Source organism: Oncorhynchus clarkii, chromosome 2 (assembly GCF_045791955.1).
Source record: "Oncorhynchus clarkii lewisi isolate Uvic-CL-2024 chromosome 2, UVic_Ocla_1.0, whole genome shotgun sequence".
Lineage (NCBI taxonomy): Eukaryota > Metazoa > Chordata > Actinopteri > Salmoniformes > Salmonidae > Oncorhynchus > Oncorhynchus clarkii.
Window position 1 is genome coordinate 46,252,030 of NC_092148.1, and position 72,089 is coordinate 46,324,118.

Genomic DNA, 72,089 nt, shown 5'->3' on the forward strand with positions numbered 1-72,089 from the left:
CAAGGAATCTTTGTGTTGTCTGTGAATTTATAACACGACTTTTGATGTTCCTTGGTTGGGGTCTGAGCAGATTATTTGTTGCAATTGCAAACGTAATAAAATGGTCGTCCGATAGTCCAGGATTATGAGGAAAAACATTAAGATCCACAACATTTATTCCATGGGACAAAACTAGGTCCAGAGTATGACTGTGACAGTGAGTGGGTCCAGAGACATGTTGAACAAAACCCACTGAGTCGATGATGGCTCTGAAAGCCTTTTGGAGTGGGTCTGTGGACTTTTCCATATCAAATCAAATCAAATCAAATTTATTTATATAGCCCTTCGTACATCAGCTGATATCTCAAAGTGCTGTACAGAAACCCAGCCTAAAACCCCAAACAGCAAGCAATGCAGGTGTAAAAGCACGGTGGCTAGGAAAAACTCCCTAGAAAGGCCAAAACCTAGGAAGAAACCTAGAGAGGAACCAGGCTATGTGGGGTGGCCAGTCCTCTTCTGGCTGTGCCGGGTGGAGATTATATCAAAACATGGTCAAGATGTTCAAATGTTCATAGATGACCAGCATGGTCGAATAATAATAAGGCAGAATAGTTGAAACTGGAGCAGCAGTACAGTCAGGTGGACTGGGGACAGCAAGGAGTCATCATGTCAGGTATTCCTGGGGCATGGTCCTAGGGCTCAGGTCAGTTGAAACTGGAGCAGCAGCACAGCCAGGTGGACTGGGGACAGCAAGGAGTCATCATGTCAGGTAGTCCTGGGGCATGGTCCTAGGGCTCAGGTCCTCCGAGAGAGAGAAAGAGAGAAGGAGAGAATTAGAGAACGCACACTTAGATTCACACAGGACACCGAATAGGACAGGAGAAGTACTCCAGATATAACAAACTGACCCTAGCCCCCCGACACATAAACTACTGCAGCATAAATACTGGAGGCTGAGACAGGAGGGGTCAGGAGACACTGTGGCCCACTCCGAGGACACCCCCGGACAGGGCCAAACAGGAAGGATATAACCCTACCCACTTTGCCAAAGCACAGCCCCCACACCACTAGAGGGATATCTTCAACCACCAACTTACCATCCTGAGACAAGGCTGAGTATAGCCCACAAAGACCTCCGCCACGGCACAACCCAAGGGGGGGGCGCCAACCCAGACAGGATGACCACATCAGTGACTCAACCCACTCAGGTGACGCACCCCCTCCAGGGACGGCATGAGAGAGCCCCAGTAAAGCCAGTGACTCAGCCCCTGTAATAGGGTTAGAGGCAGAGAATCCCAGTGGAAAGAGGGGAACCGTATGAATATTAAAGTCACCAAAGATTAGAATATTATCTGCTATGACTACAAGGTCCGATAGGAATTCAGGGAACTCAATGAGGAACGCTGTATATGGCCCAGGAGGCCTGTAAACAGAAGATATAAAAAGTGATTGAGTAGGCTGCATAGATTTCATGACTAGAAGCTCAAAATACGAAAACGTCATTTTTGTTTTTTTTAAATTGAAATTTGCTATCGTAAATGTTAGCAACACCTCCGCCTTTGCGGGATGCACGGGGGATATGGTCACTAGTGTAGCCAGGAGGTGTAACACAGTAAATTAATCAGGCTTAAGCCATGTTTCAGTCAGGCCAATCACATCAAGATTATGATCAGTGATTAGTTAATTGACTATAATTGCATTTGAAGTAAGTAATCTAACATTAAGTAGCCCTATTTTGAGATGTGAGGTATCATGATCTCTTTCAATAATGACAGGAATGGAGGAGGTCTTTATCCTAGTGAGATTGCTAAGGCGAACACCGCCATGTTTAGTTTTGCCCAACCTAGGTCGAGGCACAGACACGGTCTCAATGGTGATAGCTGAGCTGACTACACTGACTGTGCTAGTGGCAGACTCCACTATGCTGGCAGGCTGGCTAACAGCCTGCTGCCTGGCCTACACCCTATTTAATTGTGGAGCTAGAGGAGTTAGAGCCCTGTCTATGTTGGTAGATAAGATGAGAGCACCCCTCCAGCTAGGATGGAGTCAGTCACTCCTCAGCAGGTCAGGCTTGGTCCTGTTTGTGGGTGAGTCCCAGAAAGAGGGCCAATTATCTACAAATTCTATCTTTTGGGAGGGGCAGAAAACAGTTTTCAACCAGCGATTGAGTTGTGAGACTCTGCTGTAGAGCTCATCACTCCCCCTAACTGGGAGGGGGCCAGAGACAATTACTCGATGCCGACACATCTTTCTAGCTGATTTACACGCAGAAGCTATGTTGCGCTTGGTGATCTCTGACTGTTTCATCCTAACATCGTTGGTGCCGACGTGGATAAAAATATCTCTATACTCTCTACACTCGCCAGTTTTAGCTTTAGCCAGCACCATCTTCAGATTAGCCTTAACGTCGGTAGCCCTTCCCCCTGGTAAACAGTGTATGATCGCTGGATGATTCGTTTTTAAGTCTAATACTGCGGGTAATGGAGTCGCCAATGACTAGAGTTTTCAATTTGTCAGAGCTAATGGTGGGAAGCTTCGGCGTCTCAGACCCCGTAACGGGAGGAGTAGAGACAAGGAGAAGGCTCGGCCTCTGACTCCGACTTGCTGCTTAATGGGAAAACCGGTTGAAAGTTTCTGTCCTGAATGAGTGACACCGGTTGAGCATTCCTACAGCATTTCCTTCCAGAAACCGTGAGAAAGTTGTCCGGCTGCGGGGACTGTGCCAGGGAATTTATACTACTATCTGTACTTACTGGTGGCACAGACGCTGTTTCATCCTTTCCTACACTGAAATTACCCTTGCCTAACGATTGCGTCTGAAGCAGGGCTTGTAGCACAGCTATCCTCGCCGTAAGGCGATCGTTCTCCTGTATATTAGGAGTACAGCGACTGCAATTAGAAGGCATCATGTTAATGTTACTACTTAGCTTCGGCTGTTGGAGGTCCTGACGAACCATGTCCAGATAAAGCGTCCGGAGGGAAAAAGTTGAGGGAAAAAACAAAAATATAAACGGTAATTAAAAAGTAAAAACCGTAACGTTGTCAGGTAGCAAAATAGGTTGGCAACAAAACGCACAGCAACACGTAAACAAGTCTGCAAGTTGTGACCGGAAATGACGTACCAGGCAGTTAGCAAGTTCGGTTCACAGATGGATGTTCTTCTCCAGTATGTATGATGTAAAACTGTAAAAATGATGGCAGCCCTTACCATGTTAGTTTATGGAGAACTTACAGTACATTGACTCTGAGAGACTGAGGATGTGATGACAAAGAGGGAGGGAGACTTGAGTAATGACAGTGAGATAATGGTTTTCTGTGGCCATTGCTGCACTGTGGTTTTTCCCAAAGCTGGAATGTTGTTTACAGGGGTCAGGCAGCATCCCAGGAATGCAGACTCAGTGTTCTGAGGAAATGGCTGTTGTCTCAAGAAGGAACTCTTGCCTGGCTCCTGACCCACGGGTAAGTGTGAGTGGGACGGACTTGAATCCCGTGGCGAAGAGTCGTGAATGATGACCCATGTCTTGCGTGGTTATTAACAAGAGGTGTGCTATTGAAAGGAGGGGCCATTGTAAGGTAACAAATCTCCTCCCTCAGTGATTGATTGGTATACGGTTTTGGTAACGCCTTATAGCTTCAATTGCCAGGCTTAGTGGTCCATAGTGGAGCCGTTCGCCCACCCATTTGACATATTATTAAACCGTAATGTTATATCCTGTAGTGCTTTTGTAAACACTCCACTTGTAGGATTTTAAGTGGAAGCAGAGATGTTTTCACTTAACCAAACTTTATACTACCTACCAGACATTGTGACGAAGACACAGCATCCACAACAGCTCAGGCACACTAAAACAATATGGTTTAAAAACAACCCAATTCGGATAATTTGGTAATCCAGTGCTGGGAACATATTGGAGAGAACACATGTTGGGTTATTTTGACCAAGACAGTTGGGTTGCGTGAGTAACCCAACATGTTGAGTTGTTGGGATTACCCAAACATGGGTTAATTTAACCATCAGTTGGGTTCTTATTAGGGCTGTCCCCGACTAAAAAAAATATTGGTCGACCGAGAGTTATCTTCTCTTTTTTTGAAAATGTGTATTTTTCCATATATAGAGACATTCTATGTGTTTTAATCGAATCAACTGTACCCACTGAGCTTGTCTGATGCTTTAAGCTTACTGATTGATGAAATAACACAAATGATTAGAAGGAGTACGACCGCAGTTGATTTGATTGTGCAGGGCCAGGCTCAGATTTGCTGCGATGTGCCATCCCCACGGCCTCCACAATGGATTAGTCCACTCAGACAGGCGTAAATCAGACAGGTGCACCATTTGCTACTGCTCGACTAAAGAAATCTTGGTCGACCAACAGCGTATCGACCAAACAAACGACCAGTCGACGAAATGGGGTCAGCCCTAGTTTTTATTCACCTTCATGCTGGGTTGATATATATACTTTCTTTTCATGAATATTACCAACAACAACAGATTAAATTAATTTTGTCCAAGGGATCCATGGAATAAGTTTAGAGGGTGTAACACAATACAATGTAATATTATTAATCTACAACTTATGTTCTTAGTCATGGGCAACATGGGCCTGAGAGGCTCACAGTGATATTGGTATCCACAGTTCTCCACCAGTTATACATTTTTTAACTCAATAATTATTGTGCTATCCCATTTAATTGTATAGTTTGTTTACATAAATGCACTGTAATTCAAGTTTAAATATGCAACGTTTTCTTTCTGCTTCACATATATATTTTTTTATATAATTGCAGGATACTAGGTTTAAGGCTGCAACAACAAAAAACATAACAAAATCTGTAGAATTGCAGGAAATTTGTTTGCCAAAAGGCGGGCCTTTCAGATGTTCCTTCCTAGGGCCTGAAACTTGGTTCATCTGGCCATGCACTGCTAAAGTCATAGTATCACTCTTTGTATGCTATGTTGAGCTTACTCGATTTGTGATCTGATTATGATGGTGTCCATGATGAATTTGTCACAAAAGGATACTCCGGCCCAAAAAAGTTTGAGAACACCTGTCTTAAGGGACTCATACACGTGTGCAAGCCTCATTAAAGCTACAAAGCTGTCTGTGTCCAACCTTGACATGTGATAACAATACAACAGAACAGAACAACCAGATTGACATTTGCTCTCACAGGTGGGTAAAAATAACTATATGAAAGCCATGCCCCTCCTAAGCCACACCTCTAGACTTCAGATCTGACCTACTGGGTCATATCCCAATAACCCAGCATCAATAACTCTGCATCAACAACCCAACCTTGCTTTTTTTTAAACAACCCAACTAAGTGACCCCAGTAGGTAGCCCAACGGCTAAGGAGTTGGACCTGTGGCTGGTTGGAATCCTGAGCCGAGTGCGGAAAAAACGGGAGGAATTGTCCTGGCAACTGGAGGGCTGCTGGGTTCACATCCTCAAGACATTCCCATTGGGCCCTTGAGCATGGTCCTTAACCCCACAACATGCTCTCCATCCATGGGTGCTGCACTGCAGCTTGACCATGTGCTTGTTTCAACTGTATATGTGGTGGAGTTGAGAATGGAGCAGAAGACACATTTCTGTTGTTCTCTGTAACCAGTGGGCAATAAAGTTGTATTGCATACTGTAAGACATTATTAACGCTAATACATGCTTATAACAAGCTAAATAGCGTTATAATGGCAGGCTTTACATAAAGTGTCACTAAGGAATCTTGTGAGGAGCATTCTCATTGTCAGAAATCTCACAGAAATAAGCCTCCAACATTCTTCTCTTCCTCACATCGAGGAGGACTGTGACGTTATATCACATTCAGTATGACTATATTTGTGAATCAGGAACATTGAAAGAAACACACCACTTCATCCAAATGAGGCTGTTGCACAAGATTAAAGGGCACGCTCGAGATGTGAACAACGAATTTCATGCTTCGGCAGAAGTATTTGACCCTCCTTGTAGTTTATAGGCCTTTTGATTTGCTATGTCCCCCAGCTGGGCTGTTTTTTATCAGGCAAGCCTACATTTCCCAGAACGTTAGCTACAGTATCGGGCTACCCTCCAACACAAATATCTTCTCAATCTCAGTGGTGCAGTTGTAACAGCTACATATCAGAGTCACAGAGTAGACAAGGCATTCAGATGTACATGCCCGAAAACAGAGTTGCTCAATCCATTCCTGGGGGACTCCAAGTGTCAACATTGTGTCAGTACCTCCAAGTGTCAACATTGTGTCAGTACCTTGTGAGTATCTCTAAACAACTTATGTAGTAGACATCGGCTTGTTGTAGCTAACATCGAATCACTGTAGGATTTGTACTGCACATGCTACAGTAGTGCCATATAGCTCAAATCCCACACCTGATGCCTGTCTGTGACTAAAGTCGCTGCAGAGAGGGAGGAGGTCAAAATAGAGGTAGTTGTAGTGGAGGTCAGGTCAGGTCAGCTAGACCTAGCTAGCTTGGTGACACAAAAGCAGAAATATACAAACACACAAGGAAATGTGAATCAAATTTATTACAGCCCAAAATAATGATTGTTTCAACTGATATTTTTTTTAAAGAATCCCCAAGCTTGTCTCGACAAAATACTGCACTATTACACTTTTTCCTTGGGATATGAATCACTCCAAGTCTGCAATGGCAAGATACCATTGAAATGTACAGTTGAGGATATTCTTGTAAAAGCAGATAAAAGTTGGCTGCCTACAGTTTTCTAATGGAAAGGGAGGTGCTAACTTTCCTATTCCATCTTTGGTTCTTTCTTGGCTTTCCTTGATTCCCCACATCATCTCTCCTTTCCTGCTTACCTGCTTCTCAAAATGCACTCGAGAAGATACAAGGTCCCTCCCCTTTGACCTTCAAGGAAAGAAAGACACATTGGGAAACAACTTTTCTCTTGAAACAACCAAGAACAACAACTGTGTCAGTACGGATCTGTGTGTGAGCATGTGTGTTTATTTGCAACAGGACAGCAGAGGGTCTCTGCATTTTCTTTAAACAACAACATTTTATTAATGTATTGTCCTGTCCTTACCGGACACCAGTGATGTCATCAGCGAGGGATGAGGATGAGGCCCTCAGGAGATGATTAACTTGTCAGGATTTTGTCTTGAGAAACACCATACGAAGCAGACGTAGCCTATAACTGGGACTTTCCATAAGAATGTTGAAGCTCCAAGAGTCAAACCCACTGGAATTTCACTCTGTTGTATCCAGGCAGAGGAAAGCAGCTTGGCGTTGGGCTGGGATTGAGCGATTGGCCTTGATGCCTGGTTATGATGGGCGGAGAAGTGCCACACCTAACTGGGCAAAAGCCCCTCACAACCACCCCCAGAACGTCAATGTGTTCCCCTGGAAGGCCTGGATGCATCTGGAGTAGCAGCCGCCCCTCCCCCCCAAAATGCAAGACATGGGTCAGTTATAGCCTTTCTGTACTACAGAGAGGGACTGAGTGGCTGCTGGGGGACTGGAGCTATTTCCACAGCTCTAAAAAGCTGCTAACCACAGCAATGCTGAGGAGGCATGCATCACTTTAACACATTGCTGTCTCCATGCAGAGAAAATGATACAGCAGAGCATCACAGTAGAAGTAGAAGCCTTGGGCAATGTATTACTATAGAAATACAAAGACATCATGGAGTTTAAAGGACAAGGACAAGTAATTTGTTTTTGTTAACATTGTGTTTTATCTGTTATGAAAACATTGAGAGTAAAAAGTGTACTTGATACGCCCTATGTGCTTTTTCCAATGTCCAGTTTGAGATGCAAAATAATTGGTAACTTTCCGGGAACCACCTGTGTGTAATGTGTTGCAAATGGTTGCTATAAAGAGCCAAGATTAGATATTTGCCCAATCCCAAACCAACCCCTAATCCCTACCCCCTATGTACAGTGAGGGAAAAAAGTATTTAATCCCCTGCTGATTTTGTATGTTTTCCCACTGACAAAGAAATTATCAGTCTATAATTTTAATGGTAAGTTTATTTGAACAGTGAGAGACAGAATAACAACAAAAAAATCCAGAAAAATGCATGTCAAAAATGTTATAAATTGATTAGCATTTTATTGAGGGAAATAAGTATTTGACCCCTCTGCAAAACATGACTTAGTACTTGGTGGCAAAACCCTTGTTGGCAATCACAGAGGTCAGACGTTTCTTGTAGTTGGCCACCAGGTTTGCACACATCTCAGGAGGGATTTTGTCCCACTCCTCTTTGCAGATCTTCTCCAAGTCATTAAGGTTTCAAGGCTGACGTTTGGCGACTCGAACCTTCAGCTCCCTCCACAGATTTTCTATGAGATTAAGGTCTGGAGACTGGCTAGGCCACTCCAGGACCTTAATGTGCTTCTTCTTGAGCCACTCCTTTGTTGCCTTGGCCGTGTGTTTTGGGTCATTGTCATGCTGGAATACCCATCCACGACCCATTTTCAATGCCCTGGCTGAGGGAAGGAGATTCTCACCCAAGATTTGACGGTACATGGCCCGTCCATCGTACCTTTGATGCGGTGAAGTTATCCTGTCCCCTTAGCAGAAAAACACCCCCAAAGCATAATGTTTCCACCTCCATGTTTGACTGTGGGGATGGTGTTATTGGGGTCATAGGCAGCATTCCTCCTTTTCCAAACACGGCGAGTTGAGTTGATGCCAAAGAGTTCCATTTTGGTCTCATCTGACCACAACACTTTCACCCAGTTGTCCTCTGAATCATTCAGATGTTGATTGGCAAACTTCAGACGGGCATGTATATGTGCTTTCTTGAGCAGGGGGACCTTGCGGGCGCTGCAGGATTTCAGTCCTTCACGGCGTAGTGTGTTACCAATTGTTTTCTTGGTGACTATGGTCCCCGCTGCCTTGAGATTATTGACAAGATCCTCCCATGTAGTTCTGCGCTGATTCCTCAACGTTCTCATGATCATTGCAACTCCACGAGATGAGATCTTGCATGGAGCCCCAGGCCAAGGGAGATTGATAGTTATTTTGTGTTTCTTCCATTTGCGAATAATCGCACCAACTGTTTTCACCTTCTCACCAAGCTGCTTGGCGATGGTCTTGTAGCCCATTCCAGCCTTGTGTAGGTCTACAATCTTGTCCCTGACATCCTTGGAGAGCTCTTTGGTCTTGACCATGGTGGAGAGTTTGGAATCTGATTGATTGATTGCTTCTGTGGACAGGTGTCTTTATATACAGGTAACAAACTGAGATTAGGAGCACTCCCTTTAAGAGTGTGCTCCTAATCTCAGCTCGTTACCTGTATAAAAGACACCTGGGAGCCAGAAATCTTTTTGATTGAGAGGGGGTCAAATACTTATTTCCCTCATTAAAATGCAATTCAATTTATAACATTTGGATTTTTGTTGTTGTTATTCTGTCTCTCACTGTTCAAATAAACCTACCATTTAAAATTATAGCCTGATCATTTCTTTGTCAGTGGGCAAACGCACAAAATCAGCAGGGGATCAAATACTTTTTTCCCTCACTGTACTTGCGGAAATCTGAGGCTTTGATAAATGTAAGCAATATGGTAAAAAATCTATAGGGTTTGATTTAGGATTGAATGCTTAGTTCGGGTCATGTCAGGAAATTCTCCAGGGCCTATAGAAAAGCTTTCCATCTATTACAGGGTGATAGCTGACAGGTGGTCCATATAAAGTATTACCAAATAGTTTATACAGTTGAAAAATATTTGTTTTACTTCAGTTTATTTATTCTCTAAATTGGTCAAGGCCTTGTGTCTTGCAAAAGCGATGATAAACAAATCATTTTTTTTAAGAACAAGTGCTTGAGATTCTTTATGCCTCCATTCCATTTTTCACTGAAGTTGCTCTATTTGGGACTGTCTATCCATGCAGATACACTCAGTAACAAAACAAATGCCACACACACTTCTTTCATACCCACGTAATAAGATGAACTTGCATTCCAGCTATGTTTCAAAGACATGTTTCAAAGACAAATTACTTAAAAGTAACTTAATAAGCTAATTTAAAATGTTTCTTCAGGGAATCATATCCAAAGGAGGAGCACATAATGAAGTGCTTTGGGAAATTCAGAAAATAAATGTGCATCCCAGATTCCCAGTCAGTAACTATTTCCTGGAAACATAAATAATTGTGCATTTATTGATCCAAAACATGCTAGCATCAGACTCGAGTTCCTGATTCACTACCGTTCAAAAGTTTGAGGTCACTTAGAAATGTCCTTGTTTTTGAAAGAGAAGCAAGTTTTTTGTCCATTAAAATAACATCAAATTGATCAGAAATACAGAGTAGACATTGTTAATGTTGTAAATGACTATTGTAGCTGGAATTTGGATTTGGATTTGTACATAGGCGTACAGAGGCCCATTATCATAAACCATTATTCCTGTGTTCCAATGGCACGTTGTATTAGCTAATACAAGTGTATCATTTTAAAAGGCTAATTGATCATTAGAAAACCCTTTTGCAATTATGTTAGCACAGCTGAAAACTGTTGTGCTAATTAAAGAAGCAATAAAACTGTCCTTCTTAAGACTAGTTGAGTATCTGGAACATCAGCACTTGTGGGTTCGATTACAGACTCAAAATTGCCATAAACAAAGAAGTTTCTTCTGAAACTTGTCAGTCTATTCTTGTTCTGAAAAAAGGAGGCTATTCCAAGCGAGAAATTGCCAAGAAACTGAAGATCTCGTACAATACTGTGTACTACTCCCTTCACAGAACAGTGCAAACTGTCTCTAACCAGAATAGAAAGAGGAGTCAGAGGCCCCGGTGTACAACTGAGCAAGAGGACAAGTACATTAGAGTGTCTAGTTTAAGAAACCGATGCCTCACAAGTCCTCAACTGGCAGCTTCATTAAATAGTACTCGTAAAACACCAGTCTCAGCGTCAACAGTGAAGAGGCGACTCCAGGATACTGGCCTTCTAGGCAGAGTTCCTCTGTCTAGTGTCTTAGGAGATTCCTTAAAGCTAGAATCCTTAGTTGTTTGAATGCTGTTGTTTGTATGTGTATACCCATTGATAATTCAAGAATGTAATTTATAAATGCCTCATGAGCTAAGTTCAACTGTCATACCCCATCAGAACCCCAAATATAAGCTTGTTTAACTCCAATATTTGTAAACAATGCAAATTTAAACAAACACAGTATAGCCTCAAAACATGGTTAAAACTTTAATTTGGTATCATGGATGGTCAGTCCTTGCATCCATAGCTCTGTCAAGGTAATAGTCAAACTGCATTTCACAGCATGCCCTGATTTCTCACTGAGTTTGGGACAAATGAGAATGCTCAATGGGTTCACAGTGTCCTCGAAGGTATTCTGTAACAGGGCTAAAATAATGCTGTCTCTTCCAGACATGAACTGCTGGTTTCTCTCTCCTCTTCTCGGCATTCTGTTCTTTTAATGGACATCTGCTGGCACTTTGGCCTGTAACGGGTTTGCCATGTGCCCCTCCAGAAGCACACACGCAGGAGGAGCTGGAGGAAATATGCCCCTCTCCTGAGGGGGGACTAGACCTATCATTCTCCAGCACTTTGGAAACAAGTTGACGACAGATAGGGTATATACAGTGTATATATATATATATATATATATATATATATATATATATATATATACATATACTAATATATACAGACGAGCTCATGGTCTGCGCCCCAAATGGTACCCTATTCCCTTTATACAGTAGTGCATTACTTTTGGGCTCTGGTAAAAAGTAGGGCACTATATAGACTATGAGACTATGAGTTCCTTTGTATAAATTAGTTCAGTGTTGGAGCTTAGGGACCATATTGGACTAGTTTCAAGAACTGTTCCCTTGACTTGTGAAAACAGGTAGTTACCTCATTCAACCCTCAGCTATGTCCTATGGAAAAAGCTCAAAGGAGATGAGGTTGACTTGTTTTCATCTCTCCACTTCCTCACTTTCTTGAATCGAGGCACTTTGGGAGAAGTGCACAGTTAGCATTACTTTGGCAAGTGGTTCAAGGTGTTGGACCTTTTTCCAAAGTGTTGGCCATGGGTGGATTGGCCATCAGGCAATTCTGGCAAATTAAAATAAAAAAAGGACACCATTGACAGTCCATGGGCCTGTACATTTTCTCTCTTGTCATAATAATATATTTGAGCATTTGCCTCATCAGTGGGCAAGGGCCGGTCCCCCCCTACCAAGGTGAGCAGGCCCAGTTTTCTGATGGCCTGAGCTGTGGTCACACAAAAATTCACATTCAAACTGCATCAGCAAAGAGACCCGCTCTGACCAAGTACTGTGATTGTGTCTGTGCTGAGAAAGGATGCTAGGCTTAGCACCGACAGATCAGCTGCTGCTGCAGAAGGCAGTACAGTCGAGGTAGGGAGAAAACAGAAAAAGACACACACACTGACACAGATTTAGCCTACTGCTGCCAGTTAATATTTTGGCTGTATATCGTGTGAAATAGTAGGCTAATTAACACTTAGGCCTAGTTAGCGGATTTGGGGATTCAGGGGAACTAACTTGCAATAAGCCTAAAAAGTAATTAGATTGGCTTTTATAACACATAAGCCAATAAGACATTAAGACATTAAATACAGTGCTACTGCTAGTTATAAAATACAAGTTATAATGGGTACCCATTAATATATATCGACACCAGAGTCACTCTTTACTAGAGGTCATAAACTAAGACCCACTCGCTGGCTGACGAGACTGAGATTCAGAAGCAAATAAACATGGATAAAACTATTAAAAATCCCTGAACTGACCTTTTAACAGAGGATTATTTAGCAGTTATTATGCATTAATTCAGTGTTTCATTGTAATACATTATGACAGAAACACTTTATTTCAAGGGTCTGTAATAAACTACTTATAAGGCATTCAGAAATTGTGTTAACCATTCATTAATCATTACCCCCACATTAATAAACCATGTACTAATCATTAGTAAAGTATTTTTGCAGTCCCTAATCTAAAGTGAGTGCTATTTATACTTTATAAACACTGTGTACATTTTTTGAGTGACCAGTGTAACCTGGTGAAAAAATATGCACACCGCACAGGATGTTTAAGGAAATATTTAAGGAAACCTGTGTGAATAACTAGCTTATAAACATTTACAAATGTGGGAGTAATGAGTAATAAATGGTGAGCAAACAGTTTGTAAACGCCTTATAAATGGTTTACTATGGACCCTTAAAATAAAGTGTTACCCTAGGAGGTTGTTGGGCCAAGCAGCTACCTCAGCTGCTGCTGCTGCAGTCAAGTGCAGTGGAGGTAGGAAGAAAACAGAGAGAGAGAGAGAGCGAGAGAGAGAGAGAGAGAGAGAGAGACTGACACAGATTTACTGCCAGTTTTCATATTTTGGCCCTATATTATATATGTAATAGTAATTAACCCTTAGGATCGGGGAGACATGTATGAAAGACATATTTGCCATATAAGTAGTGTTACGAAGGTATAAAGAACCAAATTCTGTTTTCTCCATTTTGTTTTTCCAGGTTTCCTTTATCCCACTATAAACACTTCATGTTTTTCGCTCTCAACATCACTCTTTTTTCATAGAAAAACAACCAAATTGGATGTTCTTAGTCCACAACAACGCTTAAACAACATCAGGAGATGGCTTTTGAGGTCTGGGAAAAATCGACTAAATGTTTGGGTGTAGTTACCCTTTACTGCGGTGGAGCTAAAATTCCAGAGCTGAATTTTGGTCCCAGTCCACCCCTTGTGTGGGCTAATTCAATTTTTAATTCAGATTCTGTTATTGAGGCTTACTTCAAGCTATTCTTTGCCTGTGTGAGAGTTTGACTAAGGATTCTGAGCTTATGCTTTCGAAGAGCCCCTGATGATCTTCAATGCTCAAATGCTTCACATGTAGAGAGATACAGTATTATATTTTTGAGGTCTTGTGTTTGCATATGGTAGCCCTTAATACTCGGACCCGTATATACGGGTTGAAAATGTCAGATTTGGCCACTGATAAATGCCTAAATTGGAACGCAGTGGCTGTACAGTAATATGCTGTACATCACATCAGTGCCCTGGCTCTGTGCTTCACATCACTGCATAGGTATTGACTGACAAGATATTCTAAACTTGACCACGTCGTGCATTTTCTCATCATCTCCAAACTTTTCCCTTTCAATTGCTACCATGGTTATGCATGTGCTTTTCATATTTCTTCTGTAAGAAACATTTCAATTTAGCACTATCCAATTACACCAATTCCCACAAGTGTAAAGGGTTAACACACACTGATACAGATGTAGGGAGATACAATATTCTATTAATTGAGGTGTTGGTGTTTGGATATGTAAAAATAGCTCTTAGAACCCACATATTGATACTTTTGGCTTTACTCTAATTAGCACCTAGAATCATTCTAGATGAACACGGTTTTTCTGTCCATCTCAATGTTGTATAATCAAATTCAATTCCCTTTATTTCGGGCACGTTATGAGACTGACATCACCAGCACACATGAGTTGCATTCCAAAAACTCAAACCTGAGAGGGCCTGGAACGTTGCCATAGATTCAAGGCTTTGGTTCAAAATGAAAAAAGCTGTTCACGTCACAAAAATGCATCATAATGAAATTATCAAATAAAGGTGGCGAATGACACATACAGTTGAAGTCGGATGTTTACATACACCTCAGCCAAAAACATTTAAACTCCATTTTTCACAATTCCTGACATTTAATCCAAGTAAAAATTCCCTGTCTTAGGTCAGTTAGGATCACCACCTTATTTTAAGAATGTGAAATGTCAGAATAATAGTTCAGGAATTCGGAGACATATGTTTCCATAGCCTCCGTCTCCGCCTGTGAGAGGGGATACACGTGACTCCTGGGAAGAGCAGCGTCTTCCAGGAGATTTATCGCACAATCGCCCCATCGATGGGTTGGTAATTGAGTCGCCTTCTTTTTGGAGAAGGCAAGAGCCAAATCGGCATATTCAGGGGGAATGTGCATGGTGGAGACCTGGTCTGGACATTCCACTGAAGTAGCACCAACGGAAACCCCTAAACACCTCCCCGAGCACTCTTGCGACCACCCCGTGAGAGCCCTCTGTGGCCAAGAAACAGTGGGGTCATGACAAGCTAACCAGGGTAGGCCTAGGACCACGGGAAACACAGGAGAGTCAATAAGGAAGAGAATAATTCCCTCCTTGTGACCCCCCTGCGTCACCATGCCCAGAGGAGCAGTGGCCTCCCTAATCAACCCTGACCCTAATGGTCAACTATCTAAGGCGTGAACGGGGAAGGGCACAGCCACAGGAACAATGGGGATCCCTAAACTATGGGTGAACGATCTATAAAATTTCCAGCCGCGCCTGAATCGATGAGCGCCTTATGCTGGGAATGCAGGGAAAACTCAGGAAATGTGACATACACTCCCGGACGCGCTCCTCCACCCCTATACCCGGGGTACCTGCTCCTGCTGACTCCATAAGTTAGGTCCGGAATTCTGTAGGGGGTGCGTACTGGCGGCAGAGAAGTCAGGCGCAGGAGAGCAAAAACTGATTTACAACGGCACAGTTTAATAAACAAAACCACCGTAAACAGAACAATAAATCAATGGGTAAATAAAACCCGTTACACATCAGCATGACGTGCACAAGCACTACAATAACCAATTCCGGACAAGGACATGGGGGGAACAGAGGGTTAAATACACAACATGTAATGATGGAATTGAAACCAGGTGTGTGGGAAGACAAGACAAAACAAATGGAAAATGAAAGGTGGATCGGCGATGGCTAGAAGACCGGTGACGTCGACCGCCGATTTGCCGCCCGAACAAGGAGAGAGACCGACTTCGGCGGAAGTCTTGACAAACCCAAGTTAAACAATTTAAAGGCAAAGCCACAAAATACTAATTGAGTGTTTGTAAACTTCTGACCCACTGGGAATGTGATGAAAGAAGCTGAAATAAATCATTCTCTTTACTATTATTCTGACATTTCACATTCTTAAAATAAATGGTGATCCTAACTGACCTAAGACAGGGAATTTTTACTTGGATTAAATGTCAGGAATTGTGAAAAAAAACTGAGTTTAAATGTATTTGGCTGATAACAGTTCTGACATAAATGGATGTTATAGTGGCCTCCTGCTTTCTTTCAGGTGTAGGATCTTAATTTGATCACTCTTTTGTTGATGAGAATTTTGGGGCAAGGCAAGGTGCATTTGTGAAATTTCTGCAGTGACAACCATTCTTACCGAGCAATGCATACGCCATAGGAATTCTATGAGAATACTTGCTGACATAAAATGTATATTTTTCCAGCTTTGACTGGGAAACAACTGCAACAAATAAAACTCCCTTTATGCAAATTCGTTAAAAAAAACATAAAATCTCCTTCTCCATATTTATTTTACAAGTTTGCGTAGTTTGATTCGTTGCGGTAGTTTCCCAGTTAAAGCTGGAAAAATATCCATATTATGTGATGTCAAATATCATTGTGTTAATAGCATACGTGCCTTTTTGTGTCTTTTACCCAGCAATTTATTAATACAATTTGTATAGTGTGTATTCATACCATATATTCTGAAGGCTCCAGAAAGCACCCCCCATCTTTCCCCAAGGCAACATTAACTCACTGCTCCACATACAAAGATAGATAAACGACATTAAAAATCAGAATCAGCATGATCGCTTTTATTAAGACTTTCAGAACCTCCCTTAGTGACATCGTTCCTTGTGCCAAAATCCTAAGACAGTGTGTATTTCAATATAGGAATATATAACAGAACCATAGGTCTCATCATGCCCGTCCCAGTCTCATTCTCACACATACTCGTTAAGCCAGAATCATCCATGTGAGACTCAGTGTCCTTCCACCAGCCATACAGTTCGTCAACATGTCCTTACATTACCGTTCGCACTGCCAGTGGCAGTCAGAGTCGGTGAGTAACAGTTCACATGGAATCATTTTCAGTCCTTTTCCCCTGAATATTCCTTCTGCTTTTGCCCTGTTAGTCTCTTTCCACAGAGGTTGTCAGACCCATCTCCTCAAAATGTGACCGTATGAATAAGAAAACTATTGAAGACAGCCAACACTCAACCACCTCCTATGTATGGTCAGCTATTTATTGAGAGACCCTTTCATTTCATACAGAGTGCTAAATAGTGATACTTTGGTCTTTGTGCAATTTTTTTTATTTTAAATACAGGCGAGAAGATGAGGACATTTCAAAAGAAGTGTTGTGAAACACCTGGTTTTAACATCTACCCATACCCTGGAATGTACGTTGGAAGTGGAACAGCCATTGAGACAACACTCAGTACTGAGTCATAGACAGAGTCAGACGTTTGTGGTTTACTTAGAAGGTAATGGCAGGGCAGTCTTTGTTTATTTACTGAAACTATGGTCTCAAGCATTACTGGAAAAAAAGGGCATCATCCAATAACTTATAGTATTGTTTTTTTGGTGATTGTTTTTTGTCCTGTCAAATTGAAGTAAATGGAAATACATGTCAGGAGATCTCTTTGGGGTCTGTGCTAGACATTTTATACTTCAATATTCCATCATCAGAATAAAAACCCTGAGTAGAGTACTGTATTATTTAACGGTACATGGGGAAAGCCAATTAAAGCATGTGAATGGACCGCTAACTCAAGTAACTATTCAAAGCAACGCCTTAATTGTGAACAAGTTAGTGCTCTGTATTTAATAATTTACTTGACTGTTCTTGAGGCAATGCTTTCACTGAGAAGCAGTGTCTCCGTCTTAACCTCTTAGATTCATAATAGTTCTAAAGATAGCTCAAACAAACCACAGATCTCTATAAAGTCTCACAAGGTGGCTCCTATTAAAATACATGTGTTATATGACTGGAACAACTTCAATTATTTGGTAATCAACACTGAAATTGGTGCGGTAATGATTCAGCTCAGAGAAGAACACTATGTTCAAAGTCAACATTGTTTCTCAAATAAGAGGGGTGATTACTCCTTGTTTACACTTACTGTAACATTAAGTACTTCCAACTTCAAGACTGCTGGCCAAACGTTTGTTGCAACAGAAAGAACAAGGAGTCTATCAATAACCCAACAATTTACAAACGCACAGAGGCATGCACGCACACACACCATGATCGACGGGTGCAAAGCTCCTGTGCAATCTCAACTGGAGCACAACTGATTCCAAAGGCCTGTTTCTCCTCAAATGGGCAAAGAAGCAGGTGAAGGCATTTGTTTAGAAAATCACACTAAAATGCCTCTGCTCCTTAAAGGCACTTACAGGGACCACGGGAAAAAGTAACATTAATTCCATGATGTTAATTCTCTTAAGCTATGTAGTGCAGCTGCTGCCTCTTGGAACTCTAAAAGCCGCCGACGGGCACAGTCATGGCTTGTATGGAGAGCTATCTCAAGAAGATACATTCAGGTAACACGTTTGCAGTGAACACCTGAGCATTCAAGCCCTTACTCTGAGAAACAACGACTGGAGATGGCATGGACTCTGTCATGGTTTTCATACAGTACACGAAAGGGGTACAGCTTCTACCGTCTGCTTAAGGCTACACATGCCTATCTTTGACCCTCTACAGAGAATTCTTAAATGCCACCTATCAGTTGACGTATTAAGATTTGTTGCAAACACCTTAAATAGATGGTATTGTATACAACAACAAAAGAATGTTGGTCATAACATAGCAAAATTTGTGGATTTATGAAGAAGACAATGGTGTAAGTCCCTTGAAACAAAGAATTTAGACTTCGAATTTCAGCCTGGAAAGTGACTATTACGTGAAGTGCACAAACTGGCTTCCCCAGCCTCTTCAAGAACATGCCCTCTTTCTGTCCGAGTCTATGAACCACTTGGCCCATATTCAAGTCAAAATAAGCAGAAAGTAATCTTTATAAGGCAGCAACCTCAGCAACCCCTCTCTTCTTTCAAGCCAGGGTTTGTGTGACTATCATGGTCCACCATGAAGAAAGAGAATAAACAGAAACTTTTCCAGCTTACAGCCATCCCGCTGGGCGCACACTGGTTAAATCAACATTGTTTCAATACCATTTGTCAACGTATTGTGACATGGAATCAATGTGGAAAATACAAAAAGTAATCAAACAGTACTGATTTCATCTCCTTTCAACCAGCGTTGTAAGCATTGAAATGAGGGTAAAACCTCAACTTAAATACAATGACTTAACCTGAATAACAGATTGATACATCAATCTAATTTCAACATAATCATCAGGACTATGTATACGTTGAAAATGCATTGGAAATTCCACATATAAACGTAATATATACATATATATATATAATCCTATGTTCATCCAGGTTAAGTGTACAAAACATTAGGAATACCTACCTAATATTGAGCTATATCGCCCCCTCCTTTTTACCCTAAATTCTTGACACAAACCAGTGTGCCTGGCACCTACTACCATACCCCTTTCAAAGGCACTTAAATCTTTTGTCTTGCCCATTCACTCTTGGAATGGCACACAAACACAATCTATGTCTCAATTGTCTCAAGGTTTAAAAATCCTTCTTTAACCTGTCTCCTCCCCTTCATTTACACTGATTGAAGTGGAGTGAACATAGTGATCATAGCTTTCACCTGGCCAGTCTATGTAATGGAAAGACCAGGTGTTCCTAATGTTTTGTACACTAAGTGTTTGAAACTGGTTGACATTTTGTGTTGGGGAGTAGCGAACTACATGAAGTTCAACTAGTCATTTAACTACATTTGAAGAAGCTAGGTGGTAGTTGAACTAGTCAAAAATATATATATGTATGGGTGAAGTAGGAAATATTTTGGTGGGTTTTCGGCATCAGACCTGCCAAATTCTCACTTGAAACTTACATATTCTATTAAAATGACATATTCCATTAATGTATGACCCCAAAGTGAACTGTTCTTGCAATTTGTAGTCTATGACATTTCAAATTTACATACAATAATTTTTCTGAATGATGTACTTCGGATATATTGAACTACTTTTTCAAAGTAACCTTAGTTAAGTAAACTATATTTTTCTTAAGGGTAGCTTTCTTAAGGGTAGAATTTTATATTTGATTTAGACATATTTCGTTTGACCTAGTAAAATTGTATGTTTGAATCAACGTCAGTTTCAACTTCATGTCATCATGAAGAGGTCAATTCAGCATCCTAATTATAAGGCTAATGGTAACTACTTCTATACTTCTAAAGATCCAATCAGCCATAGTCGAATGACAGTATACCTAGCGTTGAAATGATGGTGGTCTTTGGGAAAATCAGATGTCAATGTAGCTTACATAATAAACCCAACCTCACTCCAAACTTACTTTCACATACAGCTAGTGTAAGAAAAGTTAGAGGAGTTACTTTCAACTATTCAAAAGTGTATGGAAGCTGACCAATGTCTAACTGTGTTGACATGATAGGTCAGCTGAATTGAACACAACTTGTTTCTCAAGCTAAGCAGGGTACATAGAGGAAGGCATCTATCTGTATGGTAGACTTGTTTCACTGAAGTGCATTACATCTCCGTAGGTGTCAATGTTCAGGCAGGAATCGTTGGACTGTGGCTTACCATTTTATTTCAATATACATCTATTTAGGTTGATGGCATGACGTTGAAACAATGATTCAAACATACCATTTTACTATCAGCATTGAAACAAGTTCAAATAACATATGTCTAATCAAATATGAAATTAAACTTCATTTCAACCACCCAAAGTTGAAGATTTTTTACATGTCTACGTGGAATTTTCAACGCAATTTCCACGTATTTAATTGTTATGATGATTATGTTGAAATTAGACTTATGTAACAACCTGTTAATCAGGTTAAGTCTCTGTAGTTAAGTTGAAGTTTTACCCTAATTTCAATGATGAAAACTTTGTTCAAATCCAATGTATTTTCCACGTCACAATACATTGACAAATTACATTTAAACAACCAGTGTGTGTCCAGTGGGATGTCTCTGTTTCCAATAGGATTTTTGACAACCCCTGAACTGGGCGGCCATTTCGGATCAAAAGGATAACGTCAGGGCTGATGACAAGCCCAGCATCTACAAGTTGTCGTACATGTGCAGGGTACGCTCCAGCTGTTGGCCCACACGCTGGTAGAAGGCGATCTGCTGTTTGATGTAGGCCTGCATCATCTCCTTGAAGTCCACCTCGCGGCGCTGGTGGAAGTGGTTCATCTCAGCCTGTAGAGCAAATCCCACTGTCCGGCAGCGTTTACGCACTCCGTCTGCCTCTTCCTGGTCCATTTTCCCTTCGTCGCTCATCCGCTGACTCTCTTTGACCTTGGCGAAAGCACCTGAGGAAAGAGAGAGCAGTTGGCGGTTAGCTAGCTACTGATAAATGAGTGTTACTACCTGTGGAGGGAGAAGTTTGCGGTTAGCTAGCTACCGATACAATAGAAAGGCTATGACCTGTGGAGAGAGCAGTTAGCAAGCTACCGATAAAATGAATATGCTATGACTTGTGGGCTAGCTAGCTACCGATACAAGGGAAATGCTACTACTACCAGTGCATGCGTGTGGACCTAGTATATGTGTGTGACCTGTATATTCAGGTTAGACATTTGAATGGCGTTCGAATTTGAGGGCTATGATCAGTAATTGTAAAAACTTGTACGACTTGTTCATTTGCTTTTTTTTTTTTTTTTAAGTTTTATTACGTTTTCTTGTTTTTCAATCAACCAACAAAACACATTCCACATTCACAGATGTGACAGACTTTTAAAAAATAGAAATAAAGAATAATAATAATAATATATATTTTTAAAAGAATAATAATAAATAATAATATATAATTATAAAAAAATACAAATATATATAAAACTTGCAGCAGCACTATCAAGGTTCTTATTAGCTATTTCCAGCCTTAGCTGAGACGACGAGCAAATAATTAGTTTTTAGATTTTACAGCACCTTACACAACATGTATCTGCTCATTTCCCTAATCACCCCATTCACTCTGTCCAATTTGAAATATAGTTGAGTAGTGGAGACCAGAATCTATCTAACTTGGGCTGTCTCTTGCAGAGGTCATAAGTGAGCTTTTCAAGAGGGAAAAAGTCAACAATCTGGTCAATCCACATTTTAAATGTAGGAGGGGTATTAGAGGTCCACAATAGAAGAATATATTTCTTAGCAAAGTATGTAATAGTCATAAGCAAAGTTCATATGTTTTTGAGACATTTTGGAAAACATGACAACCTTGTGAGACTTTAGCTTCCTCATAGTCTCGTAAAACCTGTCCTTTGCTGAGCTGGAATATTACAGTAGACAAGAGATTGGCAAGATAAGGCACCCTCCAACCTTTAACTTCTTTGGGATAGGGGGCAGCATTTTCACTTTTTGATGAATAGCGTGCCCAGAGTAAACTGCCTCCTACTTAGTCCCAGATGCTAATATATGCATTATAAGTAGTATTGGATAGAAAACACTTTGAAGTTTCTAAAACTGTTTGAATGATGTCTGTGAGTATAACATAACTCATATGGCAGGCAAAAACCTGAGAAAACATCCAAACAGGAAGTGGGAAATCTGAGGTTTGTAGTTTTTGAACTCCCTATCGAATACACAGTGGGATATGGGTCACCTTGCACTTCCTAAGGCTTCCACTCGATGTCAACCGTCTTTAGAGCGTTGTTTCAGGCTTCTAGTGTGAAGGGAGGACGGATGAGAGATGTTTGACCAAGGGGTCTGGCAGCAGCCTCGTTCTCACTCACGCGCATTTCACATGAGAGGTAGCTCTCGTTCCATTGCACAATGGAATTCTCCGATTGGAACATTATTGAACATTTATGATAAAAACATCCTAAAGATTGATTCTATACTTAGTTTGACAAGTTTCTACGACCTGTAATATAACTTTTTGAACTTTTCGTCCGACGTTCGGCTGGACCTGAACGTGCGTTTGGATTTGTTTACCAAACGCCCTAACAAAAGAAGCTATTTGGACATAAATGATGGACATTATCGAACAAATCAAACATTTATTGTGGAACTGGGATTCCTGGGAGTGTATTCTGATGAAGATCATCAAAGGTAAGTGAATATTTATAATGCTATTTCTGACTAATGTTGACTGCGCAACATGGCGGATATTTATTTTGGCTGGTTTGGGCTTTGAGTGCCGTACTCAGATTATGCTTTTTCCGGAAAGTTTTTTTGAAATCTGACACAGTGGTTGCATTAAAGAGAAGTATATCTAAAGTTCCATGCATAACACTTTAATTTTCATCAACATTTAGAATGAGTACTTCTGTGAACAGATGTGGCTCTCTGCAAAATCACAGCATGTTTTTGAAATACTGAACATAACACACCAATGTAAAATTAGATTTTTGGATATAAATATGCACTTTATCAAACAAAACATACATGTATTGTGTAACATGAAGTCCTATGAGTGTCATCTGATGAAGATCATCAACGGTTAGTGATTAATTTTATCTCTATTTGTGGTTTTTGTGACTCCTCTCTTTGGCTGGAAAAATGGCTGGGTTTTTCTGTGACTTGGTGGTGACCTAACATAATCGTTTGTGGAACTTTCGCTGTAAAGCATTTTTGAAATCAGAATCTGTGGGTGGATTAACGAGAATTTTATCTTTAAAATGGTGCCTAATACTTGTATGTTTGAGAAATTTGATTTATGAGATTTCTGTTGATTTGTATTTGGCGCCCTGCAATTTCATTGGCAGAATCTGCTTTAGACCAAATAGAGCATATTACGCCACAGACTTAACTGCTACAGTAACAGTACACAAATCATGTTACTGTAAGAAACAACAGCTAACACAACTCACTGAATTCAAAACAGATGTAGCAATTAAATGTTGCTTCCTTCATCAAGCTTTCAAGTGTTCACAATCTTACTACATTACACATGTAGGCTAGGCTTCTCATCGACGGGGCTGTAGTGGAGCAGGTTGAGAGCTTCAAGTTCCTTGGTGTCCACATCAACAACAAACTAGAATGGTCCAAACACACCAAGACAGTTGTGAAGAGGGCACGACAAAGCCTATTCCCCCTCAGGAAACTAAAACGATTTGGCATGGGTCCTAAGATCCTCAAAAGGTTCTGCAGCTGCAACATCGAGAGCATGGTTGCATCACTGCCTGGTACGGCAATTGCTCGGCCTCTGACCGCAAGGCACTACAGAGGGTAGTGCGTACAGCCCAGTACATCACTGGGGCTAAGCTGCCTGCCATCCAGGACGGTGTCAGAGGAAGGCCCTAAAAATTGTCAAAGATCCCAGCCACCCCAGTCATAGACTGTTCTCTCTACTACCGCATGGCAAGCGATACCGAAGTGCCAAGTCTAGGACAAAAAGGCTTCTCAACAGTTTTTACCCCCAAGCCATAAGACTCCTGAACAAGTAATGAAATGGCTACCCGGACTATTTACATATTGTGCCCCCCCACCCCTCTTTTTACGCTGCTGCTACTCTCTGTTTATCATATATATATATAGTCACTTTAACTATACATTCATGCACATACTACCTCAATTGGGCCGACCAACCAGTGCTCCCGCACATTGGCTAACCGGGCTATCTGCATTGTGTCCCACCCACCACCCGCCAATCTCTCTTTTACGCCACTGCTACTCTCTGTTCATCATATATGCATAGTCACTAACCATATCTACATGTACATACTACCTCAATCAGCCTGACTAACCGGTGTCTGTATGTAGCCTCGCTACTTTTATAGCCTCGCTACTGTATATAGCCTGTCTTTTTACTGTTGTTTTATTTCTTTACCTACCTATTGTTCACCTAATACCCTTTTTGCACTATTGGTTAGAGCCTGTAAGTAAGCATTTCACTGTAAGGTTGTATTCAGCGCACGTGACAAATAAACTTTGATTTGATAGGCACTAATTTATGTACCTCTCTGTCACCTGGAACTGCATGGGAAATGGTCCAGGAACACAAAGTAAAGCACAAAGGATAATTCCCAAGGCCTAGTCAGCCCTTCCCCCTCTAAAGGGCCAGTACTGACTATTGAATGTTTGATAGAATAATACTATAGTATCTATGTCTGGTATCTATCTGAAACGTGATCACTGAAGATAACTCTGATGCTACCTATATGGATGTATGATCTCTGTGGTAACTTGTATCTGTACAGAGTGAACTCTAAACTCTCAACCAATTCTTTCTAGTCAACGTCAACTCATTGCCTCATGCTTGCTTGTATATTTGAATTATCTTTATGAAGTCAGATAAACATTTTGAAGACAGTGTCATGGTGTGTTCGTAACCGTGGGAAGTGGGAATTTACCACATATGAATGGGAAAAATCCCTTGAACGGTCCTCCAACTGGTCATTACTCGTGAGAAACTCATCTATCATCCTGAGCACCCACTTCTCCCACATGGTGACCTCTGATGTCACCTACTAAGGAAATAGCCTCTATAATAGGGTTGGGATGGATCCAGATTTTCATATCATCATACAGTCCTTCTCTCATCTCGGGATTTATGTTATTACCGGTTTAGTACAAAAGGGTTCACCAAAAAGCAAAAAAGCTCATTGGGCGTCTATTACAAGAACGCAAAAAAAAAATTGCACACGTAATAGCGAATTTCCAAGGAGGCTGTTGGCAAAATATACAAACGAGAGCAAACAAAAATAAACCAATTGCAAAGACAGGCAATCTAGCTCATAAAGTTATACATATATAGGTGGTAACTACTGAATGTAATTTTTGGTCAGTTTGGACATTCAAAAGCGAATGTAAACGAGAGACATTGCGCAAATAACCAATGTTTTGACATATACTTGTCTATAGCAGGATTCTTTCTCTTCACAACTGGCTTCTTGATTATTGCAGCTCAATGGGTATAACTTTTGTTGACAATTTTGATTCCTTTTGGAAGCAAAACACGTTTCATAAGGAGGATGAGATCCACCCAAATCATTTGGGTGTCTGGATCTTTTCACAGCACTATAAGGCTGCGTTGAGACAATGACCCAAGTCCAGCTCAGTTAATCCCTACCTGAGTCATCATAATGCTTTAGCAAATGTACCTAATTTATATCCCTCTAACTGCCCTGAATACCTCTGCTGATCCTACAGCTATTGCATGCAGCAATCATATGCTTTTGAACCAGATTTATGCTGTTAGCACTTAGACGGTGTGCCCTATTAGGAAGTACACTATGTGCAGCTCACCCTGCACTAACATAAATAAAATGAGAATATCTACTCTGCTAATCTTTCCAGTAAAGCAATGAAAACAATCAAGCATCCCAGAAAAGTTATCAAAATAGCCCACGTTAACATATGTTAAGAAACAAGGTTCATTAAAATAATAACTTGCTACCGACTGATATTGTCAACTAATTTAATTATTTTTTCATTGGCAAGATTAGCAAACTTAGGCATGACATGCCAGCAACAAATGCTGACACAACACATCCAAGTATATCTGACCAAATTATGAAAGACAAGAATTTTAATTTTGAATTCCGTAAAGAGAATGTGGAAGAGGCCAAAAAATTTGGACAACAATGACAAGCCACAGGGGTCTGACAAAATGGAACATTTTGGAAGATGACTGCGGATAAGAGTGTACGATATTGCCACTCCTATTTGCCATATCTTCAATTTAAGCCTACTAGAAAGTGTGTGCCCTCAGGCCTGAAGGGAAGAAAAAGTCATTCCGCTACCTAAGAATAGTAAAGCCCCCTTTACTGGCTCAAATAGCCGACCAATCAGCCTGCTACAAACCCTTAGATACGTTTTGGACCAGATATCTGTTTGACCAGATACAATGCTATTTTACAGTAAACAAATTGACAACAGACTTTCAGCACTCTTATAGGGAAGGACATTCAACAACCCAGCCAAATAGCATTGCACTTCTGTTGTCATCTGATGAAAATGAAGCTATTTTCTGCAGAATGTGTTGCACAAATGTATATTCTGTGAAGGAAACTATAGATGCACATCCCTGATCACTCTATTGAAGCAAAAAAAAACACTGTTGACTTTCAATATAAAACGTGACCCCTGTCAATACACAGCTAAGCTCATATGCTCCGGCTTTCTCCCGTTGTGCTATTTACAAACAAACACATGACTGGTTCAACTGTTCTGGGGAACGATGGTAAGCTTCATAATGTGACAGGTGAAATTAAGAAACCAATCTGCTTTATCTCCTAATGCATTGCACAAGTTGACTACAGGCATTTACTTAAAAAGTAGCTACGAATATAAAAATATATTGAAAAACTTCGAATAAATAGTTTCAACGGTATTGAGGGTATTGAAAAACCATGCAATGGTTATTTCCAAATTCCTATGTATAGGGTATATACGGTATACCGCCCAAACCTATTATATAACAGCATTTCCTTAAATGCAACATCAAAACATTATTTAATTAACTATTTAACTCTATAATTTGTTTACAAGCATGATAGCTGTCTTTTTTGTTTATGATTCACGCAGCTTGTTGGTCATTAGTAGAGCTGAGCTATTATTGCTTTTTGAGGTTGGTTTGGTTTCGGTAAAAAAAATCAATTTTGGTTTTGATACATTTTTTCTAAACATTAAATGCACTATGCATTATGTGGGTTGAATGCTGTAACAACACAGAATAAAACCATTTTTAAAAGTCCCATGATGTTAGCGACTGCCCATTACTGCTTATCACTTATTAACCATCATTTATTCACTTTATTACTTTATTTTAATACAATATTTCAGCTGTTGTGTAATTTACATTTATTTTTTTGATGACTTTATTATTTCATTCAAGTCATCATCTCATCTCTATAGAGCTGCTGCCTGTGCTGCTTGACAAAATCACTATTTTTGTTACGATGTGCGCAACTGGTTGAAGGTAAGTCAGGTGCAGGAGAGCAGAGATGGGTGATAACAGGCGCACTTTATTCATGCCCATGGAAAACAGCGATAATGTCCAAAGTACACAAACGGTACAATAAACAAAACACACGGGTCAAACACATACCCGGCGCAAACCAGCCTGATGTGAACCACACGTAACAAACAAACAATTCCACACACAGACATGGGGGGAACAGAGGGTAATATACATTAATCGCTCAGCGGTAGCCAATCGTCTTTTTCAATGAGTTCAAATCACATGAATGCATCCAACTGGCATTTATGATTTCACAACTTGTAAATTCCCACCTCCCACATGGTTACAAATGCAGCATCAAAGTAGAAACTTGAGAGGCCCAACATAACAATCAGGTCACAACAAACAATGCCAGGAACATTGTGAATGCTGAACATTGTGAATGGCATCTCATTGTCCTGCTGTACCAAACCCAACCGTGACCCTAAAACCGCAATATGTGCACCATGTGTTTGGTGAATTTTTACACCCCTACCGTCAATACTTTATTTTATTTTATTAAGCTTACCGGTAGTCCCCAGTCACATGTTATTTACAAGCACACAACAATAAGAGACCGGAGCTTTGTTGTGCAGCACACACCAGGTGATCTAGTTACAGTATGAAATTCACAACTAAATGTTTGCCAGCTAGATATCTTATAACCTAACTATTAAGTTAACGGTCTAAAATGTGCTAAATGTTCTGCAGTTGTGAATTTGGTTGCTAACTTAGTAGCTAGTTATCTTTCTAAGTTGTTAGCTTCTTGCAATCAAGCTCCTCTTGGCAACAGCAGACTCTCCTGGTTTGAGAGCCTTTATGTCTAATATTTGTTTTGTGCATGTAGCAAACTGTGAGTAGCATTGTAGTTACTTGTATAACTTTATGAACTGACATGTCTGTAGTGCAAATAGTTTATGTCAGAGGAGATTGTATAATAACTGCATATTCGCTATGGAACTTTACAGTCAAAAGTTTTAGAACACCTACTCATTCAAGGGTTTTTCTTTATTTTTTACTATTTTCTAAATTGTACAATAACAGTGAAGACATCAAAACTATTAAATTACACATATGGAATCATGTAGTAACCAAAAAAGTGTTAAACATATCAAAATGTATTTTATATTTGAGATTCTTCAAATAGCCACCCTTTGCCTTGATGACAGCTTTGCACACTCTTAGCATTCTCCCAACCAACTTCACCTGGAATGCTTTTCCAACAGCTTTAAAGGAGTTCCAACATACGCTTCGCACTTGTTGGCTGCTTTTCCTTCACTCTGCGGTCCGACTCATCCCGAACAATCTCAATTTGGTTGATGTTGGGGGATTGTGGAGGCCAGGTCATCTGATGCAACACTCCATCACTCTCCTTCTTGGTAAAATAGCCCTTACACAGCATGGAGGTGTGTTGGGTCATTGTCCTGTTGAAAAACAAATTATAGTCCCACTAAGCCCAAACCAGATGGGATGGCGTACTGTATCTCTGCAGAATGCTGTGGTAGGTGGAATGAGTAGGTGATCTAAAACTTTTGACCTGAACTCTCTTTTGAAGAACATATCAAGACTGTTTCAAGGACAGCTTTTTTTCCATCTACGTAACATTGCAAAAATCAGAAACTTTCTGTCCAAAAATGATGCAGGAAAATGTATCCATGCTTTTGTCACTTCTAGGTTAGACTACTGCAATGCTCTACTTTCCGGCTACCCGGATAAAGCACTAAATAAACTTCAGTTAGTGCTAAATACGGCTGCTAGAATCCTGACTAGAACCCAAAAAAATTATCATATTACTCCAGTGCTAGCTTCCCTACACTGGCTTCCTGTCAAGGCAAGGGATGATTTCAAGGTTTTACTGCTAACCTACAAAGCATTACATGGGCTTGCTCCTACTTACAGTGCCTTGCGAAAGTATTCGGCCCCCTTGAACTTTGCGACCTTTTGCCACATTTCAGGCTTCAAACATAAAGATATAAAATTGTATTTTTTTGTGAAGAATCAACAACAAGTGGGACACAATCATGAAGTGGAACGACATTTATTGGATATTTCAAACTTTTTTAACAAATCAAAAACTGAAAAATTGGGCGTGCAAAATTATTCAGCCCCTTTACTTTCAGTGCAGCAAACTCTCTCCAGAAGTTCAGTAAGGATCTCTGAATTATCCAATGTTGACCTAAATGACTAATGATGATAAATACAATCCACCTGTGTGTAATCAAGTCTCCGTATAAATGCACCTGCATTATGCCATGTCCCTTAAGAAGAAAAGACTGGAATGTGGATCTTACGCAATGGTCACAGGTTTCCCTGTGTATATGTTATAACGTACATAACATATGAAAATATTGTATCTGTCCATTACGTACATGGGGCATTTCAGAACCTACACTGTGATTGATGTGCTAAATAAATACAATTAGTAATAGTGGTAGTCATCATAGTAGTAATGGTAGTTGTAGAAAATTGGTATCCCTTTACTCATGTCAATCCACTGGAATAAATGCTTACTAATAAATGTCCCAATGGCCTAGAAAGTCACCACTATATTTGTTTATTTAGTCCAACCAGATGGCTTTCCTCAGCTACTGTACCACCACTTGTGACCATTCTAAGTTGTGGAGAGAATTGAGCTATATTATAAGTCACAGTGAGAGTGAAACTGGCATGCTAACCATGCTATGCAATTGAGGAAGAGTGACAGAAAGAGAGAAGGGGGAATAGAGAGGAAGAGGAGAGAGGGTGAGAGGGGTGGGGGGCGGAAGAGATTAATTGTGAACACAACCACTCTGGTGAATTAAACACAGGAATCTCCAGTACAATTTTGTGCATTCCCCTTTCCCACACAGGCCTCCAGACTGCTACCATTTAGGGACAGTTCAATATTTATTTGGGGGTAGTCCAAATAGGGGAGGATTGTTAAAAATAAATTGCTTTTGGGAGGGTTGTTGGACCCTTTGACTTGGCTGTGCGAGTAAAACATTTTTGTTGGTCGCATCGGTGTGAGCTGCACATTCTACATGGTCACCTCACTCAAAGCATCTAATTGTTTTAGGAGGCTAAAAACAAGATTTGGTCATACAGTAAAGTGCATTCTCCTATAATGTCTGCCCTGCTGCTGTGCCTGTTTCGCAGGGGCCTGGATGCTGTGATGAGTGAGCCACTCTCAATGGCTCTCCCACTGTGCTCCGGGAGAAAAAATATGCTTCCTGATTGTATAACATTTCAAAATCAAGAAGAAAACAAAACAGCTATCCTGTGTAATACTTGTTGTCAGAGTTGAAGAGAGGGGGTTCTCAGCTTTCTGTAGGTATACGTTTTATGTTTCAACTAAATTTTGAGCTCTATAGCAACTATTTTTGCGACCAACATATTTTATATGGCTTTGCGATACAGAGCGCACCAAATGCGCATTGGCCATTGGGCCTCATTGGGTAGTAGGCTAAGACTGCTACGTTTTTTTAGGACATTACATTTACTGTTATATTAATACATGGCTACTACCAGTGGGTATTATATTTAGAATAACGATATGTTTTGAGTTTCCACTTACTCAGGTTGTGAATTAAATCTGCCTATGATATTCATTCACATAAAGATATAGGCAAATTCATGTTTATTGAACTAAAACATATCTATTAGGGCTGTCCCCGATTGAAAAAGATCTTGGTCGACCGAGTCGTCCTAGTCTTTTGACTAATTGATTGGTCTAAATGTTTCAACTGATTTTTACCATGTTTGAATAATAAAATCAACTACATATGCACTGAGCTTGTCTGATGCTTTAAGCACACACAAATGACTCAAGAAAGAGCCTGATGATCACACTGTGTTAAAAAAAATTGCCAGCGCATGCCTGTGTGACTGAAGCACGTTGTCTCACTCTACTTCCTACTGCAGCGAAATGGCACCAATGCACAGCAAGTGTTTATTGAACTGTCTGTGCTGAAGCTGCAAAATAATTTCAGTCATTTATTAGTCTCTTTTTTTGACTGAAAAGTTATGTTACCGAAATCCCTAATTTGTTTACGAAAAACATGACCTATTCCCTCAACCCTGCTCTCTTTACGTGGATCAAGTAAGCGTCACAGGCGACCAATAGGGCCTGACCTATTTATTTTGAAATGGCTGTTTATCCAATGAAAGCCTATCCACAATTTAACTTCATTGGGATGAAAAGCGTGTCCGAAGTAAACTGCCTGCTACTCAGGCCCAGAAGCTAAGATATGCATATTATTAGTATATTTGGATAGAAATCACTCTGAAGTTTCTAAAACAGTTTGAGTATAACATAACTTATTTGGCAGGCGAAACCCCGAGGACAAACCATTCAGAATTTTTTTTGAGGTCACTCTCTTTTCTTTTTTTTTCTTTTTTTCTTTTTTTACCCCCCAATTTAGTGGTATCCAATTGTTGTAGTAGCTACTATCTTGTCTCATCGCTACAACTCCCGTACGGGCTCGGGAGAGACGAAGGTTGAAAGTCATGCGTCCTCCGATACACAACCCAACCAGACTGCTTCTTAACACAGCATCCAACCCGGAAGCCAGCCGCACCAATGTGTCGGAGGCTACACCGTGCACCTGGCAACCTTGGTTAGCGCGCACTGCGCCCGGCCCGCCACAGGAGTCGCTGGTGCGCGATGAGACAAGGACATCCCCACGACGCAAGGCCAATTGTGGCGCAGTGGTTAACGGCGCTGTACTGCAGCGCCAGCTGTGCCACCAGAGACCCTGGGTTCGTCGTCCGGGTTAGGGAGGGTTTGGCTAATCTACTTGGCTGCTGACTGTTTGTAATGTTTTGTCTGCTGAGCGCTGTCCACAGATAATCGCATGGTTAGCTTTCACCGTAAAGCCTTTTTGATATCTGACACAGCGGCTGGATTAACAACAAGCTAAGCTTTATTTTGATGTGTTGCACTTTTGATTTCATGAAAGTTAAATATTTATAGAAATGTAATTTGAATTTGGCGCACTGCAATTTCACCAGAATTTGTTGAGATGGGACGCTAGCGTCTCACTGACCCATATGAAGTTAAAAACCGATGTCAAAGCTGCCGTGCATACCTATATGATGTTATTATGCCACGTAAAATGTTGCGCTATACGTGCAACACAGCATTACTAACCTAGCCCACACAATGTCTGCTGTGTGGATCGAGCAGTCAACAAGTCGAGCAGTCATTTGAAAGAGTAAGAAAATTTAAGCGAAACAACTCAAAGTCAAAATCCATTAAAGCCAAGATAATGGAATTCATTGCCCTTGACAATCAACTGTTCTCTGTCGTGGGTGATGTTGGCTTTCGCCAATCGGTCAAGTACCGGTACACACTACCAACTGCGCTATTTTTCAGATGTTGCCCTACCGGAGTTACACAGCGTCACAACTATTAGCTTCATGACATACATACTATGGAACGCTTTGCGTGTCAATACAGTAGCACTGTCAAAGCTGTACAAAAAAAGTCTACAAACAAGCAAACACTGGCCACGAACGATGTGTTTACAATATCGTGTTGGTAATAAAGCATAATTTGTTCGACCGCAACTTCTGGGGTAGCTAGCTTTCGCTTGGTACCTAGCTAGCACCAATACAACCAGCCTGAAAACAATGACCAGCAGAAACTGCAGTCATTTTCATTATTCTTAGCAATTCCTTCCAGTTCTCTGCTGCCAATGACTGGAACGAACTGCAAAAATCACTGAAGCTGGAGACTCATATCTCCCTCACTAGCTTTAAGCACCAGCTGTCAGAGCAGCTCACAGATTAATGCACCTGTACATAGCCCATCTGTAAATAGCACATTCAACTACCTCATCCCCATACTGTTATTTATTTTGCTCCTTTGCACCCCAGTATCTACTTGCACACTCATCTTCTGTACATCTATCACTTCAGTGTTTAATTGCTATATTGTAATTATTTCACCACTATGGCCTATTTATTGCCTTACCTCCCCTTTCCTACCTTATTTGCACACACTTTTTCTATTGTATTATTGACTGTATGTTTGTTTATTCCATGTGTAACTCTGTGTTGTTGTTTGTGTCGCACTGCTTTGCTTTATCTTGGCCAGGTCGCAGTTGTAAATGAAAACTTGTTCACAACTAGCCTACCTGGTTAAATAAAGGTGAAATAAAATAAATGTAAAATATATATATATATGTATATAGCCAGCTAACTAAACTCAAAAAAAAAAAACGTCCTCTCACTGTGAACTGCGTTGATTTTCAGCTTAACATGTATAAACATTTGTATGAACAATTCAAGATTCAACAACTGAGACATAAACTAAACAAGTTCCACAGATATGTGACTAACAGAAATGGAATAATGTGTCCCTGAACAAAAGGGGGGGTCAAAATCCAAAGTAACAGTCAGTATCTGGTGTGGCCACCCGCTGCATTAAGTACTGCAGTGCATCTCCTCCTCATGGACTGCACCGGATTTGCCAGTATTTGCTGTGAGATGTTACCCCACTCTTCCACCAAAGCACCTGCAAGTTCCTGGACATTTCTGGGGGGAATGGCCCTAGCCCTCAACCTCCGATCCAACAGGTCCCAGACATGCTCAATGGGATTGAGATCCGGGCTCTTCACTGGCCATGGCAGAACACTGACATTCCTGTATTGCAGGAAATCACGCACAGAACAAGCAGTATGGCTGGTGACATTGTCATGCTGGATGAGCCTGGAAGGGTACAGTGCCTTGCGAAAGTATTCGGCCCCCTTGAACTTTGCGACCTTTTGCCACATTTCAGGCTTCAAACATAAAGATATAAAACTGTATTTTTTTTGCGAAGAATCAACAACAAGTGGGACACAATCATGAAGTGGAATAACATTTATTGGATATTTCAAACTTTTTTAACAAATCAAAAACTGAAGAATTGGGCGTGCAAAATTATTCAGCCCCTTTACTTTCAGTGCAGCAAACTCTCTCCAGAAGTTCAGTGAGGATCTCTGAATGATCCAATGTTGACCTAAATGACTAATGATGATAAATACAATCCACCTGTGTGTAATCAAGTCTCCGTATAAATGCACCTGCACGGTGATAGTCTCAGAGGTCCGTTAAAAGCGCAGAGAGCATCATGAAGAACAAGGAACACACCAGGCAGGTCCGAGATATTGTTGTGAAGAAGTTTAAAGCCGGATTTGGATCCCAAGGAGCACTGTGCAAGCGATAATATTGAAATGGAAGGAGTATCAGACCACTGCAAATCTACCAAGACCTGGCCGTCCCTCTAAACTTTCAGCTCATACAAGGAGAAGACTGATCAGAGATGCAACCAAGAGGCCCATGATCACTCTGGATGAACTGCAAAGATCTACAGCTGAGGTGGGAGACTCTGTCCATAGGACAACAATCAGTCGTATATCGCACAAATCTGGCCTTTATGGAAGAGTGGCAAGAAGAAAGCCATTTCTTAAAGATATCCATAAAAAGTGTTGTTTAAAGTTTGCCACAAGCCACCTGGGAGACACACCAAACATGTGGAAGAAGGTGCTCTGGTCAGATGAAACCAAAATTGAACTTTTTGGCAACAATGCAAAACGTTATGTTTGGCGTAAAAGCAACACAGCTGAACACACCATCCCCACTGTCAAACATGGTGGTGGCAGCATCATGGTTTGGGCCTGCTTTTCTTCAGCAGTGACAGGGAAGATGGTTAAAATTGATGGGAAGATGGATGGAGCCAAATACAGGACCATTCTGGAAGAAAAACCTGATGGAGTGTGCAAAAGACCTGAGGCTGGGACGGAGATTTGTCTTCCAACAAGACAATGATCCAAAACATAAAGCAAAATCTACAATGGAATGGTTCAAAAATAAACATATCCAGGTGTTAGAATGGCCAAGTCAAAGTCCAGACCTGAATCCAATCGAGAATCTGTGGAAAGAACTGAAAACTGCTGTTCACAAATGCTCTCCATCCAACCTCACTGAGCTTGAGCTGTTTTGCAAGGAGGAATGGGAAAAATTTCAGTCTCTCGATGTGCAAAACTGATAGACATACCCCAAGCGACTTATAGCTGTAATCGCAGCAAAAGGTGGCGCTACAAAGTATTAACTTAAGGGGGCTGAATAATTTTGCACGCCCAATTTTTCAGTTTTTGATTTGTTAAAAAAGTTTGAAATATCCAATAAATGTCGTTCCACTTCATGATTGTGTCCCACTTGTTGTTGATTCTTCACAAAAAAATACAGTTTTATATCTTTATGTTTGAAGCCTGAAATGTGGCAAAAGGTCGCAAAGTTCAAGGGGGCCGAATACTTTCGCAAGGCACTGTATCACATGAGGGAGGAGGATGTCTTCCCTGTAACGCACAGCGTTGAGATTTCCTGCAATGACAACAAACTCAGTCCGATGATGCTGTGACACACCGCCCCAGACCATGACGGACTCTCCACCTCCAAATCGATCCTCCTCCAGAGTACAGGCCTCGGTGTAACGCTCATTCCTTCGACGATAAACGCAAATCCGACCCTCACCCTAGGTGAGACAAAACCGCGACTCGTCAGTGAAGAGCACTTTTTGCCAGTCCTGTCTGGTCCAGCGACAGTGGGGTTGTGCCCATAGGCAACGTTGTTGCCGGTGATGTCTGGTGAGGACCTGCCTTACAACAGGCCTACAAGCACTCAGTCCTGCCTCACAGTCTATTGCGGATAGTCTGAGCACTGATGGAGGGATTGTGCGTTCCTGGTGTAACTCGGGAAGTTGTTTTTGCCATCCTATACCTGTCCCGCAGGTGTGCTGGTCGGATGTACCGATCCTGTGCAGATGTTGTTACACGTGGTCTGCCACTGCGAGGCCAATCAGCTGTCTGTCCTGTCTCCCTGTAGCGCTGTCTGTCCTGTCTCCCTGTAGCGCTGTCTTAGGCGTCTCACAGTACGGTCATTGCAATTTATTGTCCTGGCCACATCTGCAGTCCTCATGCCTCCTTGCAGCATGCATAAGGCACTTTCACACAGATGAGCAGAGACCCTGGGCATCTTTCTTTTGGTGTTTTTCAGAGTCAGTAGAAAAGGCCTCTCTTAGTGTCCTACGTTTTCATAACTGACCAGCACTGTAGGTGTGTGAGACAACTTTACCAGCATCATAGCATACGTGCATCTTTGTGACATATGAAATAAGAGTGATAGTTTAATCAATGTGTAATAACTACGTAAAATGTTTTGAACGTGTTAAATAATTATGTGACGTGCAGTCATATTCTGGTCCTGATTGGTCAACAAGCTTTTTCAACACGTCAAACAGTGTTATTTGACACATCAAACAGTGTTATTTGACACATCAAACAGTGTTATTTGACGTGTATCTTTTTTGACATGCAAAGACCCAAACGGCGTTCCATAGAAGTCCTGGTTGAGAATGAAACGACTGAACAAATGAAGAACCAAACAGCACAGCAAGTAAGTGAAAGAAGTAGGTTTTGATTATGTTTTACCGGTAATGGGGACATATGTAAATGCCAAATGAACTTTTTGGTCAGTGTGGTGTGTGTGTGTAACCTATTTAACTAGGCAAGTCAGTTAAGAACAAATTCTTATTTACAATGACGGCCTACCCCGACCAAACACAAACGACGCTGAGCCAATTGTGCGCCGCCCTATGGGACTCCCAATCACGGCGGATGTGATACCGCCTGGATTCGAACCAGGGACTGTAGTGACACCTCTTGCACGGATGCAGTGCCTTAGACGGCTGTGTCCATGTGTATGTTAAATATTTTATCGTACTAGAATACTAAAAAGGCCGCTAAAATTTTAAGTATCGGTATCAGTTTTTTGGGCAAGAAAAATATCGGATATCGGTATCGGCCAAAATGTCATATCGGTGCATCACTAGTGGAAACTACTGGAGATCAAGAAAAAGGAGGGTATAGAACAAGAGTTGCGGGAGTATTATGTTTGCCAAACAAAGTTACCGTTTGGCAAACATAATATTACACATTTTTTCTGACCATTTGAAACAGTGTAAACAACACTAACTGTACCAGAGAGTCTGTCCTAACTGATTTTAAAAAATATATAAAATCTTTATTACAGCAGACTAAAAACCATTGCATGCATTCGTGAATTGAGGTTTATTTATTGTTTAGGCTAATTATTCAAAGCTCCCTTTGTTATTTAATTTTAAAACTGAAACGCTTGAATGCATTTCAAAGCATGCATGTCGCGTATGCTGTGTGATGGCATGAACAAATTAATGAATGATTGGATTGATAGATAGATACAGTAGCGTATATATTGAAATATAGGCCTATGTACGTTCCGGCATTAAGACTAAACAGGATGCGCTCGTAGGCCTACAGCTTGATGGAAGTTATACAAAGCCTACTCATGATAACGACATTACTTATTATTATAATGATGATCATAATAATAATAATTGTAATAATAACAATAAGAAGGAGATCAAGAAAAAGGAGGGTTTAGGAGCGAGAGCTTTATGCATATGTGTGACAAACAAGTGCTGTTAGATGACAATATTATTTTTGCCTGTTTGGAACAGTGTAAACAACCCTAAATAAATTATAAGTAATACCAGTCTGTTCTAACACATTTTTTTGTAAAGCCTTTATTACAGCATAGCAAATATTAAAAACAGCCGAATCTGTGAAATTGCATTATCCAACATTTTGCCGTTGCATGAGAGTTGGTACTCATGGAATCAGTAGGCTATTAAACAAACACTCAAACAGGCAACAGAAGCAAGATCTGTCCTATTTCTGTAGATATATACGGATGATTCATAAAGCCAGGCACATTTAATAGTTAGGCTATTGATTATACACTTAATTAAATTGGGGTTTCCTCTCTCCTCAATTTTCTTAACACAATTAGGCTAAGGCAAGGGCTGTTTCCTTGTCTTTGCTGCTGCTGCCTCCGCCGCATTGTTCTTAATCCCAAAATGCTACTTAACTTTGCTCTTATGCACATAGCAACATAGGGAAAGGTGCCAAATCTACGGCGCACTGAAGATTATGTTTTAGAACCGCAGACAGCGGCCGTATCCAATGCGGGAGAAACCTAATTTGTTATAAAATAATATTAGATTTATTAGTGTTATTATTTTTTACATAATCTAACCATATACAATTTCAGTATTACATGTCTTAGAGTGATGGACTGTGCCTTCCCCGTGGCATCCGCAAAGGATTTGTCCACTGAGACAGGCACAAATCAGACAGGTAACTAAAGGAACCTCAGTCGACCAACAGCCTATCGACTAAAAATCGAACCGTCGTCCAAATGGGGTCAGCCCTAATATATACACTACAGTTCAAAAGTTTGGGGTCACTTAGAAATGTCCTTGTTTTTGAAAGAAAAGCAAGTTTTTTGTCCATTCAAATAACATCAAATTGACCAGAAATACAGTGTAGAGATTGTGATTCCTGCTTACAAGCAAAAATTAAAGCAGGAAGAACCAGTGACTCAGTCAATAAAAAAAGTGGTCAGATGAAGCAGATGCTAAGCTACAGGACTGTTTTACTAGCACAGACTAGAATAAGTTCCAGGATTCTTCTGAAAGGCTGGTCATGGCTCACATCAACACCATTATCCCAGAAACCCTAGACCCACCCCAATTTGCATACCGTCCCAACAGATCCACAGATGATGCAATCGCTATTGCACTCACACTGCCCTTTCACACCTGGACAAAAGGAACACCTATGTGAGAATGCTATTCATTGACTGCAGCTCAGCGTTCAACACCACAGTGCACTCAAAGCTCATCACTAAGCTAAGGACCCTGGGACTAAACACCTCCCTCTGCAACTGAATCCTGGACTTCCTGACGGGCCGCCCCAGGTGGTAAGGGTAGGTAACAACACATCCACCACGCTGATCCTCAACACGGAGGCCCCTCAGGGGTGCATGCTCAGTCCCCTCCTGTACTCCCTGGTCACGAATGACTGTACGGCCAGGCACGACTCCAACACCATCATTAAGTTTGCCGATGACACAACAGTGGTAGGCAACAACGACGAGAAAGCATATAGGGAGGAGGACAGAGACACCTCTTCCTTCTCTGTAAGCTGAAAAGATTTGGCATGGGTCCTTAGATCCTCAAAAGATTGACTAGCTGCATTACCTCTTGGTATGGCAACTGCCTGGCATGCAACCGCAAGGCACTTCAGAGGGTAGTTATGGCAACTGTCTGGCATGCAACCGCAAGGCACTACAGAGGGTAGTGCGAACGGCCCAGTATATCACTGGGGCCAAGCTTCCTGCCATCCAGGATCTCTATACCAGGCAGTGTCAGAGGAAGGCCCTAAAAATTGTCAAAGACTCCAGCCACCCTAGTCATAGACTGACACCCAGAGTGCCAAGTCTAGGTCCAAGAGGCTTCTAAACAGCTTCTACTCCCAAGCCAAAAGACTACTGAACATCTAATCAAATGGCTACCCAGACTATTTGAATTGCCCCCCCCCCCTTTTTTACACCACTGCTACTCTCTGTTATCTATGCATAGTCACTTTAATAACTCTACCTACATGTACAGTATATATTATCTCAATTACCTCGACTAACTGGTGCCCCCACACATTGACTCTGTACCCACCTGTATATAGCCTCGCTATTGTTATTTTACTGCTGCTCTTTAAGTAGTTGTTACTTTATTTCTTTTGGGGGGGGGGGGGGGTATTTTTATTAACTGTATTGTTGGTTAAGGACTTGTAAGTAGCATTTCACTGTTGTATTCGGCCAATGCGACAAATTATATTTGATTTAGATATTTGGGGGGGGGGGGTTCTTTTTTTATACTTGGGGAAACACTGGGGAAGTGCTTGGGCTCTAGTCTAAGAGAGAAGTTCAGTAATGCCTCAAACACAATTCAACAGTGAAATGGGCTACTTCTTTGTGAATTAATGAGGTGGAACACACCTAAATACAAACTGTTAGAAAATAAAACTTGTTCCAAAATAATTAGAAATTGACAAGTTGAAACAGCCTATACTGGAGATAATTAGCAGTCAGCATGCCTTGGTTTAAGGGCAGCGTGGGTTAACTGTCCTGTTGCGCAACAATCACATTTTGGAACAGTGAGTGCATTGTGACATCACGCGCTGTGGCGACCATTAGAGATATTTTGAACTCACAAGTGAAAAGGTTAATGATACCTCAGCATGTAAATTGTGTTGGTCATGGTATCACTCCCTGACAAAGGCTAGACAAGACACACCAAAACATTTTTGAGTTTTAAAGATTTTGTTCAATTGAACATTCCACTGCAATGAAGGCATTTTAATTGCATGAAGAGTGCCTTGGTCCTCCACATTTTTGATGTGTTTGGTCATGTGTTGTTCCATGATTGCAAACAAATGTGGAACATAGAGGGGCAAGTGTTCAACAGATCCAACTGGTCTAACCATATTCACACTGAGAGTATTGTTCAACAGATGACTTGTTGGAGGTCTGATGAACTGTGTTATAACACTGTAACACCGTCATGTTCCGATGGATAGCGTGATAAATTGACATTGAGTCAATGTCTCTTACAGTGTTGTTGATTAAGAGTGATTGCCATTGGCTACACGACCCTTCGTTCCCCCTGATTTTACATGCCTTTTTTAAGTAAACCCATACTATGAACTAGTGATTCATCAGATCAAAAGCACAGCTCTCATAACACAACAAGCAATTAGGGTTTAGGACTAGCCACTTTACTAGTCACAAGGCCCAGCAGAGGATACATATTAGAAGATTACAATTTGAAAGAAAAGAGCAGCTGCTTCTCCCTTTTGACCAATTGAAAAATAGATTAATATCTCAATGGGACTTAACTGGTCAAAATAAAAACTTAAAACAAAATAAAAAGATGAGCGAGCGGCATGGCTAACCCCTTTTCATATGCATAATATTTTGTGCTGCCTATTTCTACCTGACACACACACACACACACACACACACACACACACACACACACACACACACACACACACACACACACACACACACACACACACACACACACACGTGTCTGTACATAGACCGTGCAGCCAGTACAACTCCAGCACATCACCAGATTAATGGCTACCATCTCCATGCCAACCATTGTCAGCTTTATCAGGCCAGCAGACATAGAGCGCAGATGCCAAGAGTCTTAAAGAGCAGACAGTTATAGCTCCATTTGATGTCCTGCAATCAAGGGTGAGAGGAAGGGGAGTGGAAGTGTGGGGGTTGGAAGAGGTAGGAGGGCCAAGAATTTAAGCCCAAGCAGAAGCCTGTGAATTTTCTCTGCAACAAATAGGTCCTTTTTGGAACACCATAAAAGCCTTTAGAAAATACAAACAAACACTCTGCCAAATGGAACTACTTTACCAACATGGTAACATTAATTCATCATGAAATACATATTAAATTCATGGCACAAATTGCAAGATGCAACATACAGTATGTTTCTTAAAGCAGTTAATGAATTATAATCTTCTAAGACATCTGTATTATATAACATCACCATTGTGGAATAGCAGTGTGTTAGCTAGGAAACACAGTCAGCCAGGAATGCAAAGACATTTGGATAGACAGTGTGTGAAAACACAGTCCTACCTTTTGTCAATATTTATGTGTGAGCAAATAGACAAGAGAAAACATTCACATGGAGACCAGAAAAAGCAAGGGGACTCCTGTTGAACAAAAAGCACTTTACCAGGTTAACAGAAGGCGCCATTACCGGACAACTTAACATGTGTTGTAGTCTTTATCTTCCTGTTGATCACACTTGGTCTGAATTGATGTGTACAGTTTGTGCTCATGCTATTGTGTAGTGTGACACATTTTTGCCTAACCAATGTGCTATTTAGGATAGGATGGACACATTGTGCTCTAGGGCATAATCAATGGGGGCCTGTCTGACTTAGATAGGGTCATACTGTAATATGCTGTAATATCAATTATTCATCTCTGGATCAGAGCACACACACATGCACTCTCTCTCACACACACACAACCAGACAGCATTTACATCTTCACTCACACCTCGCATTCCTGGTAATGTATCTAGGGCCATGTGCCTCTCCAGGTCCTGCTCTCTGGTCCCCATAGGTACAGGAACAGATGGAAAGGTCATTTGGCCCACATTTCCACGAAATTGGGCACACACATCTTTGTTTTTCTTTACTTTATAAGAGAAACGCTGATAGATGGATGTGATGTGTTCTGCCACATACACTAGAAGACAAAGTGGGCCTCTTATTCACGTCAAAGCCTCAATGGCCGTCCAAGGGTAAGCATACTGGGGAAGCGATCCCTAATTCTCAGAGTAGATTATGTCTGAGAGGGCTGATTGGCGGCCTGAGGTGAGAGGGCTGACTGTCATGATGTGACGCCATCTTGCACTAGGAACCGAACTAAACAAATGTGAATGAAAATAATTAGTAGTACATATTTCCAATGTGTATTCAAACAATTTTAGAGCTGTTTTTCTGCCCATAATCTCCACCCCCCATTCCTCCATTTTGATTTATTATCTTTGGGCAGGTGTTACCAGATCTAGGCTACCATGCATGGGAAACTCACATTTCATATTATGCAACGTGTGGACAGCAGCTCTGTTCGATACTGACACCACTGGGGCCAGTCAGTTTCACTCCATTGTGTTCCCTAGCCTCTTTGTTCAAGATTTCAGCAGGTGGTTTTCTCCTTGGAAGTGACAGCTAATCCAGCTACACTGCAGTGCTCATTGAAAAACACGAAAGATAATGATGCTCCACCCACTCAACTGCACACTTGCTCATTGGTAAGCTATAATGTCATGTGGGTGGGACATGTACTGTGTCATATACATCAGTCTTCCATTGCAGTGCACTAACTGATAATTAAAATGTAGTGCTCCTTCAGACAGTGAGTCACATGGCCATGGCAGGCAGACGGACATCAAGACATTCGATTGAATGTTGAAATGGGCAAAACTAGTGACTTAAGCGACTTTGAGCGTGGTATGATCGTCAGTGCCAGGCGTGCCGGATTCAATATCTCAGAAACGGCCACCCTCCTGGGCTTTTCGCGCTTGACAGTGTCTAGGGTATACCGAGAATGGTCGGACAAACAAAGAAAAATCCAGTCAGGGGCAGTCCTGTGATTGAAAACAGCTCGTTGATGAGAGGTCGAATGAGAAAAGCAAGAATTGTGTAAGCTAACAGACAGGCCACAAACAGACAAATAACGGCACAGTACAACAGTGGTGTGCAGAACAGCCTCTCGGAACGCACAACTCGTTGATCCTTGTCACGGATGGGCTATTGCAGCAGTCGACCACACCGGGAGACACTCCTATCAGCTAAAAACTAGACGAAGCGGCTTCAGTGAGCACGCATGCGATCACCAACACTGGATAATTGAGGAGTGGAAAAACATTACCTGTCTGACGAATCCCAGTTCCTGTTGCATCATTCTGATGGCAGTCAGGATTTGGCATAAGCAGCATGAGTCCATAAACCCATCTCTCTGGTGTCAATGGTACAGGCTGCTGGTGATGGCATACCACCGTTCAATCTGCAGCAACTGGGCCAACATCCCGGTGGAACGTTTCCGACTTCTAGAACCCATTCTCCAAAGAATTCAGGCTATTCTGGAGGCAAAGGGGGGTCCGACCCGGTACTAGATATAGGTGTACTTAATAAACTAGCCGGTGAGTGTATATTCATATTCAAGTCTTTCAATACAGGTCTACCTATTGGATGAGTATTGGATTAATGTTGGCAAATGCTCAAAGCACCTCTGTGGGACCACACTGAATTAACTCCTGTGTAATTGAAACCATCCAGACCGACTGTCTAGAGAGACCTAGATATCTGAGTGAGCTGGTTGGTATTCATCAAAGAGAAAGGGAAAGAGAGAGACCGAGAGAAAGAGATAGAAAGGAAGAGAGAGAGAGAGAAGGGGAGGGGAGAGAAGGGGGAGAGAAAGAAAGAGGAGAGAAAGGTAGAGATAGATAGAAAGACAGACTGAGATGTCAAAGGAATTGTCTGTAGAGAGAGACAGGATTGTGTTGAGGCACAGATCTGGGGTAGGGTACCAAAAAATGTCTGCAGCATTGAAGGTCCCCAAGAACACAGTGACCTCCGTCATTCTTAAATGGAAGAAGTTTGGAACCACCAAGACTCTTCCTATAGCTGGCCGCCCGGCCAAACTGAGCAATCAGGGGAGAAGGGCCTTGGTCAGGGAGGTGACCAAGAACCCGATGGTCACTTTGACAGAGCTCAAGATTTCCTCTGTGGAGATAGGAGAACCTTCCAGAAGGCAACTATCTATGCAGCACTCCACCAATCAGGCCTTTATGGTAGAGTGGCCAGACAGAAGCCACTTCTCAGTAAAAGGCACATGACAGCCCGCTTGGAGTTTGCCAAAGGGCACCTAAAAGACTCTTAAACCATGAGAAACAAGATTCTCTGGTCTGATGAAACCAATATTGAACTCTTTGGCCTGAATGCCAAGCGTCACGTCTGGAGGAAACCTGGCACCATCCCTACGGTGAAGCATGGTGGTGGCAGCATCATGCTGGGACTGGGAGACTAGTCAGGATCGAGAGAAAGAGGAACGGAGGAAGATAGTGAGAGATCCTTGATGGAAACCTGCTCCAGAGCACTCAGGACCTCAGACTGGTGCAAAGGTTCACCTTCCAACAGGACAACAGCCCTAAAGCACACAGCCAAGACAACGCAGGAGTGGCTTCGGGACAAGTCGTTGAATGTCCTTGAGTGACCCAGCCAGAGCCTGGCCTTGAACCCGATCAAACATCTCTGGTGAGACCTAAAAATAGCTGTGCAGCAAAACTCCCCATCCAACCTGACAAAGCTTGAAAGGATCTGCAGAGAAGAATGGGAGAAACTCCCCAAATACAGGTGTGCCAAGCATACCCAAGAAGACTTGCGGCTGTAATCGCTGCCTAAGGTTCTTTAACAAAGTACTGAGTAAAGGGTCTGAATACTTATGTAAATGTGATGTTTAATTTTTTTTATAAATATACATACATTTCTAAAAACCTGTTTTTGCTTTGTCATTATGGGGTATTGTGTGTAGATTGACGAGAGAGAAAAAACTATTTAATCCATTTTAGAATAAGGTTGTAAAGTAACAAAATGTTGAAAAAGGGAAAGGGTCTGAATACTTTCCAAATGCACTATAGAGAAACAAAGATAAATCTGGCAAACACCTTGAAAAACAGCTAGCTATTTGATTTATACCTAGACCCTCTCTAGCCTTTCCTACCCAGCCATGCGTTATCAATGCCATATGTAGCTCACACCACACCCGACCGAGTATGCAGTGATATTTCATGAGTTCACACATCTAGTCATCCACCAATATCACAGTTCTAACAGTGTTCATTACTCTATGTTAGGGAGTGGGCAGGAGAGAGCTGTGATGAGAGGATAGGATGTGAACTTTGTAGGAAGAGTTGAACCCAGGTTGTGTGTGTGTTTGGTATGTTGTCACAGCTGGATCCAGTTCAGAGGAACACAAGTGACTTCGAGGAAAGCTCTCGAGCTCAGCTGGGATGCTTCAACTGACCGTCAAGTCTGCAACAGTAAACTCAACACTCCATGTTGGTAAAGAAAATACAGCTATAGTTATTGATTCAAAATGTGACGTAACCCTCAAATATATTTTGGGAATATATATTCTTAGATATCTAATAAAATAAAATGTTATTGGTCACATATGCCGGATACAACAGGTGTAGTAGACCTTACAGTGAAATGCTTACTTACAAGCCCCTAACCAACAGTGCAGTTTAAAGAAAAAAATGGGGAAAAAATACAAATAACAATAAGAAATAAAAGTAACAAGTAATTAAAGAGCAGCAGTAAAATAACATTACATTTTCAATGGCTTTCATTTTGCTGAATCGTATTATTAGGCTACGAATTACCTCTTTGCACTTGTTTGCTTGATATTGTTTGCTTGATATAACGCCCTTATTTACCTTGCACAACTAAGAGAAACGTGGCTTCCTGTGCTGGAGGTCCCTCCCCCTTCCATCACCTGATGTGGGTTGTTTGAGAACTGAAGTATGGCCTTGGTATGCTGGTCATTTGACTGTCTTGCTCAAATACTGCACCACCCTTATGACAGATACAGACACGTCGAAGTTGTAGGCCATAGCAAATGCATCAGCTGTGCCTAAGCATGTTCTAGGCGTATCAACCCTTTCAGTGTATCCAAAGAAGATGAATGATCCTTCGCATTGTATGGGGCTGGGCATATTGAATATCACCTTTTGCATTAACACTAAAAGCTGTATTTCTTACAACTCACTGTACCATTAAGGGACACACCATAGCAGGGCTGGCTCTAGCCTTTTGGGGGCCCTAAGCAAGATTTGGTTGGGAGCCCTAAGCGAGAAGACCTTCTGTATTCTGCTATTCTAAATCTCAACAGTAAATTGAGACCCTGAGTTACTCAAAATAATATAATAATATTTGGGGGGGGTTGAGGGTCCCTTAGCGGCCTTGGGCCCCAAGCGACCGCGGGCCCCAAGTGACCGCTTTTGTCACTTATGCCTGGAGTCATTTCATAGACTATAGATAATAGAGGCACGTACGGTTAGCCTAAGTTCTACATAACCAACGATACTGCATTAAAAAAAAAAACACACGGCAGAAAAGTAGTACTTAAAAGTAAATAAAATAAACAAATTAAGACAAAACATAGTTTATACAAATAAACATTAAATCGCATTACTATTGTAAAATGTCAGTCTAAAACATTTAGTTAGGCTTTTAGACATGCAAAGCCGCTCAAACATTGGCAAACTCCTGACAAAACATATATATAGGGCTTGTATATAGGGCTTTATACATATATAGGGCTTGGCAGTATACCTGAGCAATAAGGCCCAAGGGGGCAGCAGGTATCCTAGTGGTTAGAGCGTTGGACCAGTAACTGAAAGGTTGCTGGATCGAGTCCCCAAGCTGACAAGGTAAAAATCTGTTGGTATGTCTGTCATTGTAAATAAGAATTTGTTCTTAACTGACTAATTAAATAAATAGAACAAATATATATATACCACGCAATGCAGAGTGCCATGATTTAGCCATGCTCTCATATACCACAGCTTTCAGCCAATCAGTGGTTTGAGAATGCTGATTGGCTGAAAGGCGTGGTATATGAGTGCATGGTATGACAAAACATTTATTTTTAAATATTCTATACGGAAAGTATTCAGACTCCTTCACTTTTCCTACATTTTGTTACGTTACAGTCTTATTCTAAAATGTATTAAATAACTTTTTTCCCCCATCAATCTACACACAATACCCCATAATTACAAAGCGAAAACAGGTTTTAAGAAATTTTAGAAGTATTCAGAACCTTTATTATGAGACTCAAAATTGTGCTCAGGTGTATCCTGTTTCCACTGATCTGAATAAATCTGCAAAAATGTCTAAAAACCTGTTTTTGATTTGTCATTATGGAGTTTTGTGTGTAGATTGATGAAGGGAAAAAAATATTTAAATCAGTTTTAGAATAAGACTGTATGGTAAAAATGTGGAAAAAGCCAACGGGTCTGAATACTTTCCGAATTGATATTCGATACTGTGATTTTATTAAGATTCGATGTTCCAAACATATTGCTTTCCACTTGTGACCGACTGGCTCCATCGGTCTTATGTAGCAAAAATTGAAAATGTGTTGTTGTTTTTTTTACATTAGATAATAGTAGAGACTCAGAGCGATAAAATGGTATATCATACACTACAGTTGAGGAACAATGGGAAAGTAATTATGCTTTGAAAGTTGATAAACTTGTAAACTCACTTTTGAGAAAATGGCCTTTGAATTTTTGGGTACTACTACTGGAGAGCCCTTCTTGTCTACACCCATTCAGCATCGTTCACACCCTCTTAAGCTTTAGCCCCACCCATCTCTTTAAGGCTTGATCCAAGCGTTCTGTACCAACAACAGCAGTCAAGCACCCAAGCTAACTTGCTAGCTACTTCAAGACACAAATGCTCACTGAACATAACTCACCCTAGCAGAGCTGGTTAGGCTGTTATGTTATTCAGAGTGTTGGTGACTGCAAATGTGCTGTCAGATTGTCCGTTCGTAAATTCAGAGCGTTTCACTCTCGGAGCATTAGAGCGCACACTGGACGCTCTGGCCGATGAGTAGGGTTGATCCGAACTTTCTGACCTCACAACGGCAGTCAAGCACCCAAGCTAACTGACTAACATTGGCTAGCTTGCTTTCTACTTCCAGACACAAAAGACAGAACACCCCATTCTAACCATTTTACCTGCCCTAGCAGAGCTGGTTAGGCTGTTTTCATGTTATCCAGAACGTTGGTGACTGTAACTGTGCTGCAGGCAACATTTTAATTACGCTTTTTGGCCAACGTTTCCTGACACCGGCCATATTCTACGGGTGTTGAGCGTTCGTAAATTCAGGTATTCTGCGCTCTGGCACGCTCAGAAGAGAGTGCTCTGATGGCCAGACTGACGCACCCGAAATGGTTACTTGCAAACGCACCCGAAATGGTTACTTGCATAGTGGAGTCTTTTGTTAAGACATGTAGCTAGCTAGCTAGCTAGGTGAACAATTAACCATAAACCCAACTCATGACATTACTACTTGGCATGAGTCTACAGGTAGCTAACCAACCAAGTTCAATGTTAGCTAGCTAACATCAGGCTATAGCTAGCCAAGCAAATGGCTCTGAGATACGAATAATAAGATAATACCAGCCAGCAAGCCAGCCAGCTAGCGTTAGCTAGCTAGCTAGGTAAACAATGAACCATAATCCCAACTCATGACATTACTGCCCTGCATGAATCTGCAGGTAGCTAGCTAACCAACTAGGTTAAATGTTAGCTAGCTAACATTAGGCTATAGCTAACCAAGGTGTTTTCTAGATCTCCTTAGCAATCACACTAAAATTTCACTGATTTCAAAACTTGGTCCTCCAGAAAGTGGAGTTTACGCAGTTTCATTACACAATACATTTTTTTTAAAAGCCCGCGTTAGACAGGATTACCTAGACATACAATGGCTTGCGAAAGTAGTCACCCCCTTGGCATTTTTGCTGGATGCAGTCTATCACAGTGCCATCCGTTTTGTTACAAAATCATCTAGTCAGCTGGCCCTCGCTACATATTCGTCACCAGACCCACTGGCTCCAGGTCATCTATAAGTCTATGCTAGGTAAAGCTCCGCCTTATCTCAGTTCACTGGTCACGATAACAACACCCACCCGTAGCACACGTTCCAGCAGATATATCTCACTGATCATCCCCAAAGCCAACACCTCATTTGGCCGCCTTTCCTTCCAGTTCTCTGCTGCCAGTGACTGGAACGAATTGCAAAAATCGCTGAAGTTGGAGACTTTTATTTCCCTCACCAACTTTAAACATCAACTATCTGAGCAGCTAACCGATCGCTGCAACTGTACATAGTCCATCTGTAAATAGCCCACCCAATCTATCTACCTCATCCCCATACTTTTTAAAAATGTGTATTTACTTTTCTGCTCTTTTGCACACCAGTATCTCTACTTGCACATCATCATCTGCTCATTTATCACTCCAGTGTTAATCTGCTAAATTGTAACTATTCGCTCCTATAGCGTATTTATTGCCTACCTCCTCATGCCTTTTGCACACACTGTATATAGGCTTTCTTTTTTCTACTGTGTCATTGATTTGTTTATTGTGTTATTGGCTTGTTTATTGTTTACTTCATGTGTAACTCTGTGTTGTTGTCTGTCACACTGCTTTGCTTTATCTTGGCCAGGTCGCAGTTGCAAATGAGAACTTGCTCTCGACTAGCCTACCTGGTTAAATAAAGGTGAAATAAAATAAAAAATAAAATAAACTGTGTTTGTGCAAAATGACTGCCCCCCCTGTAAATAACCTTTTTCATATCTGGCCCCCATAGGAATATAGTTGAATATCCCTGATTTACTGAGAGAAAACATAGCTAGCTAATATAGCCTGATACCAATGCTGGTGTAGGCCTAAATCAGCATTTTGTTTGTGCAACAGTATCTTCTAAATCAGAGATGAATGTTATCTACATGAAGTAAGAGAAAAAAAACATTTAATGTAGCCAAAGAATATAAGGTCCTACTCCCCTGGGTAACACTGACCAACACTTTGGTTCCTTCCCTGTCACAATAAAGGCTGCATAGAGATCCTATTAGTACTGCAATTCCTAATGCTTTGAATGCTTCCCTGGCTTTTTCATTTGTCAAACAACACCGTATTTAAGTGACACCTTTACATTGTAACTATAGAATTGAAATAATCATTATATTTCCATGATTCCAACAAATGTCACCCAAGTGTTTTGATCTAAATCGCAAGTCAAATTGAAATTGCAATATTTGGTTAAAAATAAGGCCTCGATTTTTGCCCATATTGTGCAGCCCTACGTGGCAGTGTGGAAATTATCTAATGACATAAGTTTGATTGAACAGTATAAAACAATCCGAATGGAGAACTACCCATTGAAATCACTTAGAATGTATGTACGGTCACGCACAACTCATAAAGCAAATTTAGAACTTTTATTATTCAAAAACATAAAATACCCTCAAATATCATCTTACCGACAAACATTTGAAAATATTGCCCAGCCCTGCATTGCAAGGAACTTCAAAGCAGTTTTCCCTTTAAAAAAATGGTGTATCTGGTGGTAGTGGATGTGTACTATCAAAGATGGAATGTTTACAAGATAGCTGTTCCTCTGTTGATGTGATGGAACTTTATTCCATCCTTCCCCGCACTGGTATTTTTAATGAGAGGAAGTAGCGGATGTTACACAATTATTTGAAAACCCAGTGGACTTTAAAATGTACAGTGTGATTGAGTACTTTAGTCCCACTGTACACAGTGTTGACAGTTCCTCTACATGCAGCTAAGGAATGGCGTGGGGGTACTTCAATTATCTTTCCATTTACCATAGTGAGAGAGTAGTAGAACTGGTCGGAATTTAAGAGAGACCGTTTGAGTAGAGCTCAAAGACATGTTTGATAGAACTGTCAGCATCCATCAATCAAGGAACCCTTGATTTATGAGTAAGAAGATGGCTGAATGTCATCCAGTAATGAACCACTGTACGTTTGGAATCAAATCTTAACGATGAACGTTGACTGATTCTAACAGCGGTGTCACATTTTTTCCACTTTTCCATTTTTCCTCCTGTCAATGTGATTAACAACAGATGTGGTGTATGGCCACAGGAAATAATTAGTTTATAGGATTCTGGACCGCTATCCGTCAGTGCTTTGTAAGAGTTGCCCTATTGATTTGCCAGCTGTTGTGGTACTGCATTATCACTTATAACATATAAATATGGGCCAAACTTAGTTATAACAGTTATCACAAGAGTGATACTGAGGCTTTGTTTCCATGTGACGCAATGCAATGAGTTGAAGATTCATCTCTAGGACAAGCTATTAGACTAATACTAATGAGCACATGATAAGGAAAGTACATTACCTTTCTGTAGATGAATAATGTCAGGGAAGTTGGCGAGTAGGCCCTGGTAGAGTGACAGTTTGTCCAGCATGTGGAAGAGGTCATACTTAGGTTGCTCCGCAAACATTTCCCCAATGTTTTCGTAAGTACGTCCCGTGTGGGAGATGGCGGTGTTGAGGCCGTCCGAGCAGTGGGGAGGGTCCAGCATGAAAGCCTGACTGACGTTCTGGAAGGCATTCCCCAGCCGCTGAAATTCCTTCCGGAAGCCTCCGAGGTGCTTCCGCACCAGTTCTGAGGCCACATGTGTAAGCTGCATGACGCTGTCATCCATTTTCTTGGCGAAGGACTTGAAGGAGTCCACACGTTCTTCCACGTCCTGCAGGTCCTGGTGCTCATTTGGGATCTGGAAGGTGAGCATGAAGTTGGCGCCCATCATCTCGTCCTTCTCTGCCCGCCTTTTGCCCAGCTTCCACTGCTTGTCGTCGGCGCACATGAGGAAGTGCTCGAAGCCCTCGTACTGCGACAGGACCGGGTGGCTAGTCATGTGGTCCATCCAGAGGATCAGCCGCCTCTTGCGCTTCTCGATGAAGTCCTCTTCGAAGCGCCCTGTTGCCTGTTTCTCGGGCAGGTGGGGCACGGAGATGACGGTGAACTTGTGCAGTAGACGGTTGTACAACCAGTCGAAGTGCTTGTAACGCCGGTAAACAGGCCTCGCATTGTGGCTTGGGGTCACTCGGTACGATATGTAGGTCTTGATGCCTTTGAACTTGGTCTGCTTGGTAGGGTCCTCGATGGAGCAAGAGAAAGGTGTGGGGCTTTCTTTCCATTGAGGCCCTTTGGGGCCCATCTCAATGGTGTACGACTCCGCTATCTTAGCGTTCATGGGCACATCGCCCAACACAAAAGCTTCCACCCCTGAGCGGACAAAGCTGGAGAATCGGTTCAAGTTCCTGCCCACCATACTGCCCTTCCGCGAGCTGGAGATGCTGTCCTGCCTCTCCATGTAAGGTTTGGCTCGATAGTGGACATTGGGGTTGTTGGAGTGGGGGCTCTGATGGGAATGTCCATTTGCGCCACTGCGGCCATCATCGTCCACCACTGTGGAACTGTCATCCCAATCATCCCAGTCATCATCATCGTCGTCATAGTAACCTTGTTGCATGTGAAAGGGCGTGTTTGGGGCGGAGGGGAAATATGAGGAGTCATTGCCTGGAGAACCCACCGGGCTTATGGAGCAGTCTGTCAGGTTGGAGTTGGAACGAGGGCGGATTACTTCCACGTAAGAAGCCGGGAAGAGACCTCTCTGTCCTTTACTGTTTTCCCCTTGTAACCAGCCATCTACAGAGTTATCGTCAAAGATAACCAGTTCCTCATTCTCCTGTATGCTGATCTCCTCTTTGTTTTCACTTTGGAAAGTGTAGAGTGCCTTGCCTTTCATCGACATTTTGACTCTCTGATGAAAATCATATACACACGCTGCCTAAAATCATTGTGATGCTGCTACCCTTGAGCACAACATTTTAACACACAAATAGGTGATGTCTAAATTGTTGAACTATAGCCCTACTATTTCAGCTCATTTCAACTGTAGTCGCCCAACACTTGTTTGAATCAATAAGAGATGGCGTGAAAGAGTTATGTAAATCTAATGGTATTGTGCTGGAACGCCACAACAACTGTCAAATGGCATAAACACTGATCTGTGCTCATGCACTATAACACGATAATAACCTTAGTGCTATAACTGGTTTAACTCCCTAAAAAAACAGCTAGTGCAGTATCAAGCTGGGTATATCTACGACTCGATTACACAAGTGCTGGGGTTGTTTTCTATTCTGTGCCAAGAATCTTGTCAATCTTTTTAGTAGGCCTGTGGACTGCATACAAAAGCAGTAACATCGAATTGCAAATGGTTTTCAGTGGTTGTGAGAATCCATTCCTGTACACATACAATTATTAACAAGGAATATGGGCTATTTACTTTGGTATTCGTACTGCAAATATCAATTGCAAACTGGATAAATTGCTTAATACCACATGCCATGCACCAACTGCCTACTACATCAATACCATATTCCTATCGATAGCCTTATGTCCCATTAGCCTAAACGTTTTTTTTGTTTCTATTGAGGATATCCAAGCTTTACCTTCGATACTTGAAACTGCAATTAAACTTGTGGGCTATCGCAACTTGTAACTCCTCAGTCCATGCATCACCCCAGCAATGACATACCGGTTCACCCGAAAACTCGTTTTCACCAAGAAGCAATTGCAAACATTCGTCTATTCGTTGTAATCCTGAAGAATAGTTTGATTGTTATCCTTGCGTGTGATAAAGTCCTCGAACACAGACTTGCTGTACATCCCACCGACGTGGTCAAACATTATCAAAATATTTTGTTTCCAGCACAAAGACAAAGTGCCCCGGGTGGAAGAAACCATTCAGCGCCGAGTGAGATGAGTAATGATATCTCAGACTAGTGCATTCTGGTCTTGATCGACATTCCTTGGACTTGCTCCACTTCCCCCGCTAAACAGGTTCTTGTGTATCTTGATCTGTTTCCTATAATACAAAAAAGATTAAGCATTATTAGCAAATTATTAGGGTCTGCGATTAAAGCAAAGCATAGACTACTTCTTGGAGGTTATTCCTATACGTTCTGTAACAAAGTAACTATTTCCATGACGCTAGACATGGACAATAAAACATATGTGACGCTAACCACAATAACGATTAGCCACAAGTGGAATTTACGGTTTGCCTGCCAAAAAATAAAAGTCCGAAATTGAAAGTGAAGCAAACAGATACAAATAGTGGAATCATACAATATTTGGACTGGATAATGCCAGTAACAAGGTTAGAATGTTATTATATAAATTCGACAAAAGACAATAATTAGTTCATTTGACATTCAAAAATCTGTTGAAATCTCACTGATGTATTAAACTTCAATTGCATTGGGGGCATACTTAATACTGTGAGCTAAAAAAGTATTTGGACAGTGACACATGTTTTGTTGTTTTGGCTCTCTACTCCAGCACTTTGGATTTTAAATGATACAATCACGCAGAGGTTAAAGTGTAGACTGTCAGCTTTAATTTGAGGGTATATTCATCCATATTGGGTGAACCATTTAGCAATTATAGCACTTTTTGTACACAGTCTCTCCATTTTATGGGACGCAAAGTATTGGGACAAAACTCACTTATATGTGTATTCAAGTATTAAAAAGTGCTGACAGTCTGCGCTTTAACCTCATAGTTATTGTATCATTTCAAATCCAAAGTGCTGGAGAGCAAAGCCAAAACAGAGAAAAATGTGTCACCGTCCCAACACTTTTGGAGCTCAATGTATTTCACACCTATGGATTGGGGATCCATGAAATGGGGTATTGGTCGACACAGCGACACCCACAGAACCCTAACCCTAACCCTAATTGTGATGAGTTTACACAAATATTAGCATCGTAGCTCTTATTGTGGGACTTTGACTGTGGGGAATCACCTCCCTATCCAGCCTATTGTGTGTATTAACCTTCATATTGCACTATACAGCCTTATCTATGGATTGTGGAATAAATGGGATACGAGTCAACTCAGTGTTACCCACATAACACAATTATTCACATTCCAAGACTGTTTCGGGTAATCTAGTCCAAATATGGCATGGTTTCACAATTTGTATCCGTTTGCATGACTTTCATTGAGGGACCTTTATTGTGAAGGAGAACCGCAAACGCAACTATTGTGGATAATCGTTATTGTGGCTAGCTTCACACAGGTGACAAAAGACGACGTTTTTTTTCCTTCATTGAGGTCTTTTATCCATTCTCTGAAATGCAAGAAATCAGCTCTATACTGCCCCCAGCATGAGAAACATAACAACATGAAGAAATGAATATGCTTTTCTCATAAATCAATTATTTTCATTTACATATAGGCTATTTGTTAAATTTTGTATTTATTTAACATTTATTTAACAAGGCAAATCAGTTAAGAACAAATCGTCATTTACAATGATGGCCTACCAAAAGGCAAAAGGCCTCCTGCGGGGATGGGGGCTGGGATTAAAATGTATAAATTTTTATATATATATATATATATATATATATATATATATAATACAAAACATACATCACAACAAGAGAGACAACACTACATAAGAGAGACCTAAAACAACAACATAGCAAGGCAGCAACACATGACAACACAGCATGGTAGCAGCACAAAACATGGTACAAACATATTTGAGCACAGACCACAGCACAAAGGGCATGAAGGTAGAGACAACAATACATCACACAAAGCAGCCACAACTGTCAGTAAGAGTGCCCATGATTGAGTCTTTGAATGAAGAGATTGAGATAAAACTGTCAGAGTTTGAGTATTTGTTGCAGATCGTGACTACCTCAAGCTCTAAACCCTCAGAGGTAGTAATCACACCTGTGGACAGAAGGGCATTCTTCTTACCAAACCACATTACCTTTGTTTTGGAGGTGTTCAGAACTAGGTTAAGGGTAGAGAAAGCTTGTTGGACACTAAGAAAGCTTTGTAGTAGAGCATTTAACACAAAATCCGGGGAGGGGCCAACTGAGTATAAGACTGTATCATCTGTATATAAATGGATGAGAGAACTTCCTACTGCCTGAGCTATGTTGTTGATGTATATTGAGAAGAGATTTGGGCCTAGGATTGAGCCTTGGGGTACTCCCTTGGTGACAGGCAGTGGCTGAGACAGCAGATTTTCTGACTTTATACACTGCACTCTTTGAGAGAGGTAGTTAGCAAACCAGCCCAAAAACCCCTCAGAGACACCAATACTCCTTGGCCGACCCACAAGAATGGAATGGTCTACCGTATCAAAACCTTTGGCCAAGCCAATAAAAATGGCAGTGATATTGATGATGATGATGTTGATGTGATTGTGGAGTAGCCTATAGGCTATGAAGATTATGAGAAAGATACTGCCATTTGCAATATTTGAGATTGAAACACTAAAATGTCAATCAATATTTGTTTCCTACTCCTCTACATGACCTTTGCTTGTGTAAGTTGTTGACAGAAATGTCAGCATTTAATGTGAGGATGGATGAAAATCTTAACGAAATTGTTTTGCACCGTAGTGTAGAGCTATTGACATTTAATGCCCGTGTACACTATATACGGCTCCTGTACACTAGCACGCGTGCGTCTTAGGCCACCCAGAGTGGCTCACTTGTGGGCATGTTGGCAGCATATGGTATCATTTGTGCATCAAGAATTCAGCATAGCAAGTTGTATGAAGGTCTGGTTATTAAATGGGTAAAATAGTTTAATCCATTCTCCATTTCATGAATTTGTTCTCAGGTAAATAGTAATATGCTCTGAAATTCTCTGGTGACTAACAAACTTTGCTCCCCTGTTTCCAATCATCCAAAAGGCTAGGAGAACCTATTCAAGTAAGTAAATACATTTAGAAAATGTTTTAAAAATCGATGTATTATTAGCTAACTAGCTACAGTGCCGGCTAATTCAAATGAGCTGCTAACGTAGCTAGCTAGCCATCTAGTCAACTTCACATACTGTATAGGTAGCTGGCAAAGTTAATTAAATATCACCAGCTACCTAACTTCATATTAGCTAGCTATCTTGATGTATTATTCACTGTAAAAAAAAAAAACTCCAAATGCATTTATAGGTAGCTAGCTTACAGCCATGGAGGAGGGTGAAAGGATAGCAGCCCCAACTGTCAAAGTGAGAGAGTAGGCTATTCTGGATAGGGCTGGTACTTTTGTGTAGTTCCAGTCCCTAGAAGTGAAGACGGAGATAATAGTAACAATATTCAGTGCGGTCTAATTTGAGTTTAATGAAGTCTGTTTCTTGTGAGATTTTCAGTCCTCAGATACAGAGAGCTGTGAAAGCCTGTCTGCAGATGAAGAGATCCCATTTAAGAGGAGTGGTTCTCGGTCCTGGTCCTGGAGAATCAAAGGGGTGCACATTTTTGTTTTTGCCTTAGCACTACACAGCTGATTCAAATGATCAACTCATCATCAATGTTACGAATCCCTTTTGGCCCGACAGTCTAGGGGGGATGGTAGTGAGACCCGTAACGTAACTCATGTAAATTATAATTGTGACAAAGTAAAAGTGTGAACGTAATAACCAGGACAACTGAAATTATACCGTCAAACTCAGGGTTTATTGTAAAACACACGGTAATGGGGGGGGAGCAGGAAAAAGGGGCTGAGCTGGACCCAAGGAAAGAAACAATAAGTATTCAAAACACCCCTAAGCTAGACTAGCCTATTTCAACAACAGCTAACTAACTAACCAAAAATACAGTGGGTGGTCCGCCCAGTTCTAACTAGTGTGTTTTAACAAAGTTTACCTACGGGTAGTGTATGCCCATGGGCGACTTGTCTTGGTTTCCCCCTTTTCCCACCAGCAAACACCATAAGCAAAAACAATACTCACAGGAGATGACAAAGTGATTTGGAGGTGCTCAAACAAAAGAAGAGGTTAATTAATACACAAAGAGAGAGATCTACATACATGGCATTTACAAAGAGATTGTGCTACTGAAATCTATCAAGAGCAGAGATCTACCAACATGGCATTACAAAGATTGAGCTCTCCTGAAATCTACCAAGAACAGCTATCTACCAACATGGCATTACAAAGATTGAGCTCTCCTGAAATCTACCAAGAACAGCTATCTACCAACATGGCATTACAAAGATTGAGCTCTTAAACAAACAAATGATGGGGTTTTTAAACCATGGGGAAGGAACTGTGATAGGGTAGGAAACAGGAGGAGGTGTGTCTTCTGATTGATGGGTTGATTGTTGACTGATTGGGGAGTAATGATTTTCACCTGTGAGGGGAGAAGGAGAGAAAAGAAACACACACAGGATACACACAGACACAGGATACACACAGACACAGGATACCTGGGGCCTGTTGCACAAAACTAGGATAAGGGATTAAGCCAGGATATCTTGGTGATCCTGGCTCAATTGATCCGTAATCCGGTTGCACTAAAGATGGATAGGGGGCAGGAGGATATGTTATGGTATAAATTACCATGGAGATTTATTCTGTGGAGCTAGCCTGCTCCAGACCAGGCTAAATTCCAGGATCTATTTAATCTCATCCCTAATGTCAGTCAGCAGTCACCACAAATGGAAACCAATAGTTATTTCACTGCTCACTATACATTGTTATCACATATAACTAGACCCACTGTTATTTAAACGTTTGTGATCATTAATTTCAATGATTTTGGATAAAAAATGATTTTTAGATGATGTTGCTATCATTAGATAATTTACAGTTTCCCATAGACTATAAGGCTATATATAAAATGCTAGAATATTAGGGCCACAGAGGGGAAAAAAACACAAGTCATAATATTGTAACCAGTTGTTTTAAAGGAGGACAGTTGTTAAAATGACAGATGTGGGGCATTTCGTGAAATTGTACTTCAGTATGGTTTCATAAACAAAGACATGCTGATGTGCCAGAATATTAAGTATCACATTGTCATAAGTATCAAAACTGTAAAAACAATATGTAGCTTTTCTGCAGAAAGAACCAGCCTCATAAATGTATGACTTTATCCTTTTTCTTCAGTGTGGCCCTAGTACTCTGTCATATAAACAAATACACATTCCATATGAATATAAAAACACAATGTGTAACATTATGTTCCTTTATTGAATAAGGACAAAACAAAGCAGGTAAACCATCAGCTCCTTTCAAAACTGAAGTCACAGTGACTCTACAAGATGGAAAGCACAGAATCTAAGCATATTATACAAAATGATACATATACAGACCTTTGAATGTGTATAACACACCCTGCATGTCTGCACACTAAAATAAATGCAGGACAAATCCATACACATCAACTGAACAGACAAATGAATGGATGCAGTAGCCTCCCTGCAGCCTTGTATTACACACAGTATACCGCACAAACATCATAAGAGGCCAAATTCGTCAAAAAACGAACCCAAAAAAACCCAAATTCCTCTGCCACCGCAGGACATATTTAACCAAAATTGAAAGCACACATACTAACTAAAATAATTCAACACATATTGGTCCCTCAGCAGCCGACCACTGTCGTCATCAGGGAAGATTGCCGGATTGTCCCAGTCCATGGCTGGTGGCACTCTGGGGGCCCTCTCCTTCCTCAGGCAGGCCACATTGTGAAGGACAGCACAAGCCACAGTAATATCACATGCCCTAACAGGGCTGACCCTTAATTTGTGAAGGCAGTGAAAGCGTGCCTTCAGGAGGCCAAAGGTCATTTCAACTCTGGCCCTGGTCCTGGCATGGGCATGGTTGTAGGCCTGCTGTGCTTCCTGGGGGTCTGTGAAAGGTGTCAGGAGAAAAGGCTGGCAGCCATACCCCCTGTCTCCCAGCAACACACCAGAGAATTCACCTGTCAACACAAAATCTCATCATTACTACCTCATAAACACAGTGATATTCTTGACACAGCCATGATGGTTATAAATAGGGGTTGTGTGGCTTACCTTGTGATAGGCACTGATAGATTTCAGAGGCCCGAAAGATTCTGGAGTCATGGACTGAGCCAGGCCATTTTGCCACAACATTGCTGATCACACAGTCAGCATTGCAGACCATCTGAAATCATAAGATGAGGAATATTACACCAATCAATGCACATCACTGGCAATGCAGAGTGTTTGTCAATGGACAATATCAAAAAGTTATGTTCACCTGAACATTAATGCTGTGAAAGGATTTCCTATTCACAAAATCGGCCTCATGGGCACCTGAGGGGGCTTTTATCCTTATGTGTGTGCAGTCCACTGCACCAATGACATTGGGGAAACCTGTCACACAAAGTAATGAGTATCCTACTATGTGTTAACAGTTGTCCTGTAATTTGTAGATCCTCTTACCTGCAATCCTATAGAACTCCTCTTTGATGTCACAGAGTCTTCTGTGGCCAGGGAAGGAGATGAAGACATCTGCTAATGCTTTGATAGCCAGACACACACTCCTTATTGTGCGGCAAATTGTGGCCTTGTTCAGCTGTTCTGCATCCCCCACTGAGTACAGGAAGGCTCCACTAGCAAAAAAGCGCAAGGCCACACAAACCATTTGCTCCACACTCAGTGCATGGCTCCGTGCAGTGCGGTGCTTAATCCTGGGACCCAGTAGTCTGCATAGATACCTGATGCCATCTGCAGAAAACCTGTATCTTTCATATAGATGGTCATCAGGGAAGGCCAGTGGGTCCAACCGGTCCCTGAAGACCCTTTCTCACCTGAAGGCTCTCCTCAGCACAAGTGCTTCTTCATCCACCACATCTCGCACGAATGGGCATGCCATTGTCAGAGCAGAAAGGAACACACAATTTTGGGCCTTCATATAGGCTAGTGGCCACACCTGGTGCTGGGGGGGGTGGGCAAAAGAGGGCGATGCCTTATAACGATGACTTGGTTGTACTGATTGCTGGGAAAATAAAAAAAACCTTAGAAAGATGCCACCGTCCTGTGTGCTCACAATAAGAGCTCATATGTCATGGCTCACTTGACTTTACGAGAATATACCTAATTTTTATTTTGAGCTGTGTCATCTTCTTGGAGCTGGGGGAGGAAAGAAAAATAATGATTAATACATTTGTGTTACAGTTAGCATACAGTGTACATTGAAGGCATATCTCACCTCCCTCTCAAGTTTTTTTATTTCAAGGTCCAGTTTCCTAATTGTCCTCTTTTTTATTTCGAACTCCAGTGCAAGATTTTCCATCTTTTTCTTCTTGTACTGAATGTCTATGTCTGCCAGTTCTATTTGGCACCGGAGGTGGTTGCCATACAACTTTCTGATAGCTTGTGAGCTCTGTGAACACAATACAATTAGCGCAGCTGGAATTTGGCAGGATGTGGTGTCCTTTTATTAATACGCACTATGTTGCCAGGCTGGTTTTCCCACTGTATAGCATCTGGGTCCTGTAAAAGAAATTAGATTTTTTGATTTTGATGAGGACTCCTCACCATTGTAGAGTAAATAGTACTTTCACAGTCTTAACATGATACCTCATGCCTTCTGGAATCCAGAGAGATGGTCTCCTCCTCATCATCGTCTCCATCATGTGCTGTTGCTGCTGCACTGGGGCCTTCACCCTATCACATTTAATCGGATTCATATTGAAGCTAGTAGACAAGACATGCCAGGCCTACAGTATGCCTTTGATGGAGTACTCACTGGATCAGCATCGTCTGGTGCTTGTGCTGGTGGCTCTAACAGGAACACAGTGCTGCCAGACACTGCAAGGCAATAGGTAAACCAAAGTCAGACAGTCCAAATTGATTCAATATGAATGTGGTTGTATCCCATGTAGAGATGGAAGGACATACCTTGAATGAAGCGGGTGGCATCTTGGGAGGAACCTATGCTCGTCTCTTTCCCCCCAGGGATCCCCTCTAAGACGGGCCTGCCTTTATTTAGCTCCAAGGCCATGTCCTCTGCTGGGGTAAGGTCAGCCTTTGGTGACCCACCACCCGTGCCTTGTCTGTGGGTATTCTTTTTCACTGCTAAAACAGTACAGACAATGTGTGAGCAGGCACCTTCTGGGTACAATATATGCTTGTGCTTTGTTAAATATTAGTCAGGGACCATACCATTCTGCAGAATGTTCTTGTATTTGATTTTGACCTGCTGCCATGTCCGTTTTGGCCCGTTCATGTTTAATCTACACACACACACACACACACACACACACACACACACACTTAATGGAGTCACACTGCAAAAAATTACTTGGTATTTTTGTCTTGTTTTCAGTAAAAATATCAAAAATTTTATCATAGCTTTATACAGTGTGATGGAGTTACTTTACACAATTTCACTCATATCTGCAGTGCATTTCAATAAAAAAAATTAACCGTTTCATAATTACAGTACAACTGCATTTTTGGAGATGTGAATTAAATATTTGAATTGTAATTGTGATGTTTCAGCGGAGCGGTGAGTGTGTAATTGTGCACTACTTACGCATTCAGGCGGTCTGCAATACTTTGCCACGCTTTTTCTCTTTGCTTTATCACTGTGGCGGTGTTGCCTTTCTTCTTAATTATATCTTTTACCTCCTCGTATGCCTCCATGAGGATTTGTGCTTCCGACGGGGAAAAGTACGCGGCTCTAGTTGCCATGGTAAATCAGTTAATCTGTGATCTGTGGCGGGGTCTATTTGAGTGAGCCGTGAGCGCGCACCTATCCAGGATTGGTTTCACCTGGCTTAATGAATCCGTGTCTGCTCATCCTGGCTTGGTCTTTGTGCAACCAATTAAGCCTGGACGCACATGTTTTGGCTTCATTGAGCTCAGCTGAGTCATTTATCCCGGATGTCTTAATTCTACTTTTGTGCAACAGGCCCCTGTATCCGTAACAATCAAGCTTTAAATTGTATTTATGTATTCATTTGTGATGCTATCCTTGACATGATCTTGCTATTGTCACATGCATTTATCTATCCAATGTTATCATGATTTGTTATCAGGGATATTATACTTTAGTAATCCACAATAACCTGGTGATGTAAAAGTCTAATAATTACATTATTCCTACATATACCTTGTAACTGTAGATTCCTTCAAAATGATTGCCTACAGTTACCATGTAGGGCACCATGTAGGACACTGCAGGGTTGAATGACCAGGGCCATCTGGGACTGCCTCCTGGAGGAATTCAGGCATGTGAAGGCTACCTGTGTTCTGCATAACTTCAGGAGGGGACCTGCAGCTTGCCGCCATGTACTAGGGGAGATGTCTGCTGCTCGGCAGGATGTTTCAAGGATGGGGACCAACAACGCAGCAAGAAAGGCAATCTGTGTAAGGGAGATCTTCACCTCCTACTTCTTCAAAGAGGGTGCTGTTCCCTGGCAACACCATAGACTACACTATGCACAACCAAAGGCTCTTTTAAGAGCCATCCACATTGCAATAAGAGTATTCTTCCATTTACTTAGAAATGTCAACTGCAGTTATTCAATTCCCAGTTTATCTCCATTTGATTTCTACTTCTCAGGTGAGGGTGCTGTGAGGGTACTAATGGACAACCTGACAATGATCTGACAACGCTCTCTGGCACTCCAGAGTGAATTTACAAACGTACCCTTAGTATACTGTAAATGAGTTGAGAGTACTAGCCGTTCGCCTGTCGACTGGAAATGGATCCTGTTGCAACCTCTTGCTAGCTTGTTAGCATAACAAATTACTAGCTAAACGTTTTACGATTTAGGGTGTGTTCGTAAAATCAATCTGGAGTGCCAGAGGGCGCTCTGGGCGTTCGTAAATCCAGAGCGTTGTCAGATTGTCCTTTCATAAATTCAGAGCGTTTTGCTCTCGGAGCATTCGTGCGCTCTGGCCTAGGAGTAGGGCTCACATTTTCAACTTGAGTCTCTTTACCAATTCCATAACCAGCATTTGGAAATCAGCGTATGTCCTCCCACTGCTAAAGGGTGGAGATCCCTCAGATGCTAATAACTATTGTCCTATCTCTAAACTCCCTATCATGGCCAAAGTCTATGAATCCCTTGTGAACTCACAGTTAAAAAACTTCTTAATTGAAAAGAACATACTGAGCGAGGTTCAGTCTGGCTTTAGATCAGGGCACATCACTACAACTGCAGCTATGGCAGTGGCAAATGACATCATTAATGCACTTGATAAAAAACAACGTTGTGCTGCTCTGTTTGTGAATTTATCAAAGCCTTTGATTCAGTTGAACCTTGAATTGTTGATTGGTAGACTCAGAAACATTGGTCTCAGTGAAGGGGTAGTAAATTGGTTAAGGAACTATCTTTCTGACAGAACACAATGTGTATATACTGACAATCACAAGTCTAGCTTTCTTGAGATTAATGGAGGTGTGCCCCAGGCTTCCATTTTAGCTCCTGTGTTGTTCTCAATTTGTATTAATGATTTGGGAAATGGGATGCAACCAGCAAAGTTACATCTATATGCAGGTGATACAGCTATATATGAATGTGCTCCTTCTCTGGTTCAGGCTGTTGACGAGCTCCAGACGGCTTTTCAGTCACTGCAGGCCTCCCTTTATAGTCTCAAACTGGTCTTGAATAAACAAAAAAGCGAAATGCATGACATTTTCCAGAGCTAGAACTCTGCCAGAGAACGTTAGCATTGTCACATCTGGTGGCTTATCCATTGAAAAAGTGTCATCTTACAAATACCTAGGTATTTGGTTGGATGACAAGTTGCCCTTTAAACTTCATGTGGATAATCTTGTGACAAAGCTTAAATTGAAATTTGATTTTTATTTTCGTAATTAGGTTTGCTTCCCGCTTATGGCTAGAAAGAAGCTTGTTCAGGCCACTTTTCTCTCTGTAATTGATTATGGTGACTTGTTGTATATGCATGCAACCTCCTCTGTCTTACAGAGTCTGGACTCTGTTTATCATGCATCCTTGGGCTTTATTACAAACGCCAAGTCACTCACCCACCATTGCACATTGTACTCTTGGCCAGGTCTCCCTTGAAAAAGAGACTCTGGGTCTCAATGGGATTTTCCTGGTTAAATAAAGCTTAAATAAATAAAAGATCTGAGTGCTCAATGGCAGTCAAGCATGCAAGCTAACTGGCTAACATTGGCTAGCTACTTCCAGACACAAATGAGTGAACTCCTCACTCTGACCATTTTACTTGACCTAACAGAGCTGGTTGGGCTGTTTTCATGTTATCCAGAGCATTGCTGACTATCTGTGCTGCTGGCAACAATTTAATTACACCTTTTTTTTGTAGACGTTTATTGACATCGGAGATATTCAACAGGTGTTGAGCATTCGTAAATTCAGCAGTTATTCTGCGCTCTGGCACACTCAGACGAGAGTGCTCTGAAATCAGGAGTAGATAGCCAGAATTAACTATGTCCATCAAAACGTACAATGACTATAGCACTTAGCTAAGAATCATGTGAATAATCAAGTCAATAAATGTTGGGTAGTTAGTTTGATAGCAGATAGTTAATATACTACCTGACAAGTTCGATGTATTAGTAGCCAACTAACATTAGGTAACTAGTTAGCATACTGGTAAAGTACATACTGCTGTAATGCTATGCACATTGCTCAACATTTTCTGAACAATTTTCATAATTAGTGAAAGCAATGAATTTGTATCCGCTCTCGTCGGACTTCGGCTGTATATTTTCAGCCATTTTCTTCAAATCTGAAAAGTTATGAAGCCATGCCCATTTTCTGAAATATTGCATTACGGGGCCTTAAAAGCATGGAAATAATGTCCACTGCATGTATACTTCGTATTTTGGCAAATTTAGTACGGCATCCGGGAACTTTTGGCATGCTAACTATGGCCAATAAGCATTATACATATTCAATTCACGTCACAAATAATAAAGTTAGTGCGGTTAGTATGAGTATTCGAACACAGCTAGTGACAGTACCAAGAGAGTTAACTCCATGCGGTGTCCTGACAACACACCATGGCAGTTAGAATGGTACAGCATTGCTTTGGGTATATCTGGTGGACGTGCGTGTGACTTCCTTCTTAGTTAAATTGTTTGTTTTTTTGGTATGAATATTATTTTTTTATATTGCAGAAAAAACAGCATACAAACAAGAAGTATACAAACAGACAATAATAACATATGCTAGGGGTACAACAAATGACAGATTATACAAAGACCTTAAAAGATGCACACATATTGATTGTTTTAACAGCTTTCTTATTAGAAGAATGTAGAATAGTCTTAATGTACTGTATGAATTCCTTATAGAAAACACGAAAGAGTGTTTTTTTTATTATTGAATTTACATTTATGAATATGACATTTTCCATTAGCACAATTAGATTTATGAGGTAAAATAGTTTTCTTTATCATTTTTATAGTTAAGTCATAAAGAATATTAACAATTACAAACTATCAATATCTTTCCATAATTCTTTACTTGTAGAAAATGCTGAAATAAATGCAAAAAACCTGTTTCTGGATGCTCAACCCAAAAAGTACAGCTAATGTTAATGTCTTTTTTGAGTTTCTTCAGGTAATGATTCGCAGGGTAATACTTATGGATCATTCTGAAAGAGACTTCTTTGACCTGGTTAACAAGCAGGTATTTGTGTAGTAATCACCAGACTTTTTCCCAACAGATATTATTGACAAATGTATTCGAGTAAATTGTGACATAAGGAATGGATAGAATATCCCTTTGAAATAAAGCACGTATAGATCTGTTGTTCTGAGGGAGCAAGGAGAAACACATTTTTCCTATTGGAGAGTCAACTGGATTAAGCAAGGGTCGGTCAAGAAATTGAGGTCTGTTTATAATGTGTGTGACTTCCATGTCCACTGCTCTGGCGCTTGACGTCACCGGTCTACTAACTTCCGGTCCTGGCAACACATCTTTACGCACACCTGCGTCTCATCATCAGTCACAACTGGACTTCATTACTCACGCTTTATATAGCACTCTTTTGTTATCAGTCATCAGGTAGTATGGTTTGTGTTTCTATGTCAGACCCTTGTTTTGTATCGCGCCATGGTCGTTATTATTAAACTCACTAATTAGGACCACATTAATTTACCACTTCATTGTACAGTGTAGGCAAGACTAATCTCCCCCCGAATTTAAGTGATAGCATCCACATGATCCACATACTTGAACCACGTTTCCCCAGCCACAAAATATAAAAAATAATAATTTTTCAAACGAATAAAGATAAATTGGGAAAAACAATTTTACATTGTAGAATATTTATTAATATAAAACAATTTTCTATTATTCAATTTAAAGGAGTGGATCAGAAAATGGAGTACTTGAGAGACTGAAATGAATAAAATGTTATTCAAATTAAATGAGTTTATTAGATCATTAGACTGATGCACGGACCAAAAACACTCGAAGATCTCGCTAAACATACTATCAACCCAGATAACTTGGGAACGAAGTTGCCTGCAAATACAAAGTTGCCAATGTCTTTGCAAATTATTATTTGTTTACTTTAACTAGGCAAATCAGTTAACCTCTCTGCGCTCCGAACCCGTTAGCAGGATTAAATTCGACAACATACGGTGATCTCTACATAAATAGTCATATTAAACATTCATGAAAATACAAGTGTCTCACATGGGTCGAAAGCCTAGAATCTTGCTAATCCAACTGCGTTGTCAGATTTTAAAAAGGATTTACTGCGAAAGAATACGATGCGATTATCTGAGAACAAAGCCCCATGAAAAAAAACTATTTCAACCAGCACAGGCGTAACAACATCACAAATTGCAATAAAATAAATTGTTTACCTTTGACGATCTTCCTCTGTTTGCAATCCCAATGCTCATTGTTACACAATGAATGGTCTTTTGTTTGATAAAATCCATTTTTATAGCCTAACACGAAACATTTTGTGAACCGCTTGTGTTGTGAATTCCGTCTCATTCCATTTTCGACACACATTTGATGTAAATACACACACTAAACGTGACTTTTCCAGTCATGTTTGGTTTCATTGCAATCAACTGGTTTGTTTGTAACACAACCAAACATGATGGGTCATTTCGCGGGACGTATTGACTGAAAGAAACCGATTTGAAGACAGCAAGTAATGACATCATTGTGCACCAATGATATGACTGCTGTTTCGTTGATTGACTGTATTTTAACCCAATGACCACTGATCGTCTTGAAATCTAGCTGGGTAGATAGCCAATGAGCTGAGGTAAACGGTAATACAGTGGGGCAAAAAAGTATTTAGTATTTAGTGGAAAATAAGTATTTGGTCAATAACAAAAGTTTATCTCAATACTTTGTTATATACCCTTTGTTGGCAATGACAGAGGTCAAAGGTCTTCACAAGGTTTTTACACACTGTTGCTGGTATTTTGGCCCATTCCTCCATGCAGATCTCCTCTAGAGCAGTGATGTTTTGGGGCTGTTGCTGGGAAAAACGGACTTTCAACTCCCTCCAAAGATTTTATATGGGGTTGAGATCTGGAGACTGGCTAGGCCACTCCAGGACCTTGAAATACTTCTTACGAAGCCACTCCTTCGTTGCCCGGGCGGTGTGTTTGGGATCATTGTCATGCTGAAAGACCCAGCCACATTTCATCTTCAATGCCCTTGCTGATGGAAGGAGGTTTTCACTCAAAATCTCACGATACATGGCCCCATTCATTCTTTCCTTTACACGGATCAGTCGTCCTGGTCCCTTTGCAGAAAAACAGCCCCAAAGCATGATGTTTCCACCCCCATGCTTCACAGTAGGTATGGTGTTCTTTGGATGCAACTCAGCATTCTTTGTCCTCCAAACACGACGAGTTGAGTTTTTACCAAAAAGTTATACTTTGGTTTCATCTGACCATATGACATTCTCCCAATGCTCTCTAGCAAACTTCAGACGGGCCTGGACATGTACTGGCTTAAGCAGGGGGACACGTCTGGCACTGCAGGATTTGAGTCCCTGGCGGCGTAGTGTGTTACTGATGGTAGGCTTTGTTACTTTGGTCCCAGCTCTCTGCAGGTCATTCACTAGGTCCCCCGTGTGGTTCTGGGATTTTTGCTCACCATTCTTGTGATCATTTTGACCCCACGGGGTGAGATCTTGCGTGGAGCCCCAGATCAAGGGAGATTATCAGTGGTCTTGTATGTCTTCCATTTCCTAATAATTGCTCCCACAGTTGATTTCTGCTTACCTATTGCAGATTCAGTCTTCCCAGCCTGGTGCAGGTCTACAATTTTGTTTCTGGTGTCCTTTGACAGCTCTTTGGTCTTGGCCATAGTGGAGTTTGGTGTGTGACTGTTTGAGGTTGTGGACAGGTGTCTTTTATACTGATAACAAGTTCAAACAGGTGCCATTAATACAGGTAACGAGTGGAGGACAGAGGAGCCTCTTAAAGAAGTTACAGGTCTGTGAGAGCCAGAAATCTTGCTTGTTTGTAGGTGACCAAATACTTATTTTCCACCATAATTTGCAAACAAATTCATTAAAAATCCTACAATGTGATTTTCTGGATTTTTTCTTCTCGTTTTGTCTGTCATAGTTGAAGTGTACCTATGGTGAAAATTACAGGCCTCTCTCATATTTTTAAGTGGGAGAACTTGCACAATTGGTGGCTGACTAAATACTTTTTTTGCCCCACTGTATTTCATGTGTAACAACATGTGTGCAATGATGTGCCAAATAAATCTGTGATTGAGTGCATTATTATAGGGTAAGCATTAGAATAACCCGACTCAATATTTCTAGCTATTAGGTGAAAATATATCTTGGGTCAGCTTTCTCCATTCAAACCTTACCTTGACATTAGAATTATTACACAATACTGGCCACGGACCAGCTCCATTACCCACTGGGGACAGACGTCAATTCACCGTCTATTCCATGTTGGTTCAATGTGATTTGACGAAATTACGTGGAAACAACTTGATTCAACCATTGTGTGCCCAGTGGGTATCACCTATGGTTGCAATTATTGAGGCTGCTTATTTTAATGCGTATCCTATAATAATGCACTAAATCAAGATTTGCACATTAGGCTACACATCATGAAATATATGGAGGCAAAAATTACAGACAATAGCCAAATAGCAAAATAAAACTCAATTGATTGAACATGAATAGTATTTCAATATCATTGAAATATATACAGTGGGCCTATGTACTATGTAGCCTATACTGTAGAAAGGCTATATAAGAATATATAGAAGATAAATACACAACGCAGAGACAGAGTACGAGAGGTCAAGAAGATGAGAAGTCAATAGAATTAACGATCAATGGAAATAGTGTTTTTTCTGTAATAGGGAGTTATTTGTTAATGGGTCAGAGACATGGGAGGAATTTGTCTATACAGTGAGCCTGAAATAGGATATTTGTTATTCGGCCATTGGCCCAGTTGTACTGCAAGGACTTCTAATTGGTCAACCACACGCTAGGGCTGGGTTATAAACTAGATCCTGCCCCTTTGTTCTGTGGAGATAATCACAGGAGAGACATTGGCAACTCTGAATTTGTAGTCAACTTCCTTGTTAAGTTATTAAGTGAATTATATGGAGGTCACAGAGGGTTCGTAAACTCACTCTGGCTATCTACTCCGATTTCAGAGTACTCTGGTTTGAGAAACTCGGTTGTTATGACAGGTGTAAGTAAACATCGGCAAAACATGTATTAAGTTGTTGCCATAACACAGTTATAGTGACTTACCCTCTAGATAAGATTAAAACATTCTAACCTGCTCTGCTAGGGCAATTACAATTTTCAGTGTGAAGTGTTCTCTTTGTTTCTGGAAGTAGCTAGAAAGTTAGCCAATTTTAGCTAGCTAAGGTGCTTGACTGCTGTTGTGAGGTCAGAACGCTCCAATCAACCCAGAGCATCCAACACCCCTTGATTCCATGTTTAGTGGGATATCTTTGGTGACGCACATAGAGCGGGCAGCAGGGTAGCCTGGTGGTTAGAGCGTTTTTGTTATTGTGACATCTGAATTGTAGGGAAGCACTGTGTGTGACGCAGGGTGGAACGGAGGCGTCTAGAGAAACGACGGCTGAAAGCTGTTTGCGTTTGGTGAATTAGGATAGATAAACGACGATTATTCAATATAGCTAAGATAATAGATTTGAACAAAGATAAACGAAACTGAGAGGAAATCCGGTGGAGGTGGTTGAGCAACACAGCAGCAGCAACTGCTGTTCACAAATGCTCTCCATCCAACCTCACTGAGCTCGAGCTGTTTTGCAAGGTGGAATGGGAAAAAAATTCAGTCTCTCGATGTGCAAAACTGATAGAGACATACCCCAAGCGACTTACAGCTGTAATCGCAGCAAAAGGTGGCGCTACAAAGTATTAACTTAAGGGGGCTGAA

The 72,089-nt window shown here is 41.2% G+C and overlaps 2 protein-coding genes across 2 annotated transcripts; both read right to left on the bottom strand.

Annotated features, from left to right (window-relative positions):
- Positions 1 to 16,601: 16,601 nt before the first annotated feature.
- Positions 16,602 to 54,868, bottom strand: LOC139368380 (sorting nexin 33). Its single transcript, XM_071107176.1, has 3 exons — positions 52,260 to 54,868; positions 20,804 to 21,232; positions 16,602 to 19,093 (listed from the first exon to the last, which is right to left on the bottom strand). The coding sequence occupies exons 1-2, from the start codon at positions 53,680 to 53,682 to the stop codon at positions 20,979 to 20,981; spliced, it is 1,677 nt and encodes a 558-aa protein (XP_070963277.1). The 5' UTR covers positions 53,683 to 54,868; the 3' UTR covers positions 16,602 to 19,093; positions 20,804 to 20,978.
- A 5,025-nt stretch (positions 54,869 to 59,893) lies between these two features.
- Positions 59,894 to 63,158, bottom strand: LOC139381251 (uncharacterized). The gene is made up of 9 exons (XM_071124726.1): positions 62,879 to 63,158; positions 62,615 to 62,791; positions 62,463 to 62,524; positions 62,294 to 62,380; positions 62,165 to 62,206; positions 61,923 to 62,096; positions 60,969 to 61,843; positions 60,761 to 60,872; positions 59,894 to 60,666 (listed from the first exon to the last, which is right to left on the bottom strand). Exons 1-7 carry the CDS (start codon positions 63,063 to 63,065, stop codon positions 61,808 to 61,810), a joined length of 765 nt encoding a protein of 254 aa, XP_070980827.1. The 5' UTR covers positions 63,066 to 63,158; the 3' UTR covers positions 59,894 to 60,666; positions 60,761 to 60,872; positions 60,969 to 61,807.
- Between the last annotated feature and the right edge of the window lie 8,931 nt (positions 63,159 to 72,089).

Excerpts from the sequence above, each read along its gene's own strand:
- LOC139368380 (XM_071107176.1), bottom strand. The coding sequence starts at position 53,682 with ATGTCGATGAAAGGCAAGGCACTCTACACTTTCCAAAGTGAAAACAAA. Across the intron at positions 21,233-52,259 it reads CATTATTCATCTACAGAAAG|GTGCTTTCGCCAAGGTCAAA; the intron begins GTAATGTACTTT and ends CTCTTTCCTCAG.
- LOC139381251 (XM_071124726.1), bottom strand. The coding sequence starts at position 63,065 with ATGATAAAATTTTTGATATTTTTACTGAAAACAAGACAAAAATACCAA. Across the intron at positions 62,792-62,878 it reads CAAGAACATTCTGCAGAATG|CAGTGAAAAAGAATACCCAC; the intron begins GTATGGTCCCTG and ends GTACTGTTTTAG. Across the intron at positions 62,525-62,614 it reads TGCCACCCGCTTCATTCAAG|TGTCTGGCAGCACTGTGTTC; the intron begins GTATGTCCTTCC and ends ATTGCCTTGCAG.